Below are 53,048 nucleotides of genomic sequence, written 5' to 3'. Positions count from 1 at the left end.
ACAGAGCTGACAGAGCTAACAGAGCTAACACAGCTGACAGAGCTAACACAGCTGACAGAGCTAACTGAGCTAACAGAGCTAACAGAGCTGACAGAGCTAACAGAGCTAACAGAGCTGACAGAGCTAACAGAGCTGACAGAGCTAACTGAGCTAACAGAGCTAACAGAGCTAACAGCTAACAGGGACAACAGGCCTGCTGTGTGTTTAGTTCCATGAACAGACAATTTGTGTTCAGAGGAAGCGTTAAACAATCAACATAAAACGTTACCCAGTGAACTGCAGTTTAGCTGTACAGAGAGGCGCAGAGAGCTGCATAGATTAAAATGAGAAGGTATCTGTTAAATGAGACATGGAGAATGCGTCTGATAAGCTTGTGGTCTAGACGGGGAGCAATTGTGGTTTGTATTCATTCCATCAAACATTACAGTAGTGGTCGCTGCAGACTAACCCAGCGGAGGTCTGCACTCTACTGAATGCACTTTTCTAGAGATGTATTCTGTCTGGGTTCTAAGATTTCCGCATTACTTTGTAATAGACCATAGTTTTTCTGTCCGGGGACATGTGCTGTTAGGCATCACAGCTCAGAATTTACTCTTGGTTCATACTCCCCCTGACCCTGGAACAACCTCGGGGTAGAAATGAGCTATACATTAGCTACAGACCCTGGAATAACAACATGAGTGACAGCCTAAGTGACAGCCTACTAAATAATTTCAGTCATGTTTGACAGTCTTCACAAGTTAAGAAAGTCTAAAGATTATTGTTGTATCTTTGTAGAAGGGGGAGACTGCTTTCGGCTAATGTGTAGGTGTGTACAGTTGTGCGCTCTTCTCTGATATAAACTTATTCATATGGAACTAATTGTAAAAACTGTTGAGTTGAGGTTGATGAATACATTTTACATAAGAAAATCAAGCGTTTGAGACCATGAATTGCTGAAGAAGCTCGAACAGGAAATGACTGAAACGTAGTTTCAGGATTTACGTGTACATAAGTACATGTGTGCCAGCTTCTAATCTATATAAAGTGTTAGGCCACAAGACAGTTGAACTTTCTTTGACTTTGTTCTTTGCATGTGTGGGCTGTTTCGCAGACTGTTGACTGCATGAACAGTAAGGCGAGAAAAATGCTGTTCATGAGGCTCACCTGAAGGTAAAAGCTTTTTGCATATTTAAGTTTAACTTCCATTTTTCTTTACATTTTACTGAGGCAGAAATGTCTCCATTATGTAAGTAAGTATGACACTAAATTGCGAGGCTATAGAGACTTAATAAGTCTCACTAGCCTCTTGGCCTTTTGTTTGACTGACACTGCTACACATTGAATCCCCATCGGCATTTCCACATCCATTAAATTGAACGTGCTGCACTGATAAAGGTTTATTGAGGATCAAATCTGCACTTGGCAACTTTGCATGTTGGCAGCACCAAATAGCAGTGAGAGTTTTATTTATTTTTATAATTGAAGTAAATTTCCCAGAAACCCTGTAATGTAACCTCCGTATAACGATGACTGTGTGCTTCTTTATCAGCCTCCGATGGTTCAAACCAAAGAGACAAGAGCAACAAAAGATGCATTACAAGTGAGTCCAACTTTCACTGGACAGGGTGCTCATTTACTGCAGCTCAAGTGACAGCATCTCACTTTTAAGTTGTGTTTTGTAATTTTCAGTTGATTAATAAGACACCATACGTGACTGGGGATGGGTATCAATTGCAATTGAAAAGCATTTTTCACTGTTTCTCAGAGGCATCAGGGAAGAGTTGGAGCCAGATCGACTCATAGCCATGCTTGGAGCAACAAACTCCTTATTTTTTGCCAATAGGTATGACAAAATGGGAGTTGTTGGAATTGCAGCATGATTGCCAAAATAAACAACAGCGAATTTCAGTTTCTCCAAACCAAGTGAAAAAAAGAAGCTGAAATATAATTTCATGATCCACTACTTCTCAAAAACTATGTTGCTCACCCAGAAAGATACGACGATGCAAAACCAAACATATAGTACACACAGTATCTACCACAAGCCTATAATAGATCAGAGATAACATCTAGAGAGGCAGAGGAGGACATCTGGAAGACAGATGAAGATACTCCACCTCACCATCAAAGATCGCCACAACAAAGAGAGATAAAGATAGCCCACGCCTTTCTGAGCTCAAGATAGCCTGATATAGAACCAAAGGGGTCTTTTAACCCTTTTCTTGCCCAATAATTATTTGCAGAGCACTCATTGTCTGTTTCAGTGATACCATTCCTCGTGTTCACATGGGTGTTCATAGGGACGGCCGCATTAGGTGAACTCCTTGCTAAAATACACATTGGATGTGAGACAGAGCAGTTGTTACTCATGAAGCCTTAACCGGAGTGACAGTTGAAAATGTTTACAACTTCATGAATATCAGACGTTCGCTGACTGCATGCCAACCCCTTACAGTCGGGCACCGCAGGGCTACTTAAGGAGAAGAATGCCAAAGATTAAAATGGCTTTCCAAGAAAACAGTAGGACGACTCAGATTGATCAAAACAGAAGCAAACAATTTTTTAAATGCTTTATCTAGAATGCCAACTGACAAGTTCTTGGCGTGAACATTTCTAATTACTCACTTTTGAATTTGATGTCTAATCTAATTCTGCTGTGCAATAATGTGAGCAGAGAAAGAGAGGGAGCACCGGCCAAATCCATCCGAGCTGAAACAGACACTTTGCTGATGCAGGGTGGAGGGTGTGTGCATCGGCAGCCGCATTAGTGTGTGGGTGGTGTGTGCAGTGCATCTGCATGTGTGTGTGTGTGTGTGTGTGTATGTAAGTGGGGTTACACAAAGACCTATCTCATTCACAAACTGAGCCATGTGGCGCTGGGGCTGGTCCCTTTAAGAGGCATGTGTCAGAGTTTTCTACTAAGGCTGACTGCTGGAAAAAGGTGAGTGTTGATACATTATTCACAAGCAAGAACACACCCATACACACTCTCTTATACACGCTACATATTTGAAGGACATTTACATGAGTTAGGCAGTCGTGAGTGTGCAGAAAAGCATGCTAATACGCACACATCGACAAGCAAAGTTGCAAAGTTGATCAGTAGTACATAAATGAGCAAAAACATGGTCTATACATAATTTCTCTGCAAACACACAAACATATATATATATATATATATACAATAATATATATATATATATATATATTATATATATATATATATATATATGTATATATATATATATATATATATATATATATATATATATATATATATATATATATATATATATATATATATACATATACACGCACAGGCAGGAGAGGGGAGAAATCCTCAGCCTTCTGTTATTCCGTGTGCATAATTTATAGCAGCCCCAGATCTCCCTGCTAATGACAGCACACTGGGGCATCTGCAGCACAGCAGCAACAGTAACAGCTAACTGGCATGGCTGTGTGTGTGTGTGTGTGTGTGTGTGTGAGTGTGTGTGTGTGTGTGTGTGTGGAGGTATAATGCTCTGTTGAGACAAGGACAGTGAGAGAGACAGAAAGGAGAGAGAGACACAGAAGAGAAAGAGACACACATAGGGTGTCTGAAATAGACACAGATAACACAACAAAGAGGGGGAAAGCAGGAGACAGACAAGCGAGAGAACTCTCGCAACACACACACACACACACACACACACACACACACACACACACACACACACACACAGTCTTGTAAAGTCCCTCATTCAACCAGTGAATCTCCTTGCATGTGCAAGGAGTAGCATATCACCTTTTCTCTGGAATGCCTCTTAATTACAGAATTCACCAATTATTACTACGAGTACAAACACCAGTGTGATTGATGCACAGGGCCTGAAAATGTACAAGTCCAGCTCTGTTACGGCTCCACAAACACTTCTCTCTCATCCCTTGGCTAATAGAGACAATTGTTCACTGCAGACCTAAAGGTGTTCGCACCAAAGAAAGCCGCGATGAAAGCTTAAATTCACCGGGGATGGTTTAATGACTTGTTCGAGGGTGTGGCCTCGGATATGTTTCCTGTTGCAAGGATTGTTTTTGACATGCTGCGCCAGAGCAAAATTCTCCTAATTCTGGGATTTGGAGATCAATGCCACAGCGGTTCTGCCCTCCAGCTGCTGTACACACTGATGTGAGTCTGAGCTGAGAGACAGCGGTGCACGCTTGCCCGGGAAAATTATACTGCTGCTGATAAGGTGCTGGAGTTACACACATGCAAGCACAATCTGCTATGCATGGGTCAGGCAGTCAACATATCTCATATGCATACACACTAATCTGCAATTACACTGTGTATACGCATTTGATACCACTTATACATAATTATACACATTTTGCATCCACACACACACAACTATGTGAACATACATTCCAATTTAGCAAGAAATCATAACCGTCAATTTGATCATATGAGAGTCTTGAGTGTCATAGAAGGCTTGGCCACACAAATCATTCTAAAGGAATAGTTCAATATATTAAAGTGAATGTGCTCATTCACTGTATTTCTGAGAGTGAGACAAGAAGATTGACATCACTCTCAGTGTTCACGAAAAGGACAGAGCTGAGGTCACGGCGGGTTAGGCTAGCTTAGGGTAAAGACTATCGTGGGGAAACAGTTAGCCTGACTCTCCAAACAGAACAAAAATGCACCAATAATGAACACAAACTATCTTGTGTATACTTACAGTGTAAAAATGATGTTCCATCCTGCAACATTTCTTCATCAACAACAGTTTACCCATTCGGCCCATGGTGGACAAAATCTGCTGCTGCGGCTGGGTTTCGTTTTAGAAATGACGATACCAGTAGGACCCTTAAAGAGATACCCATACCAGTACCCATTCAAATCAGATCATCAGCATCTCCATCAAAGCAACCACTACGACTTCACCAAACCACACACTGTATGGTTGTAGCTGCTGCGGTAGCGGGCAAACCACACAACGCATTACATCGAAAGGACACTTGATTGGCTGCGAGCAAAACCTAAAGACAAGAATGAATTCATACAAAGTAATTTTGTTCTAGATCTGATCAAATGAAAAGATCAAATGCAGGTATCGTTTGACCGAGAGGTTTTGATACTGTTGTTGCCGGGTTATTGCGTATCGAGTAATGATGCCGATCGCTGTCTGCAACATTAGCACATGCTGCCACATACAGTCGGTGAACACCACAAACTGCTTTTTTATGTATATGTACAGGAACAAAGGAGATTGATGAGCTTTAGAGAAGTTGGTGGCCATATTTCTGAATATCCTGGTTCAGCTGACTCAGATTCCATCCTTAACGCACACACATGATAGATATTTTACTTTATATCGTAGAAGCATATTTCCCAAAACGTTGAATTATTAGTCACAGTAAAAGTGTGAGGATCTCAAGCTAGACGAAGGTACGTTTTACACAGTAGCACTGAATTCATTTCAAAGTTCAAAGGAACCTTCCTATTATTGGGAGTTTTACATGTGCATTATTGCGGCATCTATTTGTAATCTCAAAGCTGAACAGCTCTCCCTCTCTTTCCCTCCTGCTGTCTCTCTTTGTGTGGCTGACTGACAGGAGGGCAGGCATAAGCTGAACCACACACTTCAGCTACAGTCAGCTACAGCATGCGGAGGGGGAGGGGGGCATGAGAGTTGAGGCATGCAGCACTAGATACAGCATCAGTGACAGGAGCATGTTTGGGCATCAGATAAAACTATTTCAGGAAGAAACTGTCAATGGATCTCAAAAGGCATGCCAGCAGCAATGATCAGAGAAGACCTACATCACGCTTCAGACTGCCTGGGATGTAAGATAGGACTGGTTTTGTACTTTTAAAAGAGAGAATGTGAGCCGTCCGCACAGAACTCAGTTGCTTTCTCTGAGCGAAACAGGGAGAGAGTAATGCAAGGCCACGAAGGCCGGTTGAGCTCAGCGGAGACTTATATGAGGTTTCAGATTCCCCATCATCTCGTGTAGCGATGAGGGGAGTGGATAAGCTATGGCTCAATAACATTAACAGTAAGAGAGAAACCGGACTGCTCTCACCAAAACATTGGCTCTGTTTTTGAAAGATGTCTCTGCTATCTTTTACAGGGCAAAAAGAAAAAAAGATGTCCACCGCCTCATAATTTCCCCTTCACGACGAGGGGTCTGCTTCTAACTTTGCACAAACGTAGCTTGCTGTAAATGTCAACATTTAAGTCTGAATTACATCTTGAGACAGTCACCTCATAACAAGTTGTTTCAAAGAGATATTAGCGAGTATTTATACCATTGTCATCGTGTCAAAACTGACATAATGTGGCTTCTACATATTCATGTAGCACATAAATATCTAGAGCAGGTCTCTACATTGCAACACACCAGACTGGTAGTCTACAAGCATCGCAAGCAAGCTGAACAATGGAGCTAGAAAGACTACGCTTGTTTTTTTCATGTTGCATTTTACGCCAAACACTCTCTTTTGCAGGGTTATCAAAGTAGGTAGAAGTCAAGTCAAGACTATTTACAGAGCACATTTAATAACCAAACATTGACCAAAGTGCTTTATAAAGAGATTAAATAAAAAGACAAGAATGACAACAAAAATATTAAAATATATGTAAATGAATGAAAGCATAGAATATCTTGGAGATATCATAACACAAACAGCACTGCAGAAACAACATAATAAAATACTACCAAATAAACACAGTGTGGCCAGACATTTCTTCATGATTTTATTTGACCCTTCGATAAGTCCCTTGAACGCAAACTGGCCAATCATAGTATATCAGCACTGACCAGGGTCAACCACTAACCCTCTCTGCTCCTGAGACTCGTTTCAGATCCTCTTTATCTTCAGGCTGCTTTAGTGGATTTGAAGCTAGTCACAGCTAAACGTTGTGTAATAGTGATACTTGTTACCCAGAGAGGTTGGAAGGAGACACACGTTTCTGAAACGTTATGTTTCTACATAAAGTCCTGTGGAGCTAACATTAGCATTGGCATGTTAGCACATCATGAACTAGAGTTAGCATGTCCATGCTATGCTAGCTACTGAAGGTACAGTAAAGGTTTTCCCCTGCTGCTTTTTTCCTTTCTTTAAATGCATTGTCTTCTGTCTGGAACGCCATGTGATGTGGTAGTTCGCTATTACACAGATCTGTAGCTTTAGTTGATATCTTTATCTTTTTAACATGTTATCACTGCTGAATCAGTTTGATATCCTGGATATACTCTTGTTGTTGTTGACCTTTCTCTCCTTGCTTTTTGTTATTTAGTGACAGTGTGGCTCCATGTTAACGCAGCTCTGACAGCTTGAGTAGCAGCGGGGTGGGGGCGGGTCTTAGCCAAGGGTCAATTAAGGGGTTAACGAAAAGATATTATCAGATGGGACGCAAGGGCCCACAGTATATTAGTAGATATTCTGCAATTTTGGGACAACTAAAAATGCTTGACCTTTAGTTTTTAATTGGGTGCTTGGAATGGAGAGCAGTGATTGGTCACCAGATATAAGAGGGAGGTGGAGAAAGGGGATGAGCGGTTCAGAGATTTAACTTGATGCTAGTCAATAAACTGCTTTAAAAAAAGAAAGACTAGGAACCTGCACCTGGCTGGTTCCCATTCAAACATTAAAATAACAGTTTCCTAAATATCAGATTACATTGTAACATAGAACCATACAAAACTGTCTGTAAATATAAAGGCTCAGCTATATTATCTTGCTCCATACAACCCACACACAGGTCTTACAGTATAATAGTGAAAGAAAAGGACAATAGCACCACTATAATACAAGAATGTTGACATCATTTGATAGGGGTGTGTACAGAAGTGGGCGTTCCAGCAGTGTGGCTGTGATTGGCTGACTGAGCTTAGACTAGGGTTGGGATTGGTTACGCTCAGGGTGTGTGTCTGCTGACACGCCCCTTACCCCAATCCATCTTTAAGCTGCAGTTACTTCTGTCTCAAATGAAATTCTTCTTCAGTATCCTCTCTTGCACATCTCCGGTCTGATCCCTGGCCAAGAGTCCTGCTCGGTTGTAGCTCATTCAACATCCTGAAATCTCTGCATCCGCCCAATGAAAAGTGTCAGCGGAGCCAGAGAGTGAGCTACAGCTGAAGGAGGGAGGAGGGGCAGTACTGGCCAATAAGCAGCTGTTGGCATTTTGCAGAAGGGTTAAAAAATGTTAAATACTTTGAGATACTTTGAGATAATAGTTTGAGATGTACTTAAGCATACAAGTTATAATGTTTTAATGTTGGTTTCCCGTTGTTAAACTGGGTAAATAATGTTGAAAAAGTGAAGCATTTGTCTTTAGCGTTCCTTTAACCTCGTGACTACTTCTGGGCGTGGATTTTGTACTTCTGTGATTAGTTCTGGCAGATGAATCCAAATCAATCTTAGGAAATTAGCAGCGGGGACAATAAAAAGGAACATTTATGTTCTTATGATGCTGTGGACGTTCAGAGGCTTCTGGTTGCCACAGTGCGTCTCCTGTGTCCCCACACACTGTGCAGCGTCTAATTAGGTTGTGCTTCTCTCTGTACCTCTGGCTTTTGGTGTGTGTGTGTGTGTGTGTGTGTGTGTGTGTGTGTGTGTGCGTGTGTGTGTGTGCGTGTGTGTGTGTGTGTGCGTGTGTGTGTATGGGGTGATTCAGCTCATAAGTGGGTATGTCCTCTCCTGAGCTTATCCCTGCCTAGAAAATGTGTTTTAGACAGAAGCCTGATTGCAACAGCACAGTCATAAATAAATGACTTGATAATTTTAGTATGTCACAGAGGTAAAAATAGAACATCACGTTGTTAGCTCAAATGCCGGATGAGCCCTTTGTGAAGACTTCTGAGATACTTCCTTCTAGGAGTCAACCCTGTACACACACTGGTGGTTTGCATGGAAATTGATGATTCTGGATAGGAAGAACTTAGAAATGGAAAAAAGAGCGTTCGTATGACTACATTGTTTTAAAGGTTTTGTCTGATGAACCCCAAAATGTGTTCACAGTGGTGCTGTTAAAGCTTATTGGAGAAATGTGTCACACATTTGTGAAATTTATGAAATGTGTGACACTTCCAGCAACGATCCTATTCCCCTCTCTTTTGTCTAGCAGGAGAAATCCCTTCCTCTCTGTGTACTTTTACCACGTTTGACACAGGACAAGCAGATGCTTTAACACTCGCTGGTACAAATCCTAGTACAATCATATCAAAAGCAGTGCATTACTTTAAATGCTGAAGACACAGATGGAATGGATCAGTGAGATGATTTGCTATAAAGTCAGCATTGTCGGTTAAAAGTAAGAGACCTCAGAGCCTTTGCAGCGAGCAGGTTGGATGATTACACAATAGACAAAACTCAAACCGCATAAGAGCTCAGTCTATATATCTTATTTAAGCTGAGGAGCTGACCCTGATTCTAAACCTTTTCTTTTACCTTTGCTAAGAAAATGGGTCAATTCAAGACTTTTTTTTTCTCCCTGTCAGTTGGAAATGTGAGAAAGAAACGAGAAAAAGAGCACGACGCTCTTCTTCATCACAGTCTGTTTTTCTTCTTCTTGTGTCAGGTTCAGATTGTTAATATATTAAAGCCATTCCTATGACAATAACTTACAGAGTTTCTCACACGCCTCGCCAGCCGCTGCACAGCCACCACTCACAGAAGTAAGTAATCTAAAAACCAGGAAGTGGTGGAGAAGTTTCAGCTTTCTGTTGTAATGCAATAAAAGAAAACACACACACACACACACACACACACACACACACACACACACACACACACACACACACACACAATTGCAGATGCCCATGATGGAAAGTTGAGATATTTGAACAGTTGCCACCACCCACATACTTGTCACTGCAGTCAACACTGGCATAACTGTGATTTGACATAAAATACTGGCTGTATAACTATTCAAAGTTTGAACGGTCACCTCGAGACGAGGTTCAAGTCCCTGATTGTCATCACATGTTCTCTCCGTGACACACAGGAACTGCTAACATGGCTTGAAGATGTGATGCTGCAGATCTTGCTGGAATCAGCTACACGGAAGTTTCAGTCTCCCCTGCTCATCGCTTGTCTAAGGAGCCTGCTGCGTGGCTTAACCCCGGGTTTAACTTAGGTTTAACACGAGGTTTAACGATGTCTCTCTCCCACACACCCGACATGCACACACGCGTCCCCTGACACGCTTTCTCATTTTCATTTTTGGGTGACCGGGTTATGGAGGACCGGAGTGTCAATCGGCTCGCGCGCTGACACACCGTGTAGACTGCACACGTGCACGCGCCGCCAGAGAAAGCGGTGCCCGTCTCCCTTGCATCGCCATGGCAGCTTCCGTGGCCCTTTATTGGTGCGGTGTGAGTGCATGGCAGGTGTAACGGGGAGAGCCTTCAACTTACCGCAGTCCTCGCACAACACTCTCTCCACATCCTTCTTCAGATCCGGCTCGCTGGCGTCCACAGGGGCGTACGACGCCTTGAACACCAAGGGCTCGGCGGTGGGGTCCATGAAAAAGATATATCTGTGGTCCTTCTCCACCGTGGTGCACGGGGCCTCGGAGCCGAAGTCCCCGACGGTCACGAGCTGCTCCCTCTCGAGGCCGCCGCTGTTGACGGGCCACACGTCCAGCACTTTGACATTCACACTGTAGGGCTCCCGGGAGGAGACGTTCTCCGGGGAGGAGCGCACCTCGCCCTCGATGACCACGGCTGCTCGGTACGCCTGGTCCTGGAGGGAGTTGAGACTCGGGGCGTAACAGGCGAAGGAGACCCCGATGACCAGCATGGAGAAATGCACTGGATCAAGCCTCATGCCGTCAGCCTGTGCTGTGCTGCAGTGCTGCTGGGCGGCGGAGCGAGCTGGAAGAGAGAGACGGCGGCGAGCAGGCAGGGCAGAGCGGCAGACCTTGTGGAAGTGTCCATGCCATCTGTGTCTGCCGCTGCTTTCCCCATACGGCTGCTGGCCTCGGATGGGGACGCACACCAGCCTAGGAACCGGAAACGGCCCGCTTCTGCATGCTTAAAAATGTGATTGCTGCTGCATTCTCCTTCACCAACCACCCTCCCCCTCGTAGCTCCCCTTTTTCCTGAAAGGCAAAACAAGACTCGTAAATTAGCCTCCTCTCGATTCCAGGGCTGAAAACTCTCTCTCTCTCTCTCTCTCTCTCTCTCTCTCTCTCTCTCTCTCTCTCTCTCTCTCTCTCTCTCTCTCTCTCCCTCCCTCTCGCTCTCTCTCTCTCCAGCTAATAGGCTAGCATCGCATGGGTGGGCGCATTGCCTCTCTGGAATGAAAAAAAAGCAGCTTGCGCGTACAGGGGAATCACAAGAAACGATACGCACTCCACGTATACACGCAAGGTCGGGTCCGTTATCCACTTATATCGATCGTCAAAAAGAGTCCCACTCCTGCAAACCCGTTAGTCGGTAGGAAAAAATTACCCCCCAAAAAAAGAAAGAAAAAAAAAGAACAGAAAACCGGGGAGGAGCAGACTGACAGGATGAGATGGCAGCGGTTATCCGGTGAGGCGATGCAACAGTAGCGCGCGCCCTCCAGCCGCGTCCCCTGCGCTCCTCGTCAAACGCGAGAGGCTTACGTGCGCAAACATCACCTGCCCCGGTCACTGGCGTCGGCTGGCCACGTCCTGCGCAAACACCCTAATGACCCGGGCACCCAGCGCACACCGCCACCGACCCAACCGGCATGTGACCATGCCGGGGCGACTGTGTTAAAAAGAAAAACCTCTGCGGTGTGTGGGTGCGAGAGAAATCACGCACGCAGTGTGGCACAGACACGGAGCGCAGAGTGCGTCTGTGTAGCCGAGTCCCACCGTGGATCTCTGGTGCGAAAGGTGCGAGAGAGGCTATAGGCGACTACTACACACACTGCGGATAGTTGTTGCGATGACTAACGCTGCGAAATTCTCTCAATGGATTCCTCGGCATGGCGAGGCGGAGATCGGAGTTTCGAGACTTTAGCGTTAAATGTCCTCAGACATCTAGATCAGCTCGCTGCGCGCCGCAGGAGAGCACACCCAGAAGCTGACATTGTCCACACTATTATGCGAGTCATTGCAGTTCACTCATATTTCCTTGGGACACTGAACGCTTTGCGCCTCTGGGGCAACAAGTGGGGGCATCCGTTAGCCCAACCCGTGGGTATTATGCCGGAAAGACGTTCTACCCAAATGTTTTGCCAATCCTGCTCAGCTACAGCTAATAAAACCACTTTTTTTCATTGAATGCATCTCCACCAATGAAAAGAGAGCTTTGCACAATATGCTCAGGCTTTTTATGGTGACCACAAGGATCCCCTCCTCCCCGCACAGCAAACCAGCCCCTGCCTCTATCTCTGTATCCATCAATCAAACCATTCATAAGATTCGTCTTTCCCTCCCTGTCCGAGGCTGTGCGCCCTTCGCTAGAGGTCAGAACGCATTTCATTGTCCGTGCTGAGAAATGGATCAAATATAATGATCATATAGGGGGCATATGGACAGGGGTTTTCTTACTATAGATGACCGGGATGATAAAGAACATGAATGAGGCCATTTCATCCCAGTGTGCACATGATGGCCCCATCCAACGTTTCAGCATCAGCAGGGTGACATCATGAACCGGTCTCTGTCCGTGGTGCTGAAAGGCTTGACAGGTTTAGTGCGCCGTCCCAAAAGGCCAATCACATGTACCTCGTATGACTGAAGGCCACAGCCAGATTGCTGCAATGAAGGTTTGTCACTGTGACAAACTAACCTAAGATCAGAAGAGTGATGGAAGATTGTGTTCGTCACTCGGGGAAGGAGGAATAAAGTCTCAAGAATCAAAGCTGTCTTTTGTCCGTTTATTTCTTGCAAGAAAATGGAGGAAAACATGAAACAGCTACCAGAGCAGTCTGCAGCAAGATTTATTCTACATATGAAAAGTCACCAGTATATTTATGCATACAAAGAAGTAACACCCCTTTGTAGTTGCATATGGTTTCTGCCCAGTAAGCATTTTTCTCACATCACAACACAACTCTTATCGATGTTAGGTTTGCAAGAGAATCTGAAAATGGGCTTTCCCAGGCACATTACGATGCGTTGTTACCTCTGCTAGCTTGCAGGCCGTCTCAGGACACAGTCACATTGTTTTCACTTTGCCTGGGAGCCTTCAAATCACTTTCTGCTTACGTCAGAAGTCCTTTTTCATTAGACACAAACAATTTCTCTATGTAACTTCTATAACCTGTTGGAACCTAAGCAATGCTATACTGTACCATTTTAAGAGTTAACTTCTTTTATTGTAAAGTCAAAGGGGAAAGTATAGTTTTAGTCCTGTGTGCCGTCCATGGCGCTAAATGTTAGTCAAACGTAAGGGTTTTTTGTCAAATGTTGACGGTTCCACTTGCTGCGATTGTTTCTCCAGTCCAGGGATCAGCACATCATGTCTAGAGGAAGCCCTTCAGAGTCTGTGATCCGTCTCTATCTGACCCACCCTCACCGCCCACTGCCCACCCATTCACCGATCTGCCCCCCCTTCAGTCGTTCAACCAGTCGTGCATTCATTAGAGACCCCATTCAGAGACCTCACACACACACAATTTAAGAATTTACAAATTAGCCTTGAAAGCAAATCATTGACAAAGCGAAGGGGAGTAACAAACGATTCCTGCTGCCTCACCCGGGGAGGACTGCCACCAATTGCCTCCGCAATTCCCCCGGCACTCGTGCTGAGCCTGTGGGGATTATCAGAGGGGCTGTTTTTGATAGAGCAGCAGCATTTCAGCAGGATATTAATGAGTTCATAGGGTTGGCCTCTCATGGTACACTTGCTGTCCAAGCTGCTTCACTGTCAGGCTATAATGCTCTCGCCCTCTGATGCTGACGTATACGTGTCATAGTCACACAGAAGCCTTTTTTGTAATAGTTGTCACGCAGAATATGTCTTGGCACCCATATTTCCTATTTGCAGTCCTCTTTCCCGCATGTTCTAAATCACAAGAAATACTCAAAAATCCCAAATGTTTTTATCCCACCATCCGCTGTCCGTGGTTCTGAAAACAAACACCAGCGCCTTATCCACTAACCATAGTGGAAATGAATGGTGCTAAAGATTATAAAGCCAATTCCATTCCAGGTTAACACAGCCTTTTTTTTGCCAGCTCATCTCTCAGATAAAACTTATATTTGGATAAAATAAATGTTAGATTTTTATAGAATGTAATTGCAGCAGTATGTGATGCTTATGAGTTTTAATATATATGAAGCTCTAGCGTAAATTCAGTCAGAAAGATACTCTTTTCTAAACCTCTAATTTATTTCTCATAAATCTGCCATTCACTTCTCTTGCACTTATAATGTCCATCATGACATCAGCTGTTTAGATCAGCCGGTCTTCTCTATCCGATAAGCACAACGAAACAATTCAATCGTTAGCGTATCATCATCTTGCTGCTTTGTCTTTTTAAACATGATCGTCTCTGAACCTTCAGTACGTTCATGTTGCCTTCCACCTCTCCATCTCCGCCCAGTCTTCTCAGATCCATCAGTTTCATCAATTCATCATTATATCATCATCATCACCACCTCGACCACCTCGACCAGTGTCTGGACTCCACTGGGGGATTTATTTTGCTGCTGCTCCGGTCAGACGCCCCTCCATTACAAATCTCCCTAAAGTCAAAGCGCCAAAGACTCTGTCAAGACTTTATCATGAAATTACTGTTAAAAGTAAACAATTGTTTTCCCTACATCAAACTTGTTTCTCCTGATCAACATCTTTTCATTTCAGACATCTCCTTAAAAAAGGACGATCCACCAAAAAATATACAAACAATTTGAAGCTCATGGTGTTCCTTTTCCAGATTTTGTCTATTGCTATTTAATTATATTTCACAGCCTTCATCCTTTTCAGCTGTTATATTGACATCCATCAATTCAATTCAGTTTATTTTGTATAGCCCAAAATCACAAATACAAATTTGCTTCGGAGGGCTTTACAATCTGTACACATTTGTTCTCTGTCCCAGGACCTCACATCGGATCAGGAAAAACTCCCCAAATAAAGATAGTAAAAACCCTTTCACGGGGAAAAAAGGAAGAACCCTTCAGGAGAGCAACAGAGGAGGATCCCTCTCCCCGGATGGACAGAAGCAATAGATGTCATGTGACCAGAATGAACAACGTAACAGAGTTACAGCACATCAAGTCACCTCATCATCGCCTACTTGAGGTCTGCTCCGCCCGTCCGGGCCCATGAAGACTGAAGACCTCACTTCTCAGATGTTTTGTTTTTACTAACGTTGTACCTTAAATGACCTTTAAAAGCGGGGTTCAGTCAAACTTAAATAAACGCAGACAAAAACCTAAGCACGTATTTAAACACATCAAGTCGAATGGGGATGCATATCTATATAAACATAAGTCGCAGCATAAATGACAATTTCATTCTAAAATCAAAAACCTATTTAGAGGATTTTCTATGTTGTCTGTACATTTCATACTTGTGAATTCAAGTATTTTTTGTGGGGAAAAATATTCCTGACAGATTATTTTTTTTTATATCAAGCATGTTCAACAAACACCCTTTCAAGGCCATTGAGAAACAGTGACAGGCAAGCAAGTCCAATCACAGGGAGATGATTCATGATGCTTCAGTGTATCAGTCCCTCCCTCAGACTCCCACACAGCTATCATCTACTGCTCATTCAGAAATGCCTCTTTCACCTTGCTCTCTCTCTATGTCTCTCTCTCTCCCTCTCTCTCCTACCACAGGTTCGGGGTTCGCTGTCCGTGGTGCTGAAACACCAAACCCAATAATCATCAGGTATGACTTTTGCTACTGTCCTTTTTTTTTTAACTTGTTAGACAGGATGCAGACAGGTGTGTCCTTTACATACTTCATTTTTTTCTTTCTTTCTATCTATCTATCTATCTATCTATCTATCTATCTATCTATCTATCTATCTATCTATCTATCTATCTATCTATCTATCTATCTATCTATCTATCTATCTATCTATCTATCTATCTATCTATCTATCTATCTATCTATCTCTATTTGTATCTATATCTATATGTTAGTACTGCAGTGTTTCAGGCTCACATGGATGGGGGGTTAACACTGAACGTTCTGTCAAACAGCGCGCGCGTCTTGAACGCAGCCCGCTCGCAGTACTACAGTACCAGCAGCTACAGTTACTTTCATTTTTTCACCCTCTCCTCTCCTCTCCTCTCGTCTCGCGATAGAGCGGCGGAGCGGTTTGACGGGCAGTCGAGGTTGCAGCAGGCAGAGGGAGACGGCGGAAGGTAAAGCAGGGAGGCAGCATCATGGCGGACAGAGACAGTGGCAGTGACCACGGAGGCCCCACCGCGAGCCCCGGCTCTCTGCCTCCGGGCGCGATGGGCGCCATGTCCCGGCTGCAGCACGACACCGAGGAGCTGGCCTCGAAGCGCGTCGACATCCAGAACAAGCGCTTCTACCTCGACGTGAAGCAGAATGTGAAAGGCCGCTTCCTAAAGATAGCCGAGGTCGGAGCTGGGGGAAACAAGAGCCGCCTCACTCTCTCCATGTCCGTGGCCGTGGAGTTCCGCGACTACCTCGGGGACTTTATCGAACATTACGCCCAGCTGGGCCCGACCAACCCGGACATCGTGCAGGATGAGCCCCGGCGCGCGCTCAAGAGCGAATTCCTGGTGCGGGAGAATCGGAAATATTACATGGATCTGAAAGAGAACCAGAGGGGGCGGTTCCTCCGGATCCGGCAGACCGTTAATCGGGGGCCCGGATTGGGAAGCGCGCAAGGCCAGACCATCGCGCTGCCGGCGCAGGGGCTCATCGAGTTCCGCGACGCTTTGGCCAAACTCATCGACGACTACGGCGTGGACGAGGAGCCGGCCGAGCTGCCGGAGGGCACCTCGCTCACGGTCGACAACAAGCGCTTCTTCTTCGACGTGGGCTCCAACAAGTACGGGGTGTTCATGCGGGTCAGCGAGGTGAAGCCCACGTACCGGAACTCCATCACGGTTCCGTGCAAAGTGTGGTCCAAATTTGGCAACACCTTCTGCAAATACGCGGAGGAGATGCGGAAGATCCAGGAGAGGAGTCGAGAGAAACGGGCCTCCGAACTGCTGCCCGAGGGCCCGCTCGGAGGGGATGACGCCGACGAGGACTGACGCGGACGTTTTTGGAGAGCAGACGTGAAGCAACAAAAGACTAAACTGAACTCTGAGAGAAAAACGAGACTTTTAACTGTAAAATATAACGAGAATTTCCAAGGGAATCACCCCACACACAACCTCCACAGACATGGCAGCAGCTCTGCTGCCTCCTCGCTCATTTTACTGGATGTCACCCCACTTACCACCCGTGTAACCGCTGCTATCAAGGATCCAACTGTAAGATATGAACTGTTTCCTACTTGATTTAAATGACAATGGACAGAGTGTTTATATCTCTATCAAACGACAGATTTTGCACACATCAAAAGCTATTTCGAAAAAAAGATGAATCATGTTTAAATGTTTTAAAACTGGTAATATACGAAGATTTAATCAAAAGTAAAATACCAGAGGTCTATTATATAAAATGGCAGTCTTCAATGTAGAAGGAATATTTGACATCAGCACAAAGAGAATATATTATGAAACCAAAATCTGAGACCAGATGTATAGTTTATTATAAAGGTACGCAGAATAAATATGAGCGTTCTCAAAGTGTATGATTGCAGAAGGCAGCACTGCAGGCCTGTAGACACCTGTCAGCATGTGTGTAGGCCCCTGTTTGGAAAAGAAGTTTGACAAAGTAGGCTACAGTCTTTTAATTTGACCTAAAGCGCAGAAGGCTAATGAAAGCATTGCTATCATGCCCTTATGGAAAAGTTGACTCCAAAATAAAAAAGCCTATTTTGCGCACAAACAAATAAATCTATCTCTGAGCTACTATATTGAATATCAACCCTCTTGCACCATGTCCATATAAACTTAATTGACAAAAAAGAAGTGCTTAGATGTACTCATTATGATTTTGTGAATCAGCTGTAAAAAAAAAAAAGAAGAAGAAAAAAATCTTTATTATTAAGATACCCACGTTTTCTGTGGGTTACGTTTTTTCTCTGTTACTTAGTTGTTTTTCCCTCTGGGGATGGTGGGGGGGTGCAAAAGGATAAACGGTCCACCGGTGGGCGCGGAAACAAAACATATGACGGCGCGCGTGGCGAGGCAACGCATCCTCTCTGACGTCACTACGACCCGTGCCTTATACACTCCACTCGTCTACGTGTTCTCACGTGGATGGTCTGTGACCTCGACCGCTGTACGTTTTCATTTACGAGTGCCGTTACATGGGCCCAATAATTTACTCGCCGGGGCCGCGTTAACCCGCACCCCTGTGATGTCGTGGAGCATTGGGTGGCAACGCTAAGCTGAAAGGCTGCCGGGAGCTCGGGGGGCCAACACTTATATCGTGTGCAGAAACGGGGCCCTTCAGAGAGATGAGGCACTACTGCATGCACACATGAGGAGGGAGGCCCCCCCGGCCCCGGTGGCCTCTCAGTAGAGTAGAGATGTTTCTCCCTGGAACAGGAGACGCACCACCTGGTGTCAGCGTGCAGATTCCTCGGGAGATAGAGAGGGGTTTGCACACCATGCACCATGTTAAAAAAACAACAACAACAATAAAAAAGCTAAATCAGAAGTGGCTGGATGAGGCTATTCGTCAGAGCGGAGATGGATGCTGTTAAAGAGTCAGGCCGTCAGCCAGCCGGCCGTGCCATGCCGTCAAGTCTGAGTGCAGTTTAGTGGATGTAGAGGTTCTGAGTTCAGGGCCAAGGCAGTATCTATCTCTTCATGGTGCTACAGCCCCTCCATCGCTCCTTGGGGGCCTCGCCACTCAGAATATGTCACTTTTGCATTATTTTTATTCTGATGCTCCTCTCTTTTTCTCCTTCAAAGTTCTTTTTTTTTGTGCCGGGTTTCTCCCTCCCCGGGCAGAGAGGAAGCCGCCGACTAGCGCAGGACTTCTCATATTAGTGTGCAATATTGTGTGCGGGGCCAATCGCGGCACCGCATCGCGTGTATAGACTATTAAAAAGACGAAAAAAATGTATAGGCTATGTGATCGGTAGATATTTGAAAGCATGACGATGAGGCGGATGCATCTGCATTATATTTCCCAAATGTGAAGTCTTTCTTCTCATGCACTTTGGTCATGAAAAAAAAAACCTCAGACTCGTAGTGAGGTCTTTTTCCTGTCATGTCATGTTGTAAACCAGTGGGCTGCCTTGTCCGCCTATCAGTGCACGTAGACTAGTGAGGGTGTTTTACGTCCCCCTACGGAGTCCCCTAGAGAAACCCCCTTTCTCTCCTCGTTCCTCCCCAACACACACACACACACACATGCACACACACGTCAGCAGCCTCTAACTGGGACGGCCGATCGCAGGACAGGTGAACTCTGATTTGACGTTTGCTCGTCAGCGGTTTCAAACGGGCCCACAGCACCGAGGAGTTTGTTGTTTTTACAACGAGGGTCACAATCCTTCCCTCTTACGTGGGCAGACTCTGATATTAGCTGCACCTCTCCTCCAGCTCATGATTCAAAGTGCAGAAGAGAAGGCCCCGGCTCATTGTCCGTGCAGTAATGAGGTAGTTTACTATTATCAATATGCTCTAGGTGGTTAGTTCACCTATCAGCGTTATTTAAAGCCTGGTCACGGGCCCTGTCAGGGGAAACAGACTGTGGATTGAGGCTTTAGAGGCCTCAGCTGGATAAAGGCTGCTAATGTAGTTACTGCCTGGGCCTGCCCGACATGTGATGGCTGAGGCTGAAGCAGAATTCCCCCTCGGCCCACCTGTGATAAAAAAACGGTATCGGAAGCCTGATTGTAATCCTTGCTTTGTCAAATTTGATCTGCGTTTGATTATGCATGCCTGCGGCCATAGAGCCAAGAAAAATGTTCCAGAGAATCCCATCTGTTCCACGCAGGACGTTTTGGCCCAGCTTTGTCTCCCAAGTGTTGGTGAAAGGCCCGATGAAGCCTGGCACTGCACTGCCGGGGCTTACCAGCAGCAGCCTACCACGACCTGCTGACCCGGCTGATCCCGTTAGGCCTTTCCTCTCTGTTTTGGAGAACAGGGAGTCTCTGTGCCCTCTTACGGAGACGACTACGTTTCCTCTCACTGCCCTCTTTGAATTATGAAAAGCCCATTTCCATTAAACACACATACAAAGCCAGCTATGACTACTGTGTCCAAGCCACGCACATCTGAGGTCAATCTGAGTTCATCTTCAGCTCAACGGGAATCTGGACTCTGTTGTGATACAGCACTTATTCCCCAACGTGTTCTAGCTTTAGCCTCCAGGAGGCTCGTGCTTCATGAAGACTGGAAATACAACACTTCCTTTCTCTTTTTCTTTTATGGCCAAATATAAGGAGAGCCTGAATCTGCTCATAGAGCTCACTTTGTGAGTGCCTCACTCTGTGGAACGCACACATTTCTTAACAGATTAAAAGACGTGTTGTCGCCAGGTGCTTTTTACGACGGGTCCATTTTTTTGGGTCGCAGTTCTATCAAGCTGCAGAGAAAGGGGGCTCTTGTGATTTAGCAGTGTGATCAAATCGGATTTGTCCGTTTTATGAGAGCTCACCCGGTGCAGAGCATGGAGTGACCTTGCAGCCATGTTGTGCCCCCGTTACACAGTCATCCATTTGTGGGACTCAAATGCAAAATGGTAGGCAGATTTATTTGTCTGTGTGCCGTCATCAGTGGCTCTGGCTAAGTTCAGTGAACATCGCCGATGGTGCACTGAAGCTGTTGGCATCGGCAAGAACGGTGTTGTGATTTATCATACAGCGGCCGCCATCGTAGCAATCCTTAATCATGATGTAATGCTGACACATTTCAACTGATGGAAATACATCATTTTTTTTCCAGTGGACGCAGCTCAAAGGTGCAGCCGTAACTAGTTGTTGCATGTCTTTAAAGTCCGATTGCTTTGATGGCATCAGCCGCTCGTTCCTCCTGTCTTTAAGAGGGAGGTTATTCATTTGACTGCATTCAAAACAGCCACATTTACATAAGCAAACCTCCACAATTATAGACTTAGAACAGAATGAACTCCCAGAGTTCCCGGCTAATCACACAGCCAATCGCAGCCTTTGGCCCAGCGCTATACGACTCATTCAGCACGTCACGCGGCGAGCAGCGGGGTCCATCACGTTTGCAGACTGTTCAGGCTACTGTTGTGTAAAGTTACAAAGGCAGGCTTTCAAATGATTCTGAAGATGTTGGGAAATGGATCCTGGATGTTAAGGGGTGGGGTCAATGCACAATGAACATATCCCATGTCACCGTTTGGTCTCAATCCCTTTACCATCCCCATATGAGATAATATGTTGTATCTTTCAAAAATATTTTATCTGTGGCGTGTGTGTGTGTGTGTGTGTGTGTGTGTGTGTGTGTGTGTGTGTGTGTGTGTGTGTGTGTGTGTGTGTGTGTATGTATGTATGTATGTATATATACATATATATATATATATATGTATATATACATACATACATAGTTTGTTATATATGATGCTCCTCCTTTCAGAAAAATATAACATGTAAACAGGAAAAACATATTGCTGTTTTTTTCCTTTGTATTTTATACTTACAGAAAGCATTGAATAAAAATGGATAAATACTTGCACTTTAGATATATTAAGAAAAGTGAAAAATCTGCATATTATTTTTGATAGGGATCTCACATTCAAAGAGTATAAATTACAGGCTTTGTGACTATTGCTGGACAGAGATGTATTGAATTCTACTTATTGAAGTATATTTTGTCTGTGTGTCAGAAGGTTTACTAAAGTAAATTGCATGATAAAGTAGTGCTACACCAATATTGTTCTTTTTTTAGTTGGTAAAAATGTCTGAAAACTGTGATAACAACCCTCTTGTATCATGTTTATCCTCTCCTCACCCCTTCTAGAATATTTCTTACTGAAATATGGCCTTTCCTGACTACATGACGATGGTGCTTACTTTGGCTTTGACATCAAGCTCATCCTATACATCTCAACATCATAACTCGCGTCCTTACACTTCATTACTTTCTGTTATGTACTATCACTACCTTATTAAATTTCCGTTGATGGCAAAAAAAAAGAAAAGGTGTGCTGTTTTGTACATTGCTGTTTGTTTTAATGTTGGGGGAGCCTTGTTGTCTGAAAAATGACTAATCGCGCAATAAAAAGTAATTCCACATGTCCCTGTCTCTGCACAACTGTCTCAACTCTACAGAAAACTACAGGAAACACATTGAAATGTCCATTATCTGTTGGCCAAATATTGCAAAATGTTTAAATAGTTTCATATCCGTATGCTACTTAACACTGTTTTCATACATATAGTACATGTACAGTACATGCTAATTATTCAAGCTTAATTCATCACCGCTAACTACCTGCAATCATTAAAATCTTTAGAGAAGTTAAAACCGTCAGCCGTCCTTGGAAAGCTTCTTTATGAACAAAGCTGCAGCAACAGTGATGGATACAGAGATCGGGTTTTAAAGAGTGCTCCAGACATCTGCTTTTGACTTCCATGTGGACATTAAAGGTAGAGTGCCAGATTGTTGCCGCAGCAGGAAGGAGGACATGCTGTTGACCGAACAGCATTAAATGAAGCTTAGCCGAAGTTCAGTCAGGGAGACTTAAGTCTTAACGCTCGGGTTCATTCTCAGGCTTCTCCTCCGTCAGCTGACTATAAGTGAAACCAAACACATCTCTGCCAAAGACAATCGTGTCGTTGCAGTCAAACTTGAAAACCTTGTATACCTGATCTAGCCATCTCTACTTCCTAAATACACTTCGTCACGATGGGATCTAATCGCCGAAGGCACTTCACATTTCACATCATTGTGCACCAAGTAATACTTTTATTTGTCGCTCTAAATGAAGTCTCTCCTGTTGAAACCTTTATCAGCCAGGTGAGGGTTTTCTTTCAGTCTGAAGGTCGTTGCACCAAAAGCAATAAAAGCGATGGCACTTTGCATTAAATTCAGCTCCTCAGTCAGTTGGGAACCAAACAAAATGAGGCTTTTCACACAGCGTATCCTGGGCTATGAGGGGACCATACTTTAGCCCCTTTTAACCCAGGTTTACCTAAGATTAAATGTCCATTGGATTACAAGACTAATGTTTATCTTCTAGATTCTACAATAAAAACATGACATAACTCAAACTGGAGGCCCGTAGGTCAACAGTCGTCGGCTAAAGTCGGAGTGAGGCCACTTTGGAACGTGTGGGTGTGAAGAGCTCACTTAGTGTGTGGCTAAGTGCAATGTGAAGATCAGTGGAAGTTGTGCGTACAAATTGGGATACAATTGTAACATAGTAACCATAACATCATTAGATTATTAATATTATTAACCAGACAACGCTTAATGAACCAACACGTTTCAAGCAGGGACCTTTCTGACACATAACATGCAGGAATCAGCAAAGCAGAGGAAGGAATGAAGTACAGTTCCTCCTTTTTGAATTGTGTGTTTATTTTTGCATCTGTGTCAGCTGGGCTGTATCAAACTGATGCAATTACAGTCCGAGGCTAGCTGGGTGATGGTATATTAGATTTCACTACATTTGTGTTGTATCTATTGGCTTATATTTGGGCTCTGTTATAAACTGTAAAACACTCAAGGAGCAAACATACTGTGCTCGCCTTTAAACACAGCGCTGGCAGCACAACAGTGGAGAAGGCATGTTGCTGAAGACGCAACATGAAAACAAAATGGAAACACTGCTCAGGTAATGTGTTTGGTCATTACAGACACGCTGATAATGTTGGTAAATGTCTTGGTCCCTCAGAGAATGGGACTGGAATAGAAAGAAACAAAGACCACGCTGATAAAAACCCAAAACCCCTTTTAGATAAAGGATGCATCTCTGTTTTGGCAGAGAAAAATATGCGCTTCTTTTTTATAATCTTTTTTACAACCCAGTCACGTCACAGCAGGAAACCCACAGGTGTTACTAATCAATCAATTAGCAATACATTTCCTTTAACAGTAACTAGCTTACACTATTTAACCAGCTTAAACTATTGAACTAACTTAAACTATTTAACTTTCTTAAACTATTGAACTAACTTAAACTATTTAACTAACCTAAACTATTGAACTAACTTGAACTATTGAACTAGCTTAAACTATTTAACTTTCTTAAACTATTTAACTATTTTAAACTATTTAACTATTTTAAACTATTTAACTAGCTTAAACTATTTAACTAACTTAAACTATTTAACTATTTTAAACTATTTAACTATTTTAAACTATTTAACTAGCTTAAACTATTTAACTAACTTAAACTATTTAACTATCTTAAACTATTGAACTATCTTAAACTATTTAACTAACTTAAACTATTTAACTAACTTAAACTATTTAACTAACCTAAACTATTGAACTAACTTAAACTAATTTCGTCACGATGGCCCTTTGGGACACCTCCCATGAAACAGAACAGAGCAGCGTTTAGCACCCTGTGGTGACACCTGGGCTTCTCCTACTGTGAAATATATTAATGTCTTCCGTGATAATAATACAATAAAATGTCTACAGGCCAACCCTGTTCCTGACCGTCTCCTCGCCTACGGAGGACGCAAGGTTCAACGTGTCTCCAAGTTAAACTTAAACCAAGTGTTTCAATGTAAGAGGACACACGTCTACATGTGTGGAGTTCAGTCACATGTTCACACACAGTTGAAGGAGCAGAGAGACCTTCCTCGGGCTGTTCACTGTTATAATATCCGTTACCCGCTCAGTGTTACAACTTGTTTGTGTCAGTCAAGACTTTGGAAGATGTTCTGAAGTCATTAGAAATGTCAAAGTTTTACAGAAAAGAAGTATTGATATGCCAACACGGTGTTGCACTAATCTTGGTTTGTTTTTCTCAGCTCTTTCCTTGCAGGTTCACACACAGCTCTACAGTACATTGCCGTTAACATTTAACCATGTCCTTTACAGTGACACTCCATGGTGAGATGTTAAGAGTAGTGGTTTTCATCCAGTTATAAGTCATAAAACATCACTTTGATAAAAAGGTGAAATAAGATCTTATGTTACACGTTAGCTGTCGCACTTTGTTTATGTCCTCGAGACAAATCGCTGCCTTTTTTTGTGTCAAACGTGGACCACTGCTAGTTCCCAAAAATAAAGCTCAAGATTGAATCTCCTCTTCCATAAATCTCAATAAAAGGAAGTCCGGGGTGATTAATAGCAGGGTGGACAACGCACTCAAAAAGCTTTTAACAATCAGTGACATCACCATGTAAGGGACTGACAAAGAAACATATTCTTTATAATGTGGACAAGTTATTTTTTTTTGAGAAGAGTGCTATTATGGCCTGAGATATAACACAATGCTTACAGTTGAACAGGACGTCCATTTAAAGGAAATGGTAAACATATGTACATTTTTAAGTTACCATAGTGACTGCTAAAAATAAAATGTTTATCTTGTTCAACCAATCCAAACAAGCGTAGGCTGGGAACAGATCAGTTCGATACAACCGTGAAAAAGATTGCATCATTTTGTGGCTGAAATGTAATTATAGATTAGTCATTTCAAGGTCAGAACAGCTCACTAATAGCCATGTCCTATTCGACAGAGACGGGAAGCATCAGCAGTCAGTATCATGGCATGGAGCGTATAAATGTAATCAGCATCTCTCAGCTGCTGCAGCTGAGCCTCTCCAACGCGTCTGCTGATGCAGGAGAAACACTGCAAGACACCTGGGAGGGGGGGCTGCCTTTAAAGTTTTAGATTTGATGCATTAAAAGAAAATGGGGCGATGTGTGACTCCATGTTCTACTGGAAGCTGCTGCACGCGTTGTTTTTGCAAAAGATATGAACGCTGTGCATGAATTCATGGCGCTAGCAGCGTGTTTGGAGTCATGCTCCAACATCCAGATTATAAAAAAGGGCGTTTTGGTGCAGACAAGTGCTTTTGTTGTTGTTGTTGTTGTTGATGTCGTCTTTGTGTTATGATCCATTATGACTGCCATGAGAGTGCATACTGTGAAGGTGAACTCTAGAATAATTACTTGTTTCAGGAGGAAGGACACCAGATGCTCTTATACACTTGGTTTTATTGTCTGTGGCTTTTCAGTCAGGGAACACATGTGGCTTTGGTTTAGTAACAGCTGTTTTATACGGATTTGTGCTACCTTTATAACTTAGCTCTTAACTGCAGGCAAAACATATCAGGAACGGCATTCACCCATGTTAGAAATGTAGAACGGCTCTAAACAAAATGTGTTGGCATTATTTTATATATATATATATATATATATATATATATATATATATAAAATAATATATATGATTAATGTCTACAGAATTTCATAGATGTAAGTAGCACACAAGTTTGCTAACCTGTTGTGTTTTTGTAAATCAGAGTAGACGATATGAATAAATCACAAGCACAATCGTCTGTATAAAAGCTTACTTTATGAAGCACAGACTAAATATTCAGTAAATATGTCCTTTACATAGTATAAGCATCCTGTCAAAAAACAGTTCCGATATACAAACAAAAAGACAGATCCAATGCTGACATCAAGGTGCCGAAGTTGTCATTTTTTAAATAAAACATAACAATCAACAATATTTTTTTTTGCCACGATCCTATAGTACAGCACAGGCCTACCCTAGAACATTGGGAAACAATGGTTAGCACAACAGCCAAAGTGACTATAAGGGAAGTCTCCCGGTAAGAAAGCAGTTATTCGTCCTAACAATACAGCTTTATAAAACATTACTTCCTCTCTGAAAACTCAGCTCCACTTCAGCGTTTTGGTCTGTACAAGGATCCGGGATTCCAGCTGTGACTCCAGGTCTCCGGCCAAGTCTCCAAAAAAAAGGATCTCAGATCCCGTTGGTCACCATTAATATGATATACGCGGCGCCCAGAGCCAATGATATCACACGCTGTCGACATCCACAGCTCTGGTTCTGTGCCACACCGAGGCTGAGTGACGGGCCGCTAAGCTCCCCGATCTACAGTTGTGTCATATAAGCGAATTACGAAGAACGAGAAAAGGTGCGTGCGTGTGTGTGTGTGTGTGTTTGGGCGGGTTGGGATTCATTATGGTGCTCACAAACAGCAGTAACAGCAGTACCGCCACTCCATCCCCACTTCCTCACAATATTACGTCCATGTGTGGAAGAAACGTGTGCTGGATGTCTGTTTTGCCGGTTCTTGGCTAGCAGAGTCCGTCTTACTGAGAAAACCAAACCAGTCTCTTCTTAGAAAACAAGATTTGTTTTCCTCTTCCTCTTCCTCCTCCTCCTCCTCCTCCTCCTCCTCCTCCTCCTCCTCCTCCTCCTCCTCCTCCTCCTCCTCCTCCTCCTCCTCCTCCTCCTCCTCCTCCTCCTCCTCCTCCTCCTCCTCCTCCTCCTCCTCGTCCCCTCCCCTGTTGAGGATGTTTTGATGGCTACTCTGCCGGTGGACTTGTTTTTGCTGCCGTTCCCCTCTCCATTCCGGTATGCTGACGGTGTTTCTCGACTTTAGCGCGTTAAGCTGGAGCAGTCCTGCTGCTACACCCTCCAGTCAGCCGCTCTCTGTGTAACGCAGGCCGGGGCCGACTCTTCCAAAAACATCTCCAACTGAAGGACGGCAGTGGAAAGGAACACACCAGGACTAGTGAACGCTCAATACGAGGCCACGGGAAGCTACGGTGGGTCCATGTTAACAAGTTAGAAACCAGAACACTGAGCGGTACTTTTTTTTGTAAAATGTATTTCTCATACAAAAGATGCTGTCTGCCTTTGTGCTGCAGATGCTTTTGGGAGCCCGGGCCTGATTGTGAGGTCAGTCTTATTCAGCAGAAGGCCGTCGGATTGATTCTCACCAAACATGCTCAATAAAGTCTTCATAGAAAAACACGACCCTGCTATATTCACTTCTTCCTGTCGCCCACAGCTTCGACAACTCATCTGGAGCCACACACACACATGCACACACACACAGCAGCAGCTGACCCACTCAACACGGGACGCCTCCCACCCTGTGTTCCTGTTCTGCCCTTCACCCGGACCGCCGGACACCAACACATACCGCTACGCGTCGACTCTGTCGCGATGCGAGAGGAGTAGTTCTGAGGGAGCAAACGGAGACCGTGCTTTCATTCATCACACACACCGCCATCCTCCTCGGTTCGGATTGGACTTGTTAGAAAGACAAACAGGATAACTGAATGCATGTCAGTATTTGGGGTAGCGGCAGATTTAAAAAAAAAACACAGACACAGATTTGTGATCTCTCTGACTGTCTCTCTAAATCCCTCAACAGCTCGTGTCAAGGTGCCCTTGAGTAAGGCACTCAACCTCCAGCTCCTCTGGTGGAGCAGCTTAGTGCACAGTTAAAACCGCGGTCGTTCCACTTGGCAGCTCCTTCACACTTACGAATGTACGCAACTGCACGAACGTCGAGACGGAAATCGCCGGGGGGAAAAAAGTAAGAGCGAGCATGCTCGGTGTAAACCCGTCCCGGGGTGAATAAAGGTTTGGAGAATTAAATAAATAAATAAATATGCTATACATGGCAGGGACTTGATCCTTCTGAGAAGTTCTTTTGAGAGTTTCTATCGTAACTCTGGGACAGAAACGTTGTATCTTCACACACCACATCGTAGGTCCATACACACGCCTGTGGAGCGGCTGGGTGCGTAAACATGGGTGGGGAAACATTAAAAAAAGGCCAAAATGCTACAGTAGTACCATCTCCATCTGCAGGACGAGGACAGAGAGGACACAGAGAGGAGGTCTGTCCCTTCTTTGTTCTCTGTCTGGCTCTCCAACAAACACATCATAAATCACTCGCAGCTCATAACTAAAAACACATTTCATCTAAAAGACAACCGCATCGCTCTGAGACTCATTTCAAAATAATACTGACGACGTCGTTATAAATAGTGATCACACGTATGATCATTTTGAATGTGCAATAATTAAAGTTCAAAGGACTGAGGTTTGGCAGGGTCACTTGTTGGCTATCGAGCACGGGCTCTTGGTCCTCCGTCTATTGCTCAAGGACAGAAACTCATCACCAGGGCGGATACATTCTGGGAAGGAGAGCGACATTTTCTCCTGTTTCTTACTGGAACAGGAGGAGCCCGAAACACAAAATACGAACAGGAAAGCCCACAAAGAGGATTAAGCTAGTTTGGCTTGGAGGGGTGTCGTTCTTTGGGCTGAGGCCACTGCTCCTCCTTCCTCATCCTCAGCTCCTCTGTCCCGAGGCGGCCCTCCCGTTCAGCCCGCCGTGAGCCTGACTGATGGACGGGGAGGACTGCGTCTTGCGGAGGAGGCTCTCGCGGCCGGCCATGACGCCCTCCATGATCAGGCCCCCCATCACGCTGGCCTCGATCTTCTCGAGGTCGTCCGTCTCTGCGCGGATCTTGGCCTGCAGGAGGCTGATGTACGTCTCGTAACGAGTCTTCTGCTCAGACAGAGGGGAGAGGAGGAGGAGGAGGAGAGGGGAAGAGAGATTAACAGATGATGAAACCAGACAGTAATTGCCCTAAAACTCACCTCTGCTAGCATGAGCATACGTTCTGTATTTGATAGAGGTTCAGTGTAGTATTGAGCTTGATTGAAGCATCAAAGAGACAGTTTGGGGGTTTTGAAGTGGGGTTGAATGAGGTACTTATTCACAGTCAAGTGCATTACCTACAGTGGATGGAGTTTGGTGACACAGAAAGGAGTACCATCGCGGTTGCTGTGGCAGAACGTGCTTTAGATACCTCAAAGAAAGATGGACCGAAAGAAAACCTACATTTTTTCAGCGCATGTTATTTTAAAAGATATATTATCCATTATCTCTTCAAAGCCACCAGACTCAGCTGATAAAAACACATTTCACATAGATACATTTCACTTTCAGTTCAGTTCTTGGTTGGAAAATATTCTAAATACAGTTTACACGTGATATGGATTGTTTGAGGTGTACAGTTTGAGTCTGTCCCGGTCTACAGCTGTACTCTGTTTCTCTAAACTCCATCTGCTGTAGGTATTACACCGACTATGGTGTTACCTCATACAACCCCACTTCAAAATACACAAACTACCCCTTTAATATAAGCACCGAAAGTTTGAAACATAAGCATCTCTTTTCACTAACATCGTTTTCAGAGAAGAAATTGACAAATGTCTTCCTTGCTCCTAATAATTAAAAAATAAATGATAATCATGATGTACGTTAAATATTAGAATGGATATAAAAAGAAGAAAGCAGCTAACAGGCCACACTGGCCATCTGTCATGCTTTTTGGTCTCTTAGCTGCGACTTGAAAAACATACCCATAAAAACCCATAAAAACAAACATAAAAAAGCAGACAAATGAGCCGAAGCTGTACCTCGTACGTGAGGTAGTGCTCTTTGAGCCGGTACTCCTCCCACTCGCGGCTTTTGGGGTCGACTGAGGGCGAGTTTTTCCGGTGCTCCTCCAGCTCCAGGCTCATCTGCTTCAGCTTGTTCTCGTGACTCAGCAGCTGCTCCTCCTGCACCAATCACAGCCCGGACGAAAACCAGAAGACCCCCGACACAGCCAATCAGATGCCAGCAGACACAAATAGAATATGTGAAAAACGCCCAACCCCGTGTGCAGAGCTTTAATGCAGAAGGCTTGTGCAGGCTTGATAAACTGTATATTATATACAGTGCTAAGATCAATCAGAACTAGGTATTTATGTAGTATTTGACAATCATATATTATGTATCTGGTGGGGAAATAGAAGCCTGTAGAGCGCGACAGCTGCTCTTGTTCCCAATGTGTGTGTGATGGTCCGTGTGTGAGTGTGTACCTGTTTCAGTCTGGTGGACGAAGACGGCAAGATGGGCCGGCAGAATTTCTTCATGGAGCCGATGGCGGCGGGGAAGGCCGGAGCGGAGAACAGCGCCGCCACCAAGTTTATCCGGAAGATCCAAGACATCATCTCCTCCTCACTCCTGCAATGAGAGAGAGAGAGAGAGAGAGAGAGGGGGGAGAGAGTGAGGGGTTGCTGAAGGGCGAGAGAGCAGGTGAGCGCATCGAGTGAAATTGCTTGATGGATGTTTCTGAGCTCACCACATCAACACAGATTCTTCTGCAAGAAAAACTCAACTGGCTGCAGAGAATGACAGAAAATAGGACAAATACAAACAGACAGCTACAAACAGTTTATCATCGTCATCATCATCATCATCATCATCATCACCAGCCATCCCTCTGCTGCACCAGCTCATCCTGTATGGGACATTGTAACAATGGTCCAAACCGATGCTTCGTGATCTTTGCACGATACCATACATTGAAAACATGTGAAAACCTTTTCTAAACATGCATGAAAAAGAAAAATTCCATCACATTCTTTTCCTCAATTCCTGTTGTTTTTTTGTCGTGAAAAGAAAACATCTCAAATCTGACTTACGAGGCGTGCAGCAGAAAGACTCTCCAGTCGGAGGTTTTCAGCTTCAGCACGTTGGCTCTCTTGCTGTAGTCGGTGGCACGAGTGGCTAAAGCGTGGTGGACCCGCACTGCGTTATTCAGGTCCACCTCCGAAATGTCAGCGTCAGGCTTGTACTCATCCTGGGGAAAAAACAACAGGCACACAGAAATATTAGGTCTTGTTTTGGAGGCCGTAAATGTTGTTACAGCACAGAATATAAGAGTAGCCTACACTGATACTATACTACAATATACTTCAACCTGAGGAGTAGTCTTCATTAAATTACATAATAAACTTAAAACTAGCACCTCTTCAGTTTGAACATTTCACAACCTTATATGTGGTTAGTACAGGCGTCCGACCAGCAGGGGGAGACAAACACCTGGTAGAGCGGCCAAGCCTCATTTCCTCTCTTCAAGCTCTTTCTATCTCTCTCCCTCTCCAATACACACACACACACACACACACACACACACACACACAGCAAAGACAGCGGTGGTGGATGTGTGTTTCTATGGCAACGGGGCAGAGGACGAGATGCGGTACCTTCTGGAGATACAGGATCATCCCCTTCAGAACCGCATAGAACTTCTTCCAACCGCGCCGACCCCTCGGGGCTGGAAAAGGGAAAAGGGGAGAAAGAGGAAAAGAAATGTCTGTCATGTTGTTTTCCTGTAACTTATCGGATTCCTTTCATGCAGGTTACAACATCACTCACTGCGCTTGCCGTCCATGTCAGCGTGGCTCTTGCGGGTCAGCACTCCGTGTTTGTAGGTGACGGCGTTTAAGAGGATGGGAATGGCGATGAAGGGGTTACTGCCGTCCGTTACCCTGGAAACGCGCTTACTCCCGCACTCGCACTGCTCCTCCACCAGCTCCGACAGACTCTTCCTCAACTCCTCCTCCTCACTGCACACACAAATGCCCATTCAGACCGAGCTGAGCAGCAGATATTCAAGTGCTCTCGCTTCCACAAAACTTGCATACCCCAAATACTTTTGCTTTTGACCAACACAACATGTGTAATGTGTACTCACACTGCCCACTCCAGCTTCTCGTTCTTGATCGAGTTATACAAGACCTGCGGGGACGGAGCAATAAAGGAGAGGAACTGTGAAGATGTGCATCCTTTCTGAGGCGAAGACCAAATAAAGATCAAGCTGCCAGATTCTGTGGCGGCTGTACTTTCTCATGTACCTTTAATAAGTCTTTAGGGAAGTCTTTGCCATTGTTGAGGCCGTCTAGATTACTAATGAACTGTGGGCACGACATCTTCTTCCCAATGTTCTGAGGAGAGAAGGACAAACACACAGAAACACAACAGTTTAAGATGACATTTTAATTTTTGTGGAGGCAAATTTGTCAATCTTCAGCTCTGTTTTGCTTTTTTATCCTTATTTTCTGCTCCAACCTGAATGCAGTTGTGCAACTATCCACTGGGTGGCAGTGTTAAGCTGCTGGTTCTGCTAGCGATGAGAAGGTTCCACCTCTATCAGAGCTTATGGAGCAGCAGCTTAACATACATTTCCTCATGTTTTAACCTCTAATTATCATGCATCATTAGAGGATGAAACATAGGGAGGTGTTTGTGTCTCACTGACCCTTTCTGCCTGGATAAAGCCTGGAACCTGAACAGATACAGATGTGGGTCTAAAGCTGACTCACTGCTGTTAAAAAAAAAAAAAAAAAAAGATATTATCTGTGGCTTTTTATTGGTATTTGCCTCTGAGGAAGCCAGGTAACAGACAAGACAACGAGACTCTCTTTTCTAGGAAGCGTTCAAAATACCCAGGATTAAATGTTCTGTGACGATCGATGGAACGTGCGTCACGAAAGGTTTTATGCTCCATTTATTCACAATATCCAGCGAATAGGTAACGTGGTGGAGTTCAGAGCCACAACCCAACTGGATGAACTTCTTAGTTAAATGATATTTTAATGCAAATTTTAAACGCTGCAGATCAATTGCATTTCTCATTGCTTATACCAATAATGCATTTATTATATGTAGAATAAATGTCAACTAAAAACAGCCACTGACCATTTCTCTTTGCTGAACCAGTTCAGCACCTGAATTAATTGTTGTGCCACTGAATAATTCTGATTTAAAATGAATACATCAGTGTGTGCATCATCCCTTATTATGAGCCTAATGGGACATCAATTTAAAGCAGAGGCACGGACGGTGTTAGTACTATAAATATACTTACCACCTGCAGGGGTGGACAGAGACCAGGGGGCAGATTGGGTTAGCAGAGGATGGAAAGGAGGGAAAGGAAACATGTTTCAGTTAGTTTAGTTAAGAGGAGGGATATTCACTGAAAGCACGAGAAGCAGAGGCTCGAGTTGAGCAGGAGGGGTCGAGGAAAAGCAAGGCGCAGGACCTCTGACACTGATCGTGTTATGCTGCCCAGACCACAGTGCTCCAGTTTAGAACTGAACAGATGAGGCTATTCGAGGAGAGGAGAGACAGAAACGGGTCAGAATGTAGGCCGCCACGCAGCGGAAAGAGAACCAGAGCGGAGACGGGCACTAATGAGCGAATGAACAAGAAATAGAAAAGATGACGTGAATGGAGACGTGCCAGTGCTGTCTTAATACTTTTTTAGAGGAAAGGCAATCCTGCAATGAGACAAAGAAGTGCAGTACATACATGTCCGTGTAGATCGGTGTTGAGCAGCATGAGGGCGCAGGTTAATGTGTGGGCTCCATCTGCAACAGAGGACACGAGGCCGAGGTCAGCTAAATGCCTCTCCTCTACAAACACACACGTGCAGAATACACTTCATAGTCCATGCAGACACAAATCACACACACACACACACACACACACACATCTGCAGAGCTGCATAAATACTCTGCATGCTAACATAACTTCAGCCAGTGCTGTGCATTGTTGGATTAGTATTATGACTATTATGAGAGCAGCGATGACATTAACATTGAGGGTCAATAATATGCTGCAGTAGCGAGTATTTAACTGGGGTCAATATAGAGAAACTCTATAAGTGATGTAAAATATATTTATTACTAAAGGTGTGGTATTTTTTACAGCTGCTATGACTTTTATTCTTCACATCGCTCCTCATACCGTCGTCGTCGTCATCGACCTCCTTCTCCTCCTCCTCCTCCTCCTCCTCCTCCTCCTCCTCGGGGCTCTGACCCTCGGAGGCAAGTATCCGTGGGTTGCAGTGGCAGAAGCGTCTGGAGAAATGCACAAGGACCCTCTCTCTCTCCTGGGTCTCTCCCATTAGCGGAAAGGCCTTCAAGAAAGTCCTGTCACACATAAATGACACCACAAGGTCAACCGGAGGTCAAATGAAAAAAAATGCGAGATTTGGTCTGAAAGTGCATTAGACTTTGTGGAGGAAGACAGCTGAGAGCTTATGAAATATGATCTCTATACTAATCAATTAAGAAATAGGAGATGATAATCACATGACATCACATTCAGTCATTTTTCCCAGCAACATCTCAAAATATTTGCTGGTTCCAGCTTCTCAAATGTGTTTTTGTTATATATCACTGTCGGTTGATTATTTTTGGGGAATCGACAAAACAAGTCCCCATTGGGCTTGACGTTCTTTCATTTCATAGACTTAACGATTTAATCTATTATAAAAACAGGCAAGTTAGTCAATAACTAAAATAATCTTTCGATGCAGCCCAACATTATTGCTCCAAATATAAAATGTGGAACAGAATATTGATTGAAAATATTTCTATGCAGTCAAAATGAATGCAGGAACCTTCATTAAACCGTTCATATTGAAGAAACTTTAAAAGAATACTTTATTCCTACCCTCTTTTTTCATGAGCTGACTTCAGTGTGAAAACCTGACGAGGAAAAGTGTAAACCGTATTGAAATCCCAGATCCAACCAATATGAATGCAGGACTTTTAGGATGTTCAATATTAATCTGTAGCAGTGACAGTTTGCTAATCTGTGCCAGTCTGAAGTGCTCACACGAGGACTCTTGACTGAGGACGGCGGGCTGAAGGCAGCAGTTTGAGACAGCGACATGTCAGGTACAAAGCAGTGATGAACTCCACTGCTGTCAGCTCCACCGGCCAACTGCACTGAACACGACAGCTTGATTAGCGCAAAGCTAACGCCCTGTGATGGGGGTTAAAGCGGAGAACACACACACACACACACACACACACACACACACACACACACACACACACACACACACACACACACACACACACACACACACACACACACACACACAGGCGTGCGCGTGTTTGGACCTCTACATCGCACACTCATCACTCCCGAGTGCTGACGGTGCGTTACCTCAGGGCTCGGTCCAGCGACAGGCCGGAGAAATCGAAGAAGCTCAGGTACTCCGATGCCACCAGCTGGCTGAACTCGTTACTGCGGGGAGACGGGAAGAGAGCATCGGCACATCAGCGCGGCGCAGAGGGCGTACGAATGTGTCCTCTATTAATGTTATATTAAGAATGAAGTGAGCACATGCATGGTGTTTGTGATTATGTGTTTGTATTCTCATGTGCATCAACTCCGTCTGTCTCATCCATGCACTAATACTGAACATATGCAACTAAGTAAACATGTTTTCTTGTGTTTCTGGTGATTTATTGTCATCATGTGCTACTGTGTGTGTGCCTGCTCACTTCTTGCCCAGGTGTCTGGCCACGTCGCAGCGTTTGAAGCCCTCCAGGTGATAGAGGCGCTTGGCCAGCCTCTTGGCGGCCTCGCAGTCGGCTCGGCAGCCATTGGCCAGTGTGTCGGTGCTGCCGTGCTCCAAGCGCTCCAGACTGCCCAGATCGCACTCCTCTGAGTCAGATGGCACGTCTGTGAGGTTGGCATCGCTGTTGGAGAGAACACACACACACACACAAACAAACACACACAAGCAGGTGCTTAGGTTAATGAATGGAGCACATGTCCGTCGTTGCACGCCCACTCACTTCAAACTAGACAGAGGAAACTGGAAAAACTCAATTACGTAAACATATGCTCACATAGACACAAGCGAAAGTCAAATGATGTTTAAATGACCTGTGATGACACTGACCCAGTTCCGCCATCCCTTAACATCCTGCTTTAAAGCAGTGAATCCAGAGGTTGATTATAATGCTGAGGCAGCTTTCACCTGCCCCAATCTCTTCTTAAAAAGCTCCACTAATCGCAGACCGTTGACCTCGAACATGCTTTGAATTTAAGTGCTGAAATATACAAACTAAAAGGCCGATTCTACTCTTCTTTACCTCCGTTTCAGGCACATGCAGCCTGGACGTTAGAGAAGTGGGCTTTTCATTTATAAAAAAAGGCCCGTAGAGCGACGCGCTCCCCGGCCAAAACATGTGCCGTGACCTTGCCCTTGGGCGAAGCGCCCGACTGAACGAGTAAGTCGTCCATCCCATGCTCATTGTCCTGCCGATCCCAGCTGTGAATGGGTGTATCCGTGTGACTGCAGGAGACTGAAAGTACTCGGTCCCTGCAGGAGCATTTAAAGTGAAGAAAAAAAACATGAGATGAGCTGCCAAACAGCCGAGACAAAGAGTGAACGCGCAGCTTTCATCGTCAACTAATGACATGTAAAGTCTGAATGAATGACACGTTCTTGAACACCATGGAACCGATTTTAAGCCGATAACCTTTGCCGGGATTCACTTTGACATGATAATATAGTATCGTCTCAAACTGAAGTGCATTGAAACGGTGAATGCACCGAACCTGAGCCAAAATGTAAATAATGTTTGTAGAGCCAGCTGACTTCACATTAAGAAATGAGGCCATCACTGCAGACTGGGATCAGTGTGTTGCTCGGGGACAGAGAGCGATGAACCCATCAAGCCAAGGACTCTCACTCTGTTTCACTGAGTGTCGTCAGGAGAACAGAGAGAGATTCGATGATTAATTAGTGCCCTGCTTATTCATTTATGAACGTACTGAGGTAGTGTATTCAAGATATTGAGTTATCTCGCCTGTACTGCATTGCGCTGTATACTTTGTGACACACCAGTCCATCAGCGGGGAGCTGTTCGCTTCTTCTTTTTTTGTTATAGTTCTGTAAACACCAAGTACTGATGCTCTCATCTGACATCCGAGCAAAAAAAGCACGACATTCAATATCATCAAAGCTAAAAGGAACAAACACTAAATGATCTCAGTCATAATTCTTCAGAAACAATTTATTTATTCATTAGTCTAAATGGCGTCTCCTCGTTTCCTGTCTGTGTGCGTCTGCGTGGCACCATCAGCATCCTCAGCCAGATGATTCTGATGTAGTTTTGTTTGCATAATCGGATCAGCCCAATTGCATTACCCCGCACAAATTCAATACATTAGGCGCTGATGTCGTAGGGGATTTGCTGGTTACCATGGTGACGGCGGAAGCCTAGTGTCCCGTGCTAGCGAAGGGATCGTAGAGACGAAGTTTACGTTGTGTGGGACCGAGGAGAATAAACTGACTGATGCCAGAAACACGTGAACACTGGTGTCTCTGCTCCAGGCAAGGTCGCACTGTCCTCGGTCTCTGACTGATTCATTAGGCACCGAGTATCCCTCTTCATCCGACCTCTGACCTCGGACCAGTTTTCCCCGGGAGACACTACAAGGAGCTATTGCCCCCAAAGAAAAACAGCTCCCTGGGTCACGGCAGCACATGAACCGTCCGCCATGATGAGGCGGGTCATGCAAACTCCTCCACCTTATCTCGGGGGAGCATCGCTGCATGAATGACAACGAGATTGCAGATACAGTCGGGTGGAAGCGATTTCATTTGCAGGGTGCCTGGGCTCACCCTCAGGGACAGGGTGGGGAGTTTGTGTTTCCTGATGGAGGGAAACCGGTTTTAGAAGGAGCCGGTCGAGGTGGTTTGGCGATGTGATTAAAACGCTTCCTGCGCGGTCCCTCTGGAGGGATTCTGGACATGTCAGACAGGGAGGAAACCCAGATTCTGCTCAATGGACTACATATCCCACAAAGCCTGGGAAAGTCGCGGGAACAACCTCCCCCCATTGACATGAAAAAAGTGGATGGGTGGAAATATAAAGACATAAAGATAAAAGAGAAACACACACACACACACACACACACACACACATATAGACACAAAATAAAAAGGAGTCTGCGGTAAGCCATCAAAACAATATCCAGCCTGGTGCTTGCAGGGAAATTGCTTCCGCTTGTCTGACCGTATTAATTCACTCGACGCAGAGGGACCTCATAAATCATTCAAAGCTCATTTCAGTCATGGGGCCAAAACGATGGCAGGCTCCCCCAATTCACTGGTGTCTGGCAATAATAGAACCAACACACACACACACACACACACAGTGAGAGAGACACAACATGATGTGTCAGATATCAAGTGCAGACCTTTTGCGCCGGGACACTTGGCGTCACCGAGGGCCAAGTGGCACACAGTAAACCTATTTGTCGATCTAAACTTTCTAAAAGGCACATTTCTGTATCCCCAGGCCTCACATTCATCCTGTGAGACCGCCACAGTCTGACTGTGTCAGAGACACGGAGCGTGATGGTGCATGCCAGTGACTCACATGCTAATCTCTTTGGCTGTGCACCACCCGAACCCACACCTAGAGGTGTGTTTGCGTGTAAGGTGTGTGTGTGTGTGTGTGTGTGTGTGTGTGTGTGTGGGGCCGTATTCTTGTTAAATGGCATCATCCATGAGGGTAATCATCTATTATGGGATGAACTGGATTACGAAATTCTGTTATTTCGCAGACTCTTCTTTCATTTTTGTATCACTCTGATCGAGGCAGACGTATACGGGCAAGCACACATATTGTGCGTGTTTGTGCGTGTGCGTCAGCCAGGTCATCTGCTGGGCCTTTTTGATACGATCTCAGCAATATTAGACTCTTAAATGTAAAACATAGTAACAAAAACACCACACACAAACGGCACAAGAAAACGAGACAAAGTTATATCCACATCATTTTTTCTCCACATTATTAACACTGTTGGGTGTTTTACAAGTTGCTGTTGAAAATAACAGTTTAGAGCAATTAGGCTATAGCAACAAGTGGGCTATAGCAACACATATCTATATTTAATACCTCAGCTGGAGCTGAAACAAAAATCCATCGACTGATTAGTCGCTGGGATTTTCTTTTATTGATTATTCATTTCAGTCATTCACTCAAGTATAAATGACTGTTTCCAGGGTCTCTAACATGAGGATTTGCTTTTCTCCTTTTTAAATGAATTGTAAACTGATTTTTTTGTTGCCCCTATCCTCAATATCACCTTGTATCCATAGCAACTACAGAAATATATATCTTGCATCCCATTTAAAATCAGTCCTGATGGAGATAATATGCTAATTTATGGTAAACTCCTGCTAAATTCTCTAAATCCACTACATTCATTAGCAGGCACCTAACAGTCCCTAAAAGAACACCACGAGAGATTAAACATAATAATAATAATTTCCATCCCAATTTCAGTATCATAGAGAAGTGCCAGCAGAAGTACAATAGAAGTATTCTTGTGATAGTTTCCCAGAGTGAAACTACCTCACTATGTTGCCACGCAGCATAATGTTCACGTTCCCACCCACTGGGACGTGACATCCTAAATAGTCTGTGATGTTAAACTTACAGCATCTGCAGCAGAAAGTCGAAGTGAACGTCATATTCCTCTTTCCACATCGTCTCTCGGAAATTTGGAAATCAGCGGTTAACGGCGCGCGGAGGTCCGACCGCCTCATCGTCCAGTCGTCGGTAAAATCCGCATCGGCCCCGGTTTGTTTCTTAACTTCCAAAAGAGATTTCTTCTAAGCGGAAGTCAGCTCCTCGGTAATTACAGCTTCTTGGGATGAGTTGGACGGCAGCGTGACTTCACGCAGTGTCAACAGACCAGGAATGTGTGTTTAGTTTCTTTCTTTCCTTGAAGTTTGTTGGCTTTCTGGGAGCTGCGCGGAGGAGAGGATGTTGTGGGCGGAGCCAGCGACCGGACACTCTCCCGTTAGAGCAGAGGTTCTCAACCTGTGGGGCGCGACCCTCCAGTGGGGTGCAGAGGTACTACAGGTGGGGCGCAGGGGGGAGGGTTTTTTTTTAATCCTTTTTTAAAATAATTTCTTATAAATACATTTTTTATAATCGTTTATTAATCCCAGAGTGGGGAAATTATTCTCTGCATTTTACCCATCCTCGCACATAGCTGCACTAATTTTAAACGTTGTTGTTATGATCTTATATTTAGTGCAAACCAGGTTAATTGCAGCCATAATAGGCAATTTGTTTGCCAAATATTAGTATTTTTTTTTTTACACAGATCTAACTTTTATTTGCATTGTTCTAACAAAGTGATTGCACATGTTATTAGTTTTTATCTGATGGAGCGATCTGGTTTACTTTTTTTTGTAATTGTCTTTATTCTATTATTTGAAAAAGCACGGATGGGGGAGTCACAAAAAGTTATTTCAATAAACATTCAGCATTGACCATTTTGTTAGAATTGTGTTGCCCCAACAAAATTCTAACAAAATTGTTAAAATCAACGAATTTTGAACTAAACCATTGGTTCTCAAACTCTTTCTGTCACGCCCCACTTTGGCGGACAAAACATGTTCATGCCCAACCATTGCGTTTGACCGTTCCTAGTGGCGGCTTCAATGGCCCGTGTGTCCCGTCCGGCACAGCTTCCTCTCCGGGCCCAGCAGATCGGTTCCATTTCAGCGGGACGGTCCTGTTTGGACTCGGTTCAACTCAGCGCGCTTTCCAGCATGTGGGCATTTGTTTGTGGTTATTTCTGTATACGTTCCTCCGGTGTATCGCTTCAATGTGGCTCATGCAAGACACAGTAAACTCAGCTCACCACTGATCTGGTCCCAAAATGTAAAAAAAGAACCTGTCCTATTTTTATTGTAAAATGAGGATGCCAGATTAGGTGTTGGAGAGCAGGATATAAATAGTTAAAGGAGCATAAAAGTACTTTATCAACGTCACTGACTGGAGGTCCGTACCTACCTTTTTTATGACCTCTGTAAATAATGCACAGTAATATCAGGGTGCACAGAATCACATGTGATGGGTTATGCTCCCTCGACACACACACACACACACACACACACACACACACACACACACACACACACACACACACACACACACACACACTAACGCACACCGATTTTGTTTACAAGACACACTGACACATCCCTGCATGCTAGCCTCACCATCTAATTCCCTCCTTCCTCTTTCTCATCTGGTGGAAAGAAGAACAATAGACAAATCTGAGGACCAAGAGGCAGCTGCGGGGTCAAAAGTACACAATTTTGGAAGATGAGAATAGAGACAAAACCCTGGAGGTAGCTCGATTGCTATTTGGACGGGCGAGCACTCCACGAGGTTCACTGCAGCCGGGCCCCTGCGCGTTATTAGGTTCAGACGACAATGAGTACATTTCCTGGACATTTCCTTGATGACAACAAAATGAAGTAGTCAGCACTGGGACCAGCATGCTCTTTTGGACTGAGCACACGCTGCTGAATACTGATCACGTGTTTTTTATGCAGCCAACGGCAGTGACTCATGGATAAACTTTGTCATTTACACACCAAGGATTTTGTTTTACAGGCAGCAGAGTTTATGGACCTGTTGTAGCACAGATGTAATGTTCTCATGGCAGCCAACGCATGGGATAAAGTACTTTGAACAGTTAGCCACAGATAAGTGCTCCTCACTAACAAATGCAGCTAAATGCAATTAAAAGGAGTCCTTATTTTGCGCTCACTAAAACAGAAAAAAATGCTTTGCACACGGTCTGTGTGTGTGTTTTGTGGACTTTGGAGAAGGCTTTCGAAAGAGTCCACCTGTGAGTCGTGTAGGTGGTACAGAGCTGTGTAGGTTTTTTTGGCAGGAAGACAAAACATGTTTTGGGGACCTCAGAATTGCTTCTTTGCAGACAATGTGGTCCTGTTGGCTTCATCCGACCTGATGAACCTGGTTTGCTGTGGAGTGTGACGCTTCCAAGTCTGAGGCCATGGTTCTCAATCTTCTCAGAAAATGGTGGCTGCCCCAAGTGAAGGAGTTCAGGTGTCCCAGGGTCTTGTTCAAGAGCGGGGGTAAAATGGAGCGTTTATGTTGGATCTTTGTAGAGAGCTCAGACATCATAAGGGAGCTCGCTGTTCTCTGAGGTGGTGCAGGCATCTGATCGTGATGCCTCATGGACGCCTTCTGTTGGATGATTTTTCAGGGAGCCCACTGGATAGAATCATATATCTCGTCTGGGAACGGCTTGATATCCTCAGGGAGCTGGAAAACGTTGCTGGGAGAGGGACGCGTGGGCTAATTGCTTATCCTGCTGCCACCAAACCCGGCCCCGGGGTCAGAATATGGATGGAAAGTTTAGTAATTGTGATATCATCAACCACTATTGATGTTAAGATTTAATACCAACAATCCTTATGCTATAGTTTACACTACAGCCTTAAAGATTGTCAATTTAAGTAAAGGTTACATAATGATAACTAAATCACTGTACTTTGAAATGGCTTTTATAACTTGTGGAATAAATCTACAAGATAGACAAGAATCTGTGGAATTTGACCATCGCAGATGTCTGTCCATAAGAAAACGTATTTCCTAAATTGTCTTAAAATGTAATGTAATTTCTTACACATACATAAACACACACACAAGACTCCCAAAAACTGAGTAAGACTAATTTTGCCAGTAAAACACATGGATAACTTAAAATCAACCATTGATTAAAAGAGGAGAAGAGAACGTTGAAAAACAATATCAGGACATAAATATTGTGTAACTTTCCACTCAACCCATACAGTAAGTGTAGACAGACGCCTCAGAGGAGAGAAGCTTGTGGTAAGAAGAACCCCATTCAGCCAAAACAGCCATTGGTACAGTAAGACTGTGGGATGTGTCATAAAACTGAGTCGAGCTATAAATAGACGGGGGATAAATCTGTCGGTGCTGAAATGATTCAGTTAGTGTGTGTATCTGTGGTGAGAGGGTGAAAGAGAGAATTTGTATGTATTACTGCTTGTGTTGCAATAGTGTGCACACGTACGTGTATGCCTGCGTTTGTGTGACTGTGTGTGTGTGACTGTGTGTGTGTGTGTGTGTCCATATCACTGCCTGACTTAGAGCCAGGAAAGGATAATCTGCAGGATGTTTCAGCAGCACTATAGAACCACGCAAAGGGTTTTATTCCCAAAATGACATCCTCAAAGATGTGTGTGTGTGTGTGTGTGTGTGTGTGTGTGTGTGTGTGTGTGTGTGTGTGTGTGTGTGTGTGTGTGTGTGTGTGTGTGTGTGTGAAACAGGAAGAGGGAAAGATTCGGAGTGTAAAGCTCTGGCATTATACACATTTCTGTGTACGCATGCAAGCTGCTCGGCCCGCGTGTCTTTTATTTGCATGTGTGTGTGTGTGCGGCTCTGCACGCCACGGTGTATATGAAAGAGATTATAGTCCACGCGCCAGAGCTGCGTCTCTGATATGGAAACAACTGCGCCTGTCTTTTATCTGCTCTGCTCGGGCTTAGATCTCGTGGGCTCTCGCGAACCAGAGGGGAGGAACACACACTCGGCGGCACGTTCCCCAAACAGATACACATAGGATCATATCCATGCATGCTAATGCTAAGCCAGAGATGCTGCATACAACTTCATCATAGGAGTTTTTTTTATTTAAAGTATGCATGAGTGAACAAGACCCCCCCTTGTTATACACTTCCCATCGCATTCTCTTTGAATATGTGTTTGTGCTTTGATGTGACTGTGCAGAATGGCCTCAAGTGGCATATCCATATCAGTCAGACGCGTTTCACTGCGTGTGTGTGTGTGTGTGTGCGTGTGTGTGTGCGTGAATGCTCCACTACATGTTGCATTCTCACATAGGCAGCATTCAACTAGTCGGCTCCACTGTTTAGCTCTAGCTGCTATTGACACGAGTAAGCTGCTTGACAGACAAACAGACAGAGAGAGTGTGTGTTTTCCCAGCAGCCTCTATGGATTAAGGTTAAGCTTAAACCTCCATGATGGTCCCCACAGAGGGCAGAGAGGGACGCGACTGTTAAAGTAACAGATTGATTGGCTAACTAAGCAAATGACCAGATGTGATTGACAGTGCAATCTGTGACTGAACTAACAAGCATGTTCACTGACTACGGCCCTGGCAGCATCACTTCCGGCTTGAAGGAAAGCCCTCTGTGTTAGATGGCTTGTCCACAACATCTGCAATACTTGCCAATGTTTCCTACACCCCTGTGGCCGGCTGCCGACTTTACTTCCTCCATCCACTGATGTCAGAATAATCAGCAGTAGCAGGGAGGGGATCTAACGGGGAGAGTTTGGGCTGAGGTGCGATTAGGTTGCATCTCTCTGCCCGTGGCGTCAGCAAAGCGCTGTCTGTTATGGAAGTTGAAGCCTGCATTTTGGACTCTGTATGCGCTGAGGCTGTCACAAACATTGATGCGAGGCTTGACAGCCATCGGAATCAATTTGAATATTTTCACGCAGTGAATATCTGTGAGCCAGTGGTGCTTCTTTGCACTGATGCACTACAGAACGACAACTGTTTATGATCTGTAAAATAGGATCACGTTAACAATAAGAAAAAGTACGACTAGTAAGTGTAGAACCGTATGCGTTGCTTTCATGAAAGGCGTGTTAGACACGTGTCCAACTGATTTATGATTCACTAACAGACTTCACGCAGCGTATTGAGACGCATACGGGGTCCAACTGCTTTATGCCGCATGCCAATGATTTCCGGAAAAGACACACGACTCTTTCTTCTACTTCGTTCTGTACGTACACGCTCTGTCACTAGTCATAACAAACGCCCGCGCTGCGTGGCCATGTTCAGAGCCCTTTGTTCATCGACTCCCATGTACATGAATCCAGTGAAAGAATGGCTTGTAAGTCTTCAGCCACACTAGAAATGACGGCCTTTAGATAGATCCCCCCCTCCCCACCCTATGACATCACCAAAAACCTATGACATCATCATCCGTCTCAGCTGCACTTAATAATTAGACAATGTTAGCATGCTAAGATCGGGAAATTGTTCAAACCTATAGTTGCTGAACATCAGCATGTTAGCATTGCCATTGTGAGCATGTTAGCAGTGGTGTATAATAATGAAGTATTTCTACTTTGTTACTATACTTAAGTATTTTTTTGGGATATCTGTACTCTACTATTTACTATTTATATTTCTGTTGACTTTTACTTTTAGTTCACTACATTTTGCAAAGAAAACTGGTACTTTTATACATTTCCCCTGTAACCTTCGTTACTCGCTACAAAATCAAATCTATCTTTAGAAGAAAAAAACACATCCGAGACTGTTGTGGAACACAGACTCCACCAAGCAGGTTTTGCGAATCACAATATTATGCATTTGCCCTCTACATCCTCTCGTCCAGCGGTCCCAAACCTTTATTGTGCCTGGACCGGTTACGTGAAGACAATATTATCTCGGATCGGGTCCGACCTCGGGGAGAAGGGAGACAACGACACCCGACATGTGTTCTTTATGTCCAGTCTACTCTTAACTGAACCATTATGTCCAGTATACTCTTAATTTATAACCCGCTGCACAAAGACAGGATGTTGAAATGGAGGCAGGTTTCAGAGCTTTTTTGGCGATCTCAGAATATTCTGCCTTGGCTTTAATCCAGAACACCAGCAGAGTTGAAACAGACTTAAGTTTCATTTTTAGAGTAACGTAACATCTTGACATGTGTCAAAGGTTCCATCTGAGGTTACCACAGACGGATGTATCCGGTCATTTTTCACAATAAAACATCTTTCTGTCCTTGATTTTTTTAATTTAATTTAATTTTTCCATTCATTCTTTCTGTGCGGCCCGGAATGAGTATTTATAACCGCACTGTTACAACTCCTTCATAGTGTCATATTGCGTTTTGGAGAATTATGATGACAAGTTCATAGTAGGTGCAAAAGTATACTTAGGTACAATATATTATGTTGAACATAATACATATGGATGGATCACATGCAAACCCAGTTATTTTCAACACAACTCCTGGTCCTTAGTCATGGTGGCCACAGCACTTAAAAGAATAAACTTCATAATTCTCAAAATTCTGACCCTTTGCTTTTTTATTCAAAGCATGTACTTGTACTTTTACTTTCAATACTTAAGTACATTTTATATCAGAAAAATACTTTTATACTTAAGTACAGAAAATATCAGATAATTTAAGACTTTTACTCAAGTAGTATTCTAATAGGTGACTTTTACTATTACTGGAGTCATTTTCCAGTAGGCTTTTGGGTACTTTATACACCACTGCATGTTAGCATGCTAACGTTGGCATATCAAGCTGCTGTGTTTTCTGGTGTCTAGTCATGTTGTGCTCTGCAGCTTGAGCATGGAACGGTTATTTGAGCGGTTCTATCCACTTGCAAATAGAAAATCTCGAGACATGGGCTGACTGGCCCATGAAAAAACTAAATGTCTGCCAATTTGACAGGCTGACTGACTGATTACCTCGCCTTTCTTTCTCTTTTTTTATCCATTGCTTTGCAGCTGCTCTGCCCTGCAGTGAAAAGGACTAGTTGTCCATGAAGCCCGAAGTGCCAAAATATGTAACTGCGCCATTTCCGAGGCTCCCCACCGGGAAGAATGGAGGTAGGGAGTGGCAAGGAATGAAAGATAAGAAGCAGGACAGCACTGTAGGCAAAATGGAAGAGGAGGTGATGCAGAGAAGAAAGGAGGAGGACGGGAGATGAGATAAAGTGAGATAGGACAGATAAAGTGGGGAAATGAATAAAGAGACGGGAGGTGAGATGGAGCTAACAAAGAGAGGGAGTGACAGAGTGAAGGAGAGAGAAGAAGAAATGGATGAGATAACGCAGCAGCCTTCATAGCTTGGGTAAATAATTATTTTTGCCTTGACACGCTCCCATTTCTGAGACGTTATGAATCATGAAAAGCTGATGGGAGATCATAAAAAGATGGGAATTTTAAAACGATAATAGCCTGTCTGTCCTATTCCCTATGAGCTGTGTGTTGTCAAGAATCCATTAAATGGTGCTATAGTGTTTTCATTATTAGCATTTTTAGCCGCGCTACTTCAGGCTACTTCGATTCAATTGGGCTGAAAAAGCAATTATTTTAAAATCATGTGTTCCCCCTCTAAAGAATATTACAGCGCAAACTCTGATGGCTTTTACCTCCATTGGCTTGCATTGAAGTGCCAATACTTGTATCTCCTGAAGAACTAAAGTCAACGACTTCTAGTTCATGATAAATTAGTTACTGTGAGTGTCTTTAAAGCTTAAAAGTCCCTTTAAGACCGACTAGCAGATGTATCCACTCCAGATTTAAGTGCTCAAATGTCTGGCAAGCTGGCCAGCTTGGAGAAAAAGTCACACACACACACACACACACACACACACACACACACACACACACACACACACACACACACACACACACACACACGCTCTCTGGGACCCTGCTGGGCAGAGGAAAGCTGAAGACGATGATGTCATGACATAAACAATAGCTCATTCAGTTTGGCGCTGGTGGTCAGGAAGCAAGACCGTGCTTAAAGGACAACATCTGTACACACAGAGAGAGAGAGAGAGAGAGAGAGAGAGAGAGAGAGAGAGAGAGAGCCGACATCTTAAATCCTCAGTTCATCCTATAACTCGTACTGAGCTACGAAAGCACCGGGAGAGTCTGTGAACAAATCCCGGCAGTTAGCTGAGCTGATCATGTCGGATGGTCTGAGTGCATCTACTTGGCATTCCAGTGGATTTTTAAATGAAACTGTGCAGCAGAGGGCAGAGCTGGAGAGCAAGTCACAGGGATTGGGTACAAGTCAGCCAGCCAGACCTATAGTTCGGGTTACATGGCTTCCCCATATGGTTCCTGTTAGCACCTCCCCCCTTCAGTGGCTCTGCCCTGCCGTCCTCAACCCTCTTTAGTGCTATTAAGGTAATTAAATGTAAGACAGTACTGTCAGCTGTTGCCATATCCCCCACAATTCCTTGGGGTCTATGCAAAGGATGGACAGAGTGGATGAGTTAGAGTACAATATCTCAGCACTGTCATAAATATCAGCTGGCTGTCTGGGGCGAAGAGAGAAGGATGCCCCTGCTGCTCAAGTGATTCTTTATACTGACGAGCACCCTGTATCTTATTTCAGTGCTGCAGTAAAAATGTCAAGTGTTAATCTCCCATATAAAGCAGCCACACCAGACCTACAAATTCTGTTTCCACTCAAAGAAGTCTTTTGTCGTGCATAAACCTTGTGTGATTTGGCAGCGCTGAGGTTATCTCTCCCCGCTGTGCAAGTACGCTTTAAGCAGAATGGTTGAGGAAGGCAAATACCCCACCGTGCACGTCTGCAGCCTGAGTTTACCGCTCTCTCAGTCACTACGAACAGGGGAAAGGAGCCGTTTCATTTCAAATGCATGCAATTCTGCTTAAACAGTCCCACTGACTCCATAAAAAATGTAAAAGCTCTCTACTGCCTTTCTGTTTGCTTGTTGCTGCTTCAGCCTGTTGTGCAGATGTAAGATTCACGCTGAGGCCCACAAGGTTATCCACCCGTGTGCAGTTTTCCTTTCTCTACTCTTCCAAACATGTAAAGGCTTTTAAGCTGACAACACGTTACGTTGGCTGGTACGGATTTGCCTGCCAATGGAGTTTACATGTGAGGACAAATGACTTCCTTTGGAACCGCCAGACCACCACCCTGCCCCCTCACAGCCGGTACCGTGCTCACGCCACCTGCTGGTTAAGCCAAGGTCACCGCACATTGTGCTGAGTACATTTCCAGGCAACAGCAATGATATATATATATATATATATATATATATATATATATATATATATATATATACACACAAAGCCTCCACTGCCTGGATGGAACACAACACACACTGGAATATGTCCTCAACATTCACTCGTCTGTGTTAAACATCCAGAATAACCTATTTGCTGTTATAGTTCACAGATGTACGTCTTGTTTCTTCTACATGGACTGTTTGATTATGGTGGAACAGCTATTACATGTTAAGTTTTCAGTTGTCAGTGGCAACAGGAAAATAGTTATATCATTGTGTTTTACTTTAAACCCCCTGTGTATTAGATTGTAAATATTTTGTCTTTGGTCACTGCTATTGCTAATATACTGAAACCCAGCGTCAGACCCGACCTGGACATGTAAAGATAATAGACTGCACTAATTCTAACCAGGATTAGAACTGAGCGATTAAAAAAATATCTAAAATACCTCAATATCGATTTATTGAGACGATATCGTACGGCAGATAGTTGGTGCTTTTACAAAATATTTACAATATGAGATTTTTGATGAATAATGATCAGGAATGCGGATATAATGACCAAGTGGGTGATGGGGAATTCATATAACAGGAAAAGACAACACTTATGCCATTATACGATATTTAGTGTCATATCCCAATATTGGTACAATATTGATATATTGCCCAGCTCATAATATTTCCTGTTCAAACCCTATTCACTCATAATAGGTGTAAGGGTGCTGTAAATACATAAATAACTAAAGATAGAATGGGGCCTTCTCACCTGACAGAGTTGATCATGGCTCCACGACCCTCTACGGCTGCATGGTATCCATTGGGGACGGCCCAGCGTTGGCTCAGCACAAACTCCGACCTGCTTCCTGGTATGCTGGTCCTCAGTGGGCTTCCTCCTACTCCGGCCACAGCTCCGCAGACGGCGCTCCCCCCGGCCGTGAGCTCACTCGGGGAGTCCGGTCCGGCCTCAGCTCCTTCTAGCTCCTGAACGGTTTCCAGCTCCAGCTCCAGGGGTTCGGGACCCTGTAACAGCGCCCTCTGCTGGATGAGCGGCGTCAGTGGCGCCTCGAAGCTGACGCAGCTGTCCGTCTCGTCCGTGAGCGACAGCACGTCCAGAGAGTCCAGGCTGCTGTAGCAGGTGCCGCCCCTCAGGAGGGCCGACTCCACGATGCGCTCGAACGTGGAGCTGAAGCCGTCTTTGTTGTCCACCCGGCCCTTCTCCCTCTCCTCCTCCAGCTCCCTCTCCTCTTCCTCCTCCTCCTCCTGGACATCAACCTGCTCAACGATCTGCTCAAACGTCGAGCTGAAGCTGTCCTGGTTCTCTCTCCCATCTCCGTCCTTCTGGACCTCTTCCTCCTCTTCCTCCACTTCGGCGTCGGCCTGCTCTACAGTCGTCTCAAAGTTGGAGCTGAAAGTGTCCAAGTGCGTGTGAGTCCCTCCTTCGTCTCCTCCCTCGTCCTCCTCGCCGGCCTCGTCTTCGTCTTCATTCCCACCTATGCCATTTGCCAGTCTGTTTCATCGCGGAGAAAGAAAAAACAAAGGGATCGTGTGAAATTACATTCAGCATAAGACTCAAACACACTCATTGCTTTGTTGAGGTCGGCACACATGCAAAGCAGATCATTCTTTTTCAGTCTGAAATCATTCCTCATTCAGGAGAAGTGTGCACAATGGGAACATATTTCAGCTTGAATGGCCACAGTGACAATTGAAGCGAGATGAAAGATGACAACGCACTGTCCAATTTGCCACAACGTGAATAGCTGGAAGCTCATCTCCCCCGGCCTGTCAAACCTCCACTATTTCATCCCTTTCATTTCTGACAACATGAATGTATTGCTCTGTGTTTGCTGCTGATGGAGAGAAATAACTCATCAAAGAGTGAAACTGCTTAATATACGTTAACTGTATTTTTGCATTGGTACGTTAAAGTTTGTCTGTGCATTTCCTAAAACCATTATGTATTTTATTTTATCTACAGTTTTCTCATAAAGCAAAGCGTTAATTAATTGACATGAATCCCAGAGTGCCCTTCACTGCCTATCTGTGTTGGTTTGAAATTGGTTTACAGAGTCCTCCGGCTATTCGGAAATAAAACCACGTTGTTCCCACTTGTTTTCCTTTCAGCTCATTTTGTCGTGGCCTTTTGTCTGTTTGTTTTTGTAAAATGCAAATAAGGTTAATTATGTACCAGAGAAAACCATTTACCATTAAAAACATTTGGCATGGCAAAGTGGCACTCGATTATGAAACGTGAAACATAAACACCCAGACCGCAAAAGGCAGATTTAGCTTTCTTTAACAAATAAGTGTGTGTGTGTGTGTGACTGTCAAGATCTAGTTTTGATTAATCTTTAATGTGATATCATACTCTGACATCTAAAGGTCAAAGGATCTTCACACCCTAACAGCGCTATATATATATATATATATATATATATATATATATATATATATATATATATATATATATATATATATATATATATACACATATATACATATATACATATATATGTATATATATATATATATATATATATATATATATATATATATATATATATATATATATATATATATATATATATATACATATTTACAGAGGATGATGATTTAGTGCACTAACCGCCCAGCTTGTTCAGGGTGAGTTGCCTCCTTTTCGATAGCTGGTTGCATCTCTTCATTTTCCTTCTCCTCCTCTTCCTCGTCCATCCCCTCTTCCTCGTGTGTTGCCTCCTCCTCCTCCTCCCCCGCCAAGCTCACCTCTACATTTATGCACACTTCCCCTCTCGTCCCTTCCCTCTCTCCCTCCGCCCCTCCATCTGTATGTCGATCCCCGTCCACCCTCTCCTCTTTCAACTCGCCCTCTCCTCCCTCATCCTTTACCTCCTCCCTCCCCTCTCCTTCCCCCTGGGCCTCCTCCTCTCCCTCTCTGATCTCCTCCTGTTGTTTGCCCTCCTCTGCCTGGCTGTGTGTCTCTGCGGGCGGGTCAGTGGTGCTGGTGGTGGTGGTGGTGGTGGTGGGCTCCACTGGGCTCTCTGGCAGAGCCTGCCCCTCCTGGGTCATGGTGCTCCTCACTGATGGCGGGGCTGCCGTCCACTCCTGTCAGAGACGAGGACCGGAGCGTCCGATCAGCAGAACGCTCTGCAGAGAAAAGGAGACAGAGAGCCAGAAGAGAGAGAGAAACTCAGCATGAAAGGAAGACAAAGTACCACGAGAAAATGAGGAGGAGGAGGAGGAGGAGGAGGAGGAGGAGGAGGCCGTGTTATAAAATGACGGTAATAACTACGACAGATACTGGTACAACCATTTATTTCTTGTCTTAATTGCAAGTCGCAGAGGTCACCTTCAGTAAAAGAACAGCATGTGTGTTGCAGCGTGTCACCGGGTGTATTTGTGGGTGTTTTAGATGCAACACTTTGTCCTCTGCACCAGATGATCCCCCAAAAAGAGCTCTGAAAGGAGGGCAGGAAAAGGTAGATAAAGCGGCGAGCAGAGGAATACGGACAGGCAGGCCGGCACAGAGGATTTGTTTAATACAGCTCAACTGATTCCTGTCAAAATGATCCCGCGAGCTCATCCGCTTTCTGTCTATGTGGAGATTTCACAGCTGAATAACTCTGTTTCCATCCCCGCTGTGCCTGCACTTTGTGTAAATGCATGATGGGAACCTGAGATTTAAACATGTATTCTAGCAGTCTATACTGTTACTCTCACTTGATGGACCAAGCAGCCGAGACCTCTGTACAGCAGGTCCTCCTCTGTCTGAGGCTCAAGGGCAAATGCTAATGAGCAGCTCTTAATTA

At 44.4% G+C, this 53,048-nt stretch overlaps 3 protein-coding genes across 3 annotated transcripts in view; 1 reads left to right on the top strand and 2 right to left on the bottom strand.

The window, feature by feature from the left end:
• The window catches only part of nrg2b (neuregulin 2b), a gene marked incomplete at both ends in the record, with an annotated part of 46,352 nt that extends 35,554 nt beyond the window's left edge, over positions 1-10,798 (bottom strand). The window contains 1 exon segment of the mRNA XM_079229135.1: positions 10,387-10,798. Coding sequence (XP_079085261.1) covers positions 10,387-10,798 — 412 coding nt within the window.
• A 5,443-nt stretch (positions 10,799-16,241) lies between these two features.
• Positions 16,242-17,138, top strand: purab (purine-rich element binding protein Ab; the record flags this gene model as incomplete). Its single annotated transcript, XM_079228229.1, has 1 exon — positions 16,242-17,138. The coding sequence occupies exon 1, from the start codon at positions 16,293-16,295 to the stop codon at positions 17,136-17,138; it is 846 nt and encodes a 281-aa protein (XP_079084355.1). The 5' UTR covers positions 16,242-16,292.
• A 12,098-nt stretch (positions 17,139-29,236) lies between these two features.
• On the bottom strand, positions 29,237-52,308 carry psd2 (pleckstrin and Sec7 domain containing 2; the record flags this gene model as incomplete). Its single annotated transcript, XM_079228878.1, has 14 exons — positions 29,237-29,455; positions 30,373-30,516; positions 30,820-30,964; positions 31,426-31,583; positions 31,990-32,060; positions 32,162-32,352; positions 32,481-32,524; positions 32,641-32,730; positions 34,097-34,155; positions 34,535-34,719; positions 35,747-35,827; positions 36,088-36,285; positions 50,009-50,749; positions 51,869-52,308. 14 exons carry the CDS (start codon positions 52,306-52,308, stop codon positions 29,237-29,239), a joined length of 2,766 nt encoding a protein of 921 aa, XP_079085004.1.
• Between the last annotated feature and the right edge of the window lie 740 nt (positions 52,309-53,048).

Source organism: Taurulus bubalis (genome assembly GCF_910589615.1).
Source record: "Taurulus bubalis genome assembly, chromosome: 13".
NCBI classification, from domain to species: Eukaryota; Metazoa; Chordata; class Actinopteri; order Perciformes; family Cottidae; genus Taurulus; species Taurulus bubalis.
The sequence above is the reverse complement of the archived record's forward strand: the minus strand, read 5'-3'. Positions and strand labels throughout refer to the sequence as shown.